Consider the following 72,089-nt stretch of genomic DNA (forward strand, 5'->3'; position numbering starts at 1 on the left):
ACAAAAGAGTGTGAACGGGGCAACACAACAGAAGACCGACGAAATGGAGTAAGAAAAAGAAGATTAAAACTGGCGTGAAATACAATAAAATGACACAAAAAAGAAGTGAAGAAATTAAGAGGAATGTGAGAGAAGATTTTAACAATTTTGGCGGAAGAGGTGAGTCTGTACCAAGAAAGTTTGTGGTGGGTGTGTGATGTCTGTGTAAAGAGGATGGGTGGGTCATACCGGACAGGCAGAGGTGGCATGGACGTAAGGCTGACTTTAAAGAAATAAAGGTGTAGTGTGAGAGGGGAAGCCTGAGGTGAGAGGGTCAAGCTGAGAGAAAGGTAAGGTTAAAGTGTGAAATGAAGAGGCTGATGAGAAGATTGATAGGTGAAATGAATGCCCTCGACTGGGCTTATATCATGGGTTAACTGCTAAGGACAAAGTACAAGCAGACTAATTTACTTATGTTACTAAAACTGTTTTTACTGATTACGATATAGCAACAACACATTTTTCACTATAAAAAAAAAAAAATAGTTTCGCAAAAGCCTCCTCCCAATTCATACATCCTTCAAACCGACGTCAGGAGGGAAATTCGAGAGACCAATAGAACAAGTGGTGCAGCATACGCGCTCTGGACAGGCGAGATTAATTTCGACAAGGCCGTAACGGCAGTCTGGGCTTCAGTTTAGGCAGAACGAACCTGTATGCCATTCCTGTTAACTTTTTATCGCCCACGTAACGTTTAGGTTAGGCTTGGGGTTGAGTGTCTGTCTGCTCTAACTTTTGAAAACCTTGGTTAGAATCCTCAGTTGTTGTAGGCTGACAGCTACTGATTCTTTTTTTCTTATTATATCGTTTTCATGGTTAACTATTCAGAGAAGGTGTTCTGGTTTACATTACTTTTCAATTTTCAAATAAAAACAATATCCTGAATTTCTTTTGCATAACCTACATAAACATGTTCAAAGATGATGAGTCAGTGGATATCATCACTAAATGAAAAGTTATGTAAAGGGAATTTAGCCGCAGCGATGGAATGGTTCACTGTTGCCCTTGTAACAGGTAGGTAATGTTCTTGTAGCTTCTGTCTGTATGTTTGTCTTTTCAGTTTGTAACTTTTAAACGTCGATATAGGAATTTCATTAATTTGTAGATTAGTAGCTTCTGACCATACCTAGGTCAGTGTCGAATATGGAGGTCATGGTTCAATGGTCAAAGTCAATGGGGTGAAAAGAAATCTACACTAGCATGCAGTTGGCCGTAGTCGAGGGGACATTGTAATTTGTCATGCTTCAAGGATCAGACCGTTCAGTTGTCTTGTATTTGTGTGAAGTAAAACGTGTGATTACAGATTTTTTTCCATCTCTTTATGCTTACCAGTACAGTGATATACATAATCCATTTCTAACCTCATCAGGAACGTAGGAGCCCGGGGCTAGACAACTCAGTCTCTACGTTTAAGGCTAGGTTGACCGGCCTCATTTACCCCTGACTGGCATTGTAAGAGCAACAGACTCCAATTAGCAAGGAAAAAAAAAATGAAAAGGGGGGAAATGAAGGGATTACCATCATTTTATATCCATTCAGGCTTACTTATGTCCACTGTAGCCATTTGGGCCTATTAATGTCCTTCATGTGCACGCACACTGAAGCAAGTCAGTTCCGGCCCAGTTTACTTCCGCTTAAATCCAGTCACATCCACGTCTGGTTTATTTAAGCACTTCACACACAACTGGGTCATATCACATCAGTTCAGGTCCAATCAAGTCACCATGTCCAGCCCAACTATATTGTAGGTCTAATTATCATTATTATTATTTTTGTTTTACCTAAAGGAACTGGACCATTACCAGTCCACAAATAACTGAGCAACGTAATTTTGAAATTCCGGATCTGACTAAATCATCCTGTATAATCACGAAATCATTAATCCAATCAGATTCATAATGATATCCTTTTTTTCTCTCTGATGATTCCTGATGATATATACAAAATCCCAGTTAAGGCTGTCAAGCAACTAGGGAAAAGAGTATACTTTATATAACACACACACACACACACACACACACACACACAAACTATGTTAGCCAATATAGGAGCCAAAATAGCCTATGGGATTTTAATCCCACGATCATTTTTTTTTTTTCCACTGGAATCCTGCGCTCCATGCCAAACTTTAGAGCTCTGCAGTTAGCTATTCTGGAGACCTATATATTTGGATTTTCGAAGAACATAATTTTCAAATATGGCGGCAATGTTACTGGACCTACGACATAACTAAACTAACAAGCAATGATTCTCATGAACTCTCACCATAAGAAAAACTTTACTACACTTTTTAAATAATACTTAACTCCAGAATATATAAAAAAATAAAAAAAAAAATAAAATAAAATCAATGCGATTTAATTTTTGTCAACATTACACAAGGATAATGAAGAAAGCCAACAAATTAGTTGAATTCACCGTACTCATCGTGAATGTTCAGTTTTGGTCACCATAAAAAGAAAAAAGAAAAAAGGAACAAGTATTTGTCGGCTACAGCGAAGAGTGAGAAAACATAACAAACCATTAGAGGAACGTTTAGAAGAACCAAATATATTTATAAAATGCACACTATGATGGGATCTGATTCAGTTATATGAAGAGTTTCAAATGATATAATACAGCAGTCGGTAAGTAAATCACAAAGGACCGGTTGAATTACATTACAGATAATGATAGAGATAGTTATTGGGAAAAGTTTCCAGTCAAATTAAGCCAAATAATTTTCGTCAGTGCAGCTATAAACATGAGGAACAAACTACCTAAGAATGTAGTTGATTTTGAGGCAGTAATGTCATTTAAAAGTCGCTAGATAAGTATCTCGTTTCTACTCCCCAAACAAACACGTTCATACACTGATGGATACAGAACACTTGACTGATTTCCTCTCACCCAGATTATGAAGCATACAGCAATAGCTCAACATCATGGAAAAAATGTCACATTACCTCAACAGATTAAGGCATCATAGTTTTCCATTCACCCATTCCAATAAAATTTCCACGGCAGTTCACGCCTGCATCTCAAGAAGCCAGGCTGATAACAATGCGTGCTTGGGTTCCTTTTGTTGTTGGGCAGTACTTTGCAACAGCACTCAAAATAATCTTGCAGCACCCATTTTCACAGAGTATGACCGCTCCCTTTCCCCACCACAATTTCAACTCATTCCACCTATTTCTTTTGTTTCCCACGCCCATTTCTTTATCCCTCCCACCTTCACTCTTGGAGGATACTTTGAAATAAATCTTCATTTCATTCAAACCACTAATCCTACACTACCCATTTTCACAAAGGTTTCTTTCCTTCCCAAGCCCCACCGCAAACTAACATTCAAGTCCGTTCCACCAATTCATTTGCTCACCACACCCACTTTATCCTTACGGTGGTTCAAGGCACGACGCAGGTCACACGGTTAACGAAATGTGATACTATGCTACATGGTGGTGCCGGTTTCGGCTGGAGAGATTAGTGAGAGATTAGTGAGGGGGGAGAGGGTTACTTTACTATCCTACCATTGTCTCATATAATTAGACACTATTGTCAATTCCTTCCTGTAACAGACAGTCTCGAACCGATCTGCTGCTGTTTGCTTTCCTCTGTACTCCCTTCGTATTCCTCTGAAACCAGAGTGAATGTGGAAGGGGTTGACTGTGTGAGGCAGGAGTGGACTGAGAATGACAGAGTGGAGATGTGGTTTACATTTACTGTGTTGAAAGGTGAAAGGTGGGGAGGGGTGAGACTGAGAAGAGGATTGCAATAGTTGGTGGGAGGGAGGCAGAGGATGACGTGAAAGGGAGAATGGGGTGAGTTGAGAGGGAAGACGAGGTAACACATGTGAGGTGAGGCACAAGAGAGGGTGCGGTGAAGTGCGAGAGGGGGAGGGGTGGGATGGGATGGGGCTAGGTGAGGGGAGGGAAAGGATAGGGTGAGGCTGGGTAGGAGAGGGTGAGGTTGATGAAAGAGGGGCTGGGCGGGGTGGGGTGGGGTGGGAGATGGTGGGTTAGATGAAAGGGTGGGGTGACGTGAAAGACAGGGTTTGTTTCATAAAGTGGAAGAGAGGGTATGGTGGAAGGCAAGGGGACATGACAGAATGAGGTGGAATGAAGGAAGGGAGGAGTGCAGCTGGGTGAGAGGGGGAGTAGAATGAAAAGGTATGCAGTGTGGGGAGGAGAGGTTAGGTGAGGTGGAAGGCCGGGAGGGCGGGGTGAGGGGTGAGGCATATGACGGTGATGACACGCCTGGTATTGATTCAAGGGAAGCTACCAGAATCACCCCGAGAGGAGCCTGTGACCTGTTGCTCTCTCCCCATCACCTCATTCCACACGTCACGGTTCACAGCACTTTACACAGAATTTTTTATCACTCTCTCGGTCGCGTCTTCTTTCATACTTTATTCCACCTAATGCCAGATGACTTCTATTCAGTTAAGTGGGTTATAGGAGCCTGAGTGTTAATAATGGCACTAATAACCCTCTCATGGTATGGACAACTTATTCTATTCCGGCTTAATGCCATACGATTTTATTTAGCTGGGTCCAAAGAGACTGCGTGTGTTAACCATTCCCGTCTTCAATTAACTTTTCGTCAATGAATGATTATTACAGCACTGTATGGTCGTGCCTCTTTTATTCCTTCATACCATTAACACTGACTTTCATTTCCAATCCCCATCATAATGACCACCGTGATCGCGAAGCGGGAGCGAGTGATAGGTGTGTGTGTGTGTGTGTGTGTGTGTGTGTGTGTGTGTGTGTGTGTGTGTGTGTGTGTGTGTGTGTGTGTGTGTGTGTGTGTGTGTGTGTGTGTGTGTGTGAACAAAATAACTTACCGTGCAGTTTTTATTCAATTTTGACAAAATTTCGTAAAAGGGTTGACGGTCAGCCTAAGAGTAAATCTACTGCTCTTTAGAATAGGCCAATGTCACTGGGCATATCAAACGTTGGCCTGGCAAAATCAACTTCCACGATTTTTATCCAATTTAGACCAAATCTGGATGGGAAGTGCTGAGGGTAATGCAGAGATAACGTTATTATACTTTGAGAACAATCAGTAAAAAGTCAGGTCACAGAGGAAAGTCAAAGCTCGACTCATGTTACTGTTAACAAAATAAGTTTTGATCCGATTTTAACCGGACTTGGTGGTAGGGTTGAGAGTCAGCAAAGGGATGAATCAATTGCTTCTGAGAACAGTCGATAAAAGCCCAAGGTCAAGGGGCAAGGTCAAGTTACTATTTTTTTTATCAGATTTAGACCAGACTGTGGGAGGGTTTAGGATATGGCAAGAATAAAAGATTTTATTTTGAAAAATTCAAAGACCAAGGTCACAAGCAATGGTCACAGGGCAATGTCAGTTCAGTTTTCATCTTATTTGAGCCAAGCTTCATGGAAGCGTTTTGGGTCAGGCAAGAACGAAGGGATTAAATTTTGAGAACAAAGATCAAGATCACAGAGCAATGATAAAACTCGACTTGAGTGTCTGTGAGCAATATAACCAAAACAGTTTTATCTGATGTGGATCAAACTTGGTGGATTCACCCAAGGGGTGGATACATATATATATATATATATATATATATATATATATATATATATATATATATATATATATATATATATATATATATATATATATATATATATATATATTTTTTGACAATAGGTCAAGATCACATGACAAAGTCAACTTAGAGTTTTCATCCGATTCAGCTAAAACTTTGTGGCACGGTTTAGGTAAAAAGGAAAATAATAAAGGGATTTCATTTTGAGAACAATCAGGCAAGGGTCAAGATCATTGGAAAAGGTCAAACCTCAAGGTCACTGGGCAAAAGTCAGCTTAAGTAGTATTGATCTGATCTGAACCAAAGGTTAGGTAAGCATGAAATAATTCTGAGTTGTCGGTCTAACGTCAAGGTCACAGGCGAAAGTCAATTATTCAGTCCTTAGGCCAGTTGATGAGCGCGGGTGCTGCACTCTTTGAGTGTTCTTGTTTTTATTTTCTACTCTACATTATCGTCACCTGCTTCGCCACACGCCAGCATCAACTTTTCCATCAGGTTACACCCTTTCTGTCTTTCCTGTCATTCACAAATCACTCCAATGGCGAGAGCAGTGTCGCCTCAATCATTACCTCATCTTCCTGCGTCTATTCACATCACATTCAACAATACCCCATTATTACCACAAACGAACCACGTATCATCTTCCCGACATTGCAGGAACTATCCTCCTCTCTCACCCATCAAGCTCTTTCACTTTGTGTGTGTGTGTGTGTGTGTGTGTGTGTGTGTGTGTGTGTGTGTGTGTGTGTGTGTGTGTGTGTGTGTGTGTGTGTGTGTGTGTGTGTGTGTGTGTGTGTGTGTGTGTGTGTGTGTGTGTGTGTGTGTTTAAGCGTGAACAGTAGGTGCCACTGAATGACTGAGTGATGTGGATGGAAACTAGAGCGAACTTAGACCGCCTACATGCGTCACGGCAGCTAACCTATCAAGACAACATTTAACATAACTGATTGTATTCGAATTTGACTTAATTACAAAAATAATAGTTCACCCTTGGATCTGTAAATGGCCTTTTCAGGGGGATTCGAAACCTATTAACTTGACCATTTCTCTATTTAACTACCTTCCAAACACAAACAGTCAAAAGGCAAGGTCACAAGAGAAAGTCAAAGTTCGATACAATTGGGAACAAACATTGCATCTGGCCGCCCTTGCGGGTGCAGCAGTAAGTGAAGAATTGATAGACAGGCGATTACGGGTCAGGCTTGAACGGTAATAACAAGAGGGCCACACCCTGCATTACTCATAACTATGTAGGGTAGTGCTGGTGGGAAGATCAAGTCAAATTCTTCCATAAATCTGACTAAGGAGGGGAAAGGAGAGAAGCCAAAATTGGTGGGGTTAGGAAGAGAAATGGGTGGAAAAGGAGAGAAGCCAAAATTGGTGGGGTTAGGAAGAGAAATGGGTGGAAGGCTGGAAGAGTATACATGTCATGATGATGAGCATACTACGTTGGACGGTAATAATACAATGGTTCAATATTCTCAACCAAGCTCTCAAATACCTAACATTTTGCGACACTGATAAGAAACAAAGATGGAAGAGCGCAGATGGAGATCTGGAAACAAAATTATTTGTGAAAAAAAAAAAAAAAAAATAGACTGATAGGGCGGAAAAGCAAGAAATAAAAGATCACTGTTCTGAGGAATGGACGGGAATAAATCAGAGCTGAGGGAAATGAATGCATGCCGGAAAATTATAAAAAGATGATATACGATTGAAAATATGACAGGAATAAAGACATGAAACTCAGGAATAAAATACAAAATTATGCTACTACAGGAAAGTGTGAGTCACGGGATGAGAGCATAAGAGCATATCTCTTTCTCAGAACATGGGTGACAGGATGTACCTCAGTAATGTAACACGTAAACTTACATTAAAATAAATGAATAAATAAATAATAACATAAAAGGTAGGCTGAGTCTTCGGGCTGCAACAACAGAAGCTAAAGCGAAAGTGAAAGACTAACATGCTAAAGGTCAGGGGGATAGGTCGGGAAAGAGAGTTCCAGGTGAAGAAGGCTGAGGTCAGGATGAGAAACTGTCCAGAGAGAGTTCGTGTGGGAAGCTGACGAGAGAGAGAGAGAGAGAGAGAGAGAGAGAAGCGGTGAGGGAGGTTACACTGCAGAGCAAAGGTGAAAGAGGCTGGGGTGAAAGGTTGAGGTCGAGGCGGCTGAAGCGAAAGGTTGATGTGGGTGGGTATTGGGTAAAGGTGTGTGAGGCTGAGGTGAGGGTGGATGACGTGTGTGTGGGGGATGTGAAGGTGGTTGAGGGGTGTGTGCGTGATGTGAGGACGGTTGAGGTGCGTGCTTGTGATGTGGAGGTGGTTGAGGGGTGTGTGTGTGGGTGGTGTGAGGGTGGTTGAGGTGTGTGTGGGTGATGTGAGGGTGGTTGAGGGGTGTGTGGGTGACGTGAGGGTGGTTGAGGGGTGTGTGGGTGATGTGAGGGTGGTTGAGGGGTGTGTGGGTGATGTGAGGGTGGTTGAGGTGTGTGTGGGTGACGTGAGGGTGGATGAGGTGCGTGTTTGTGAGGTGAAGGTGGTTGAGGGGTGTGTGTGTGTGGGGGTGACGTGAGGGTGGTTGAGGGGTGTGTGTGGGTGGTGTGAGGGTAGCTGAGGGGTGTGTGGGAGATGTGAGAGTGTTAGAGGTGTGTGTGGGTGATGTAAGGGTGGTTGAAGGGTGTGTGGGTGATGGAAGGGTGGTTGAGGGGTGTGCGTGGGTGATGTATGGGTGGTTAAGGGGTGCGTGGGAAATGTGAGAGTGTTAGAGGTGTGTGTGGGTGATGTAAGGGTGGCTTAGGTGTGTATGGGTGATGTGAGGGTGGCTGAGGGGTGCGTGGGAGATGTGAGTGTGTTGGAGGTGTGTGTGGCTGAGATATGTGAGATTAAAATAAGTGGTCAACGTAAGAGAACATCATTGCGATGGGAAGCAAAATGTTTTAGAAGAAATCACGGTAAGAATTTGAGGCAGGTGAGGGTTCAAATGAGGGGAGATGGAATGAGGGAAGGAAAAAAAAAAACGGCAAAGGAATATAAACAGCTGCAGAATCACTGATTTTTACGATGGAGTTTGCTATGAAGCACTGTGTGACTGTGTTCTATCTATCTATCTATCTATTGCCAGACGCCATAATCCCGTAAGGGGTGGCCATTTGACTTTGAGTTATTTGTTTTACGGGGAGGGGCACTAACCCTCCACCAACCCACTTGTTGACACGTAGGGAGCACGAATGGTTTGGTTATATGGTTACCACCCAGCGTTGTAAATGGTTTCTTGGCTTACAGGAAACCATTTGGCTTGTCACTCAATGTAAAGCACCTGTAAAGGAAAGAAAAGCAATAAGAAGTGACAGGAAAGATGGGAGAAATAGGAAGAGAGGAGGACAGGCACAGAAAAAGAATGATAAAGGCTAAGGAAGAAGTAGGCAGCACTACATCAAGTGAGTGGATGATGGCAAAAGACTTCCACCATCGACTAAACCCTCCAACTATGGCCAGCAGAAAAATGTAGTGGTCACTAAACACACACACACACACACACACACACACACACACACACACACACACACACACACCGAAAGAAACAATACACCCCACGCTGATGTAACGTAGGTGATAAATCCAACAAAATCAATTGCTTTCATAAACGTTCAGATCGTTGGTTATTGTAATATATACCCGATTTTTGTTTGATTGTCAAAAGTCGTATATTATCATACTATAATTACGTTTTTCATATCACTGCCAACGTGATGCACTCTGCCTCTTGTAATATTAAAGGTGAGGGGGAAGATGAAAGCCTGGTGTGAAAAAGGCAGTTCAGTGTGAGTGAAATGAGAGGTGCTAAGGCGAGTGAGGCTGGATGACGGAATGTGAGACAGGTGGCTTCAGAGGCTGGATGGAGGAAGGGGAGTGTGGATAAGAGTGAATGAGGTGAGGGAAATGAGGTGATGCAAGTGAAATGAAAGTTTTGTCATGTGGAGGTGGGGTGAAAGGTGGGACGAGGGAGTCTGGGAGACATGAGAGGTGCCGTGAGAGTCTAAGGATGAGAGATGGGGTGTGAGAGTCTTTGGGTGCGAGGTGAGGTGTGAGTTTGAAGAGGTGGGATGAGGGAGGTGAGGTGCGAGTCTCTGATGAAAGCTGGGGTTAGGGAGTCTGGGGTAAGAGGTAGGGTGATTGAGCATCGGGGTTAGAGACATGAGGTGCGAGTCTGGGGGTGAGAGGAGAGGTGAGGGAGTCTGGAGGTGAGAGGAGAGGTGAGGGAGTCTGGGGGTAAGGGAGGTGAGGTAAGAGTCTGGGGATAAGAGGTGGGGGTAAGGGAGGTGAGGTAAGAGTCTGGGGATAAGAGGTGGGGGTAAGGGAGGTGAGGTAAGAGTCTGGGGATAAGAGGTAGGGCTAAGGAGTCTGTGGGTGTAAGAGATGGGGTGAGAATCTGGGTGTCGTAAGTGGGGTGAGGGAGTCTGGGGGATACGTGGGTTGAGTGCGTCTGGGAGACGTGAAGTGAGGGACTCCGGAGGACAGGTGGGGTGAGGGAATCTAAGAGTGACAAGTGAGGTGAGCGATTTTCGGGGTGAAAGGTGGGGTGGGAGGTCTGGGGGTGAGGATGAGAGAGTGAGAGGTCTGGGGGTGAGGATAACAGTCTAGGGTTGAAGAAGGTGGGCCGAGGAGAGCAGGATAAGAGTCTCGGGGCAAAAGATGATGTGAGGGAGATAAGATGAGAGTGGGGGTAAGGGAGGTGGGGTAAGGAAGGCTGGATGAAAGAGGTGTGGTCAGGGAGCCTGAGGAGGTAGAGGAAGGGTGGTGGGCTGATGCAAGCAGGGTGAGGTAGGCAGGGTGAAAGAGGCTCAGAGGAAGAAGTGGATGGCAAAGGAGTCCACGGTAAGTAATGCAGGGATTACAGAGGATGAGACGAAGATCAGTCTGGTTGTATGAGACCAAGAGATGCATGCCACAGTGTGCAAGGAAGGTGAGAATGTGGGATGGCTGACTGAATGAAGGGAAGTTGAGGAAGGATATATGAGGTCTGTTCAGAATGTATCTGGCCGTAAGATCTAAATAAATAAATAGCTAACCTGTTCAGCTAGGACATCAATTCCCCTCAAAGTAGGTCTCTTCTGACTTGACACACGTAGCCCAGCGTTCTTTCCACTGCCTTAAACATTTTTCAAAGTCGGTTTTTGCTATCTTCTGCAGGTGCTTCGTCTGTTGCAGATGAAGATCGACTGCAACATAAATCAATTATACCTACCAATCTGGAGGCAACTGGATGCTACTCAACTGACCATAACAACAACAAACTATTCCTCTCAATCACAACGAACAGTTACACCTACCAATTTAGACTCAACTGGATGAGACTTAATCGACAATGTCAACAAGAAACCATTCCTACAAAATTCAACTCCACTGGAAATGGCATATTTGTCCTATCTAATCATGTGTGTGTGTGTGTGTGTGTGTGTGTGTGTGTGTGTGTGTGTGTGTGTGTGTGTGTGTGTTCTGAAATCCATTTTTTGAGTCTGGCTCCACTCAAGTAGTCTGTCCTGGCCATCTTGCAACTCCTTCCAACTATACGCAACATTGAATCCTAAGACACTCGGCTAGTCACACTCCTTCATTGGGAAAATTTGTCCCAAACTATTCTCATCCGTCTTCCCACCTAACAGTCTTCCACTCATTTTAACAACTTCCTTTTCACTAGCATTCAATTTCCACAGTAATCTTCTGTGTAGCAGGTTATCAAATGCATTCCTCAGGTCCAAGCAAACACTATACCCTGCCCTCCCTTTTATAAGATCCAGTACCTAAAGTGGTATATGGTTGGTGGTGATCATCATCCACTCACTTGTTATGGTGCTGCCTACTTCTTCCATAGGTGACTACAATGAGTGACAAGCCTGATGGTTTCATGTAAGTGAAGAAACCTTTTACAATGCTGGGTGGTAACCATTTATCCAAATAATGGTGTGATGTGGAGTCTACTATGGTGCCCCCATTAACTAGGTGGGGAGATGCAAATGCAGCATCCATCCAGGAACCAAAAATCTTTCACATTCTTTGCAGCACCTCTCTGTAGTGAAGCACTGTCCACTGCAAAGGAACATCAGTTCACTGGACAGGATAACTCAGCAGGAGCAGTTGCTTGCTTGTTGTTGATGGATGTGCCTGGCCAGAGATACTGGAGTCACTCTGTAACTACTGTATTACTGCTGTATAATATCCAACACTCTGCTACTGATGCACAGATTTGTGAAAAAAAGATTATTCCTCCCTGAATTCAAACTTTTGTGATGTTATTACTCTTCTAGAAAATGGACCATTTTTGCTAGTTATTTTCTCACAGAGTTTACAAGCAACGCTGGTAAGTGATAATGGTCTATAACTGAGCAGCTCCTGATCTCTTTCTGTGTTGCTCAGTGCTATAGTGTATTTACTCCTTTCCAGTCTATTGGTAATTTTCCAATGTCCAAATAACTTCAATACAGTAATATCACAGACTGTACCAACTTGTTCATGCATTCTTTCAGAACCCATCCAGCTTCCCCATCCCATTGCAGCACTGTCCTTACATCCAAGTCTTTCATCAACTATGATATGCTATTCCTCTTAACTATGTACTATCTCAGTCATCTGCAGGGTTCTCATTTCTTCATCACGGTCCAAAAACTCCTCATCTATTACAAATAATGACTGCAGCTAACTGTACACTATCTATCTATAGCCCGACGCCCTAATCCCGCAAAGGGTGGCCGCAGACAAAACGCCTCCAAGTCACTCTGTCACCCACCATTTGACTACCCTCCCCCCACCTCACCCCCCCTCCCTCATATACCTCTCAACTCCATCCCTCCACCTCATCCTCGGTCTACCCCTCCCTCTCCCTCCCTCCACCGCACCTACATACACCCTCTTAGTCAGTCTTTCATTCTCCATTCTCTCCACATGTCCAAACCACCTCAGTGTATTTCTCCTAATCTTCTCAACCACATCCACATCTACCCCACAACGTTCCTTCACTTCTTCATTCGTCAACCTGTCTCTCCACGTCACTCCACATGCTCCTCTCAAGTAACTCATTTCCACTGCTCTCACTCTTGACTTGTTCCCCTCTTGCAAGGTCCACGCCTCACTTCCATACGTCAGGGTAGGGATCACAATGCCATCATGCAGTGACTTCTTAACTTCCATACTCACCTCCCTATTTCTCATCACTGCTTTCACTGCTTTCAGCATACCAACAACCTTCCTTCCCTGCTGTACCCTTTCACATACTTCATCCCCCAAAGTTCCATCCTTACTCATCACACTACCCAAGTACTTGAATGCACTCACATTCTCCATATCCTCACCATCCAACCTCACTGCACACTCTGTGACTTCATTCCTCTCAAACACCATAACTTTACTTTTGTTTACATTAACTTTCAGCTTCCTCCTCCTACACACTGTCCCAAATTCATTCACCAAACCTTGCAACTCCCATTCATCTTCACTCAACAATACTATATCATCAGCAAACAGCAACACCGGAAGCTTCCAAATCTCACCCTCATTCATTAGGGCCAGCCCCACATCCACTGCCCTACCTTGCACCTCCTTTACAACCCCATCCATATATATATTAAACAGCCATGGAGACATCACACACCCCTGTTTCAGTCCCACATTGAGATCAAAGAACTCACTCAGCTCACCATCCACTCGCACCGTAGCCCTAGCTCCCTCGTACCGGTACATACTCTTTACAGCACTCAACAATTTCCCCTCCACTCCATATATTCTTAATACCTTCTACATACCTTGCCTATCTATTCTGTCATAAGCTTTCTCCAAGTCCATGAAGGCAGCATACACTTTCCTTCCCTTCTCTAGATACTTCACCACTAAACATCTTAGAACAAATATCTGATCTACACACCCTTTTCCCTTCCTAAATCCCCCTTGTTCTTCTCCAACTAGCTCCTCTGTCAAATGCCTAACCCTATCAATGAGTATTCTACCATATATTTTACCAGTCACACTAAGAAGGCAAATACCCCTATGGTTACCACATACTTCTCTCTCCTCTTTTCCTTTGTACAGAGGAACAATTATACCTGATTTCCGGTCCTCTGGAACCCTTCCCTCTTCCCAAGCCAATCTACACAACTTCCATATCCACTCCACAACAATCTCACCCTCATACCTCAGCATTTCACTACACACTCCATCAATTCCTGGGGCCTTTCCCAGCTTAATCTTCTTCATCGCTTCCACTACTTCCGCCCTACTGATCTCTTCCTCCCTCCTCTCATCTCTTCTTCTCCCAGCCATTCCCCAACCACTTATATTCACACTTCTCTCACTCTCTACATTCAACAAATCCTCAAAGTGCTCCTTCCATCTCCTCAATTTCTCTCTCTTCTCCACCAACAATCTATTATTCCTATCTTTCACTCCCCTATTATTTCCCCTTTCACACTGCCTTACTTTCTTTACCTCCTTCCAAAACAATTTCTTACTCTCCCTCCATTTCACACTCAGATTCCTCCCAAACTCTTCATCCACTTTCTTCTCACTCTCCTTCACCAGTCTCTTAACCTCCCTTCTCCTGCTCACATATACCTCTCTCTTCTCTCTCTCATCTTCTCCCCTACCTCTACTCGCCAACCATTCACCATATGCTTTCTTATTTTGTTCCACAGCTCGTTTCACCTCATCATTCCACCATGCTGTCCCTTGCACACCCTTGCATCTCCTCCTCACTCCACAAACCGCCTCACACGCTACACTACTTTACACAATCCTTCTACTTGTATTACTTCCTTATCTCTGTCTCATTTTGTGTGTGTGTGTGTACACATCCATTTGTATTTTAACAAGATTGAGTCAAGCTCCTAATGTGTGTGTGTGTGGGGGGGGGACATGTCCACTCATGCATTTACACATGCCTGCACCCTGAAACTACAGTACAGTACTTGAAATCATTACTGGCCAGTTTGTACATGTACATACAGTAAAAGTACGGTACTCAGAAACATAAAAACATGGTGCCATACAACTGGTAGTTTCTAACGAGTACCTTGTATATCTACTGACCAGTGTGCAGTTGTAGTCAGGCCAGTCAGTAATTACAGTATGTGTTGTGGCTTTTATAATTAGAAAAATTCAGTATTCTTAAGTCTTGTACAGTATTTCCTTGGTGAAACCAGTTCAAATGAAAACTGTTTCCAACAATCCTTGGTGTGAATACAGTCCTTTGTACTCACCAGACCTGCAGTGCAGATTCAGCTGCTGCAATGTCCAAGTCAGCATGAAAATGAAGATAAACATGTAAAATCAGTGTTTTTGCGATGCTGAGCACACCCAAAAAAGGAATGAAACTCATATAAAAATAAATTAATGAATAAATGCTTTGTATGATTCTATGGGGAAAAGGTGGTCAATTATTTAGATACTCTGGTCTACTGTCTGAGGTAAAAAAAAAAAAAAAAAAAAATATATATATATATATATATATATATATATATATTGCCAGACACCATAATCCCGTAAAGAGTGGCCATTTGACACTGAGTTAGCTGTTTTACAGGGCTGTATATATATATATATATATATATATATATATATATATATATATATAGTGTATATAGATAGATAGATAGATAGATAGACATATATAGATATATACACTGTATAAACATACATGAGGTCTATTCAGAAAGTATCCAACCTTAGGCTCTAAAAAAATAAATAGCTAACATGTTGAGCTAGGGTACTAATCCTCCTCAAAGTAGGCCCCTTCTGACTTGACACACACAGCCCAGAATTCCTTCCACTGCCTGGTACATTTTTCTAAGTCTGTAAAACAAATAACTCAGAGTTAAATGGCCACCCCGTAAGGGATTATGGCGTCTGGCAATAGATAGATAGATAGAATAGATTTTTGGTAACTCCCGCAGGTGCGTTGTGGCATTTGTCATCATTTCCTCTCTCAGATACACGTTGCTCAAGACACATTTGAGTGTGCACATCGTGATTCAGATTTTCTGAAGACTGTTATCACTGGAGATGAGACTTGGGTGTATGAGTAAGACCCAGAAACCAAAGCAGTTGTACCAGTGGAAGCATGCAGGGTTGCCTCGGCCAAAAAAAAAGCGAGACAGGTCTGCAGCAAGGCTAAATGCACTTGCATGTTCAACTGCTGTGGTGTTGTGCATCATGAATATGCACCAGAAGGTCAGACTGTCAACAAACACTACTACCTCAACGTTATACGTCGTCTTCGTGATGCAGTTCAGTGGAAGGGACCAGACCTTTGGAATGCGGCAAGATGGATGCTGCACCATGACAACGCCCCTGTCCATTCTTCTCAATTGATTTAGGAATTTTTGGCAAAGCATAACATCCCGCAGATCCAGCAGGATCCCTACTCACCAGACATGGCTATGTGCAACTTTTAGTATTCCCCAAGCTCAAAACTCAGCAGCAGGGTTCCTGATCTGAGATGAGAAAAGAGATCATGATGAATGCGACGAAGCACCAGCAGGAGATACCAAAAGCAAACTCTGGAAAATGTTGCTGGCAGTGGAAGGAACACTGGGCTACATGTGTCAAGTCAGAAGGGACCTACTTTGATGGTGATTAGTGTCCTAGCTCGACAACAGCCTAAGGTCGGATATTTTCTGAACAGACTTCATTTATACAGTAATCCCTCGATTATCCAATGTAACAGAGCCATCAGTGTATCCAGATACGAACAAAATCTGGATATGGAGCAATATCCTACCTACCAAAACCCTATCCATACCCAACCTATATGTACAGTTCCCCAACTGATTGTGGCTGTGTTCTTCCGTCTTTCAGCTACTGTACAGTACTGTACTTTATTTAGACATGAAAACACACATGAGAATACCATATACAATGCTAGATACTAAGAAAACAATACATAAACAATACAAATCCAAAAAAATCCACAGCAGAGTACAGTACTTACCACCCAGTGACTGGCGGACTGGTGTCATAACTTGGTAGCCCCGCAGCTGGTCTCTAAAAAATGTCAAACACCTCCTCCTCCATCCGCTAGAGCAGAGCGATAAGTAGGGATGTGCGGCAAGGTGTTGGGGGCCTACCCACCTCAAGAGACTCCGAAGACAGCCGTAACCTCACGTCTAACGGCAACTCAACGACTGTCGATGTGCTTCGTTGTGGGTCTGAGAGTGAAGACTGGGCACGAGGTGGTGGTGGTGGGAAGAACAGGCTCGCAAACATGGGGGGTGGAAGGTTTGAAGGAGTTGATCTTGGCCTGATGATACGTGCGACGATTCTGACAGAGGCTACCCACAGATCCATTGCCAGCTTGAGTGGCACCAATTCCCTGTTACAAAGAGGGTGCTTGGCACAACTGAGCACCTGCTCAATGCCAGCATGTAACACACCAAGATGGGGGGAGTGATGGAGTGGCAAGGTGCTCCGAGTCAGGTTCCTCGTCCTCGTTGCTGTCCTCTGTCTTCCCCGCAGAGACAGCAGTGGCAATCTCCTCATCAGATGTCTGATAACCTGGATCATTCCCATCGTCGTCCAACCACTCCCTTACACTGTTGATCTCAACATTCTCACCTGCTGTATGCAAACGAAGGTGGAAATCATCCTCGTCAAATCCCTCAAAGTCATGCACATCTCGTATCCTTGAGGGAGAAAAGAGCAACCACGCTCAAGGGTTTTGACAGAGACTTCCTTCCAAGCATTGGCCCAGTTGAAAACTGCAGACTTGATAATGTAAAAGCGAAGATTTTCCGAGGTCCGTTCCCCAAGTGTGTCGACCTCTTGCTCATCCTCTAGCACCACCATTGCCTCGTCCAGGAATCTTAGACAGTACAGTCTCTTGGATGCCACAGTAACACTATGGTCCACTGGTTGAATGGGAACAGTTGTATAGGTGGCAGAAACACACACCTGATACGACCGTTATCAGCAACCAATTCCTTCTCAGACTGATGCACAGGGGCACTGTTGAGGATCAGGAGTGCCTTCATGGGGTCACAAGAGATACCAAGTACCTCCATTTGATAACAGATAAACTCCTCGACAGTGTGTCTGTGAAACCAATCTGTGAAGATCATACAGGTAAACCAGGCCTTCACAGAATGGTACCACACAACATGCAGGCTATCCATCAACCCAAGGAGACAACATGGCTATTTTGCGTGTTCAGCAATAACAGGCTTGAGGTAGTACATCCCATTAGTATTGGTATAGCACAAGACCGAGACACAACTTCTGACCAGGCACAAGCTTCTCCCTCTCTTCTGCCAGGGTCTTGGTGGGCAAGGTGCAGTAAAAGAGGCCATTTTCATCAGCACTGTGCACTTGACCAAAAGCAAGACCCTAGTCCTCAACCAGGCACTGCACTTTCTGGTGAAATGGTTCAACATCCTCTGCTGTTGCATCCAAAGCCTCGCCATGTGTCTTATGGCCAGTAAGTCCGAGTCGAAGTCTGAACTGGAAGAGCCAACCTGCAGACACCTTGAATCATGCACACTGTGTAGGTGTGCAAACTTCTCAGCTGCCGCCTTCAGCTTGTACCCACATACAAGCATGCTGGCACCCCATTGTTGGCGGAACCAAACCAAAGTTGAATGGTCGATGGCAGCGTGACAGGGCTGAGACATGACTTTCCTGTCACCTTTCTGAGTGGCATCGCCGTAGTTAAGTCCGTACTGAGTCAGCCTGGGCTGTGATTTTTTAATATGAAACAAGATTGAACGGGCCAGATCATGCTTCCACAGAATGCGTGAAGTGGTCCTGCCCACGTCAACTGTGCTCAATATCTCATGCTTCTTCTCCAGAATCAAACCCTTCTTCTTTCACTTCTCGGGTCATTGTGGGGCCATCATCACACACACGAGAATGCCACAGAGGAAAATCTAGGCCTGAAGAAGGTAGGGAACCACCACAAATGCAACAATGGAAGCAGCCATGATTATAAGCACATCCACACTCACGAGAGAAAGGCGGGAACTGAAGTGTGGTACTATCACGTGAATGCTGTGCTGTCATGTCTCTACCTATGCTTGGTTATGAGTACACAAGTAACAAGCGCAAAACTGACCTATGACCACAAGGGTAAATTTTGCTTGGCCAGGCATATAAGCAACACTGGAGCCCTGTACATCATGGCCTCAGAGACTGTCTGAGTAATCCGGCCGTCCAGGCAACTCTGACCATTCAGTAAGGTGGCAGATGGCCGCGCGTGCCCAGGAGCGTCCGAGTGATCCAGGCAGCAAGGGGACTTTGACCGTTTGGTTAGGAGGCAGACAGCCACATTTGCTGAACTTGTGGGTTAGGGTCTGTATTACTTACGTGTGGCCGGTAACGTGCAAGTTCCGGTGGGCTGGGGGACTCTGACCATTCAGTGAGGGGCCGGACAGCCATATTTGCTGAGGTTGTGGGTTAGGGTTTGTATTACTCACGTGCAGCCAGTAGCGTCAGAGTGATCCATGCGGCCAGGGGACTCAGATTGTTCGGTGAGGAGCCGGGTGGCCATATCTGCTCAGCTTGTGGGTTAGGGTCTATTATCAGTGCTTGGCTAGAGAGGCTGGCTGGCTGGCCGCCAAATCAGTTTTTTGAATTTACAGGTCACCCAACCAGTGATGTCAGAAATTTTATGTTCAGACACAGACATATAAATCCAGATATGAATATAGGCTAATAGAGCCAAGGCCTCATGTTCAGATGCAGAGCATGTTGGATATGAAGCATCCGGATAATCAAGTGATTACTGTACAGTGCAGCCTCGTTATACAACACTTCATCATGTGATAAATCGCTATGGCGGTAATTAAAAAGTTATCCCGTCTCAGTACAATGCTAAAAAATTAACTGCGATTTAGCTACAACAATATTTTCAATGGCCGGCTCTATGAATCTCATGTGGACACAGTGATGCATGCAAGCCAAAATGGCCACTCAGTGTTTACACTGGCTGTGATCATTGCCTTTCATTCTATTTTGTGCATAAAAGGCCATTGAAACATCATTGTTAACACCAAAAAACAGAGCATGTGCTTAACAAATAGTGCACTGTGCAATATTAAGTGATGTGATACACTGTTGTGTGTGAACTGCTGAAACCTGTGATGTGAAATCATGTCAACTTTGTTACCATAATCCCCTTCTGGGACCTCTACTCATCTGACTGAGCCAAGATGCCTGCCCGGTGTTTACAATGGCTGTGATTGTTGCCTTTTGTTTTATTCTGCACATGAAAGGCCACTGAAAAACCACTGTTATTGCCAAAAAATAGTGCAAGTGCTTAACAAGTACAGTACAGTGGAATCTCTTAAACAGCGGATTCATAATACACGGAAACATCATGCAAACGTTTGCACTACCAGTAACGCGTGGAAAGTTCACGAAATTCAAGAATGCAGCCTCAAAAGTGATGCTTTTCTGATGTCTCGTGTAATAAACACCAATATTATCTCAAACTCGCACGTCTAGGGACGTAAATCAATCGTTGTCAAGCATGGCAATTACGAAATCAATCATATTCAAGCATTGCACTTACTGTAAGCCAATCACAGCGCATCCTTCCCATGCCAAGCATGCTAGATGCATGCGCTTGATGCCCTGCCGCCCGGCTCAATGCATTGTCTCCTCCCCATTGTTAGCGTATGGTTCCGGTGTGGTGAGAGGATTTTTTCCCCCCCCCCCCCCGTGCTTTCTCCACCTGCCCATTGTTATCATGGCCAATCATAGCCATCCTAAGCCTACAACTTCTTTGAGGAAGGGGAAGAAGAAGTCAACATTAATTTATGCCCAAAAGTTTGTTGTGATATGGAAGATTCATGGCAGTGAAATGAAGGCCAAAGTTGCCCACCATTACGCATCTCCTACGCTCCTGATGGGGCAATATAAGATTGGATGATGGATGGAAGGAGATATATATATAATAAAACTTTGACATAACAGATTTCAACAGACCGCAATATTCGCTTTATCAGAATTGAGGAACTACCAGACTAAATTCCTGTATATCGCAAAAAGTCCGATAAAGTCAGAAGCAGTTCAGACTGCCTGACCACTCCAGCTATATTCACCACAATAAAGTAAATAAAAGACACATTTATCAGTGTATAGTACAGTATTATTTTATTGTATATATTATACTGTTTGATTACTGTAGTGAATGTATAATACTGCAATGGTAGTAAAAGGTTTAAAAACCACTGGTGTGATTCAGACTACAGGAATTGTCTGATATATCGAACAAAGTCCGGGTTAGCAGGGGAAAGTCCGGATGTCGCTTTTATCGGAATTTCGCTTTTCTTGGAATGGCTTGGGCCCCAACTGGTCCGTAACAGAGCGGTTTTACTGTATTGAATATTATATATATATATATACATATATATACATATATATATATATATATATATACTGTATATAATATGCCATTTCCGGTGGAGTTGAATTTTGTAGGAATGGTTTCTTGTTGACATTGTCGATTAAGTCTCATCCAGTTGAGTCTAAATTGGTAGGTGTAACTGTTCGTTGTGATTGAGAGGAATAGTTTGTTGTTGTTATGGTCAGTTGAGTAGCATCCAGTTGCCTCCAGATTGGTAGGTATAATTGATTTATGTTGCAGTCGATCTTCATCTGCAACAGACGAAGCACCTGCAGAAGATAGCAAAAACCGACTTTGAAAAATGTTTAAGGCAGTGGAAAGAACGCTGGGCTACGTGTGTCAAGCCAGAAGAGACCTACTTTGAGGGGAATTGATGTCCTAGCTGAACAGGTTAGCTATTTATTTATTTAGATCTTACGGCCAGATACATTCTGAACAGACCTCATATATCCTTCCTCAACTTCCCTTCATTCAGTCAGCCATCCCACATTCTCACCTTCCTTGCATACTGTGGCATGCATCTCTTGGTCTCATACAACCAGACTGATCTTCATCTCATCCTCTGTAATCCCTGCATTACTTACCGTGGACTCCTTTGCCATCCACTTCTTCCTCTGAGCCTCTTTCACCCTGCCTACCTCACCCTGCTTGCATCAGCCCACCACCCTTCCTCTACCTCCTCAGGCTCCCTGACCACACCTCTTTCATCCAGCCTTCCTTACCCCACCTCCCTTACCCCCACTCTCATCTTATCTCCCTCACATCATCTTTTGCCCTGAGACTCTTATCCTGCTCTCCTCGGCCCACCTTCTTCAACCCTAGACTGTTATCCTCACCCCCAGACCTCTCACTCTCTCATCCTCACCCCCAGACCTCCCACCCCACCTTTCACCCCGAAAATCGCTCACCTCACTTATCACTTTTAGATTCCCTCACCCCACCTGTCCTCGGGAGTCCCTCACTTCACGTCTCCCAGACGCACTCAACCCACGTATCCCCCAGACTCCCTCACCCCACTTACGACACCCAGATTCTCACCCCATCTCTTACACCCACAGACTCCTTAGCCCTACCTCTTATCCCCAGACTCTTACCTCACCTCCCTTACCCCCAGACTCCCTCACCTCTCCTCTCACCTCCAGACTCCCTCACCTCTCCTCTCACCCCCAGACTCGCACCTCATGTCTCTAACCCCGATGCTCAATCACCCTACCTCTTACCCCAGACTCCCTAACCCCAGCTTTCATCAGAGACTCGCACCTCACCTCCCTCATCCCACCTCTTCAAACTCACACCTCACCTCGCACCCAAAGACTCTCACACCCCATCTCTCATCCTTAGACTCTCACGGCACCTCTCATGTCTCCCAGACTCCCTCGTCCCACCTTTCACCCCACCTCCACATGACAAAACTTTCATTTCACTTGCATCACCTCATTTCCCTCACCTCATTCACTCTTATCCACACTCCCCTTCCTCCATCCAGCCTCTGAAGCCACCTGTCTCACATTCCGTCATCCAGCCTCACTCGCCTTAGCACCTCTCATTTCACTCACACTGAACTGCCTTTTTCACACCAGGCTTTCATCTTCCCCCTCACCTTTAATATTACAAGAGGCAGAGTGCATCACGTTGGCAGTGATATGAAAAACGTAATTATAGTATGATAATATACGACTTTTGACAATCAAACAAAAATCGGGTATATATTACAATAACCAATGATCTGAACGTTTATGAAAGCAATTGATTTTGTTGGATTTATCACCTACGTTACATCAGCGTGGGGTGTATTGTTTCTTTCGGTGTGTGTGTGTGTGTGTGTGTGTGTGTGTGTGTGTGTGTGTGTGTGTGTGTGTGTGTGTGTGTTTAGTGACCACTAAATTTTTCTGCTGGCCATAGTTGGAGGGTTTAGTTGATGGTGGAAGTCTTTTGCCATCATCCACTCACTTGATGTAGTGCTGCCTACTTCTTCCTTAGCCTTTATCATTCTTTTTCTGTGCCTGTCCTCCTCTCTTCCTATTTCTCCCATCTTTCCTGTCACTTCTTATTGCTTTTCTTTCCTTTACAGGTGCTTTACATTGAGTGACAAGCCAAATGGTTTCCTGTAAGCCAAGAAACCATTTACAACGCTGGGTGGTAACCATATAACCAAACCATTCGTGCTCCCTACGTGTCAACAAGTGGGTTGGTGGAGGGTTAGTGCCCCTCCCCGTAAAACAAATAACTCAAAGTCAAATGGCCACCCCTTACGGGATTATGGCGTCTGGCAATAGATAGATAGATATACAGTATATATATATATATATATATATATAAATCTATCTATCTATCTATCTATCTTTCTATCTATATGTAATGTATATGCGTGCATGTGGAACAAAACTTAACATACAGTGCCAGTGCTGAATATGTGAATAAAACTGTAGGTCCAGGTGTACGAGTGGAAGAATACACAAAAGTGGTGGACAATGTTGGGAATGCAGAGATAAGGATGTGAGGACTGCATGTTAAAACAAGGATAACTGGAGACTCTTCTGCCATGTGGTCACCCCTTGGAGGGAGAGTCCAGATGGAATGATGCATCAGAACTAGCAAGTAATTAGGCTACACCTATATTTCCCTTGTATTTTCATGGACGGGTCCAGAGGTGTTGCCCATACTGCCCAGGCAACACCCCTGCTTTGTCATACTGAAGTTCAGCATGTATAGACGGCATCATTCACTGGTTATTATGTCTATTTTCCCCTATACATATGACATGGATGCTATCCTTAGTGGACAAACATTACTTAGTTGGCTAAGAGAAAGGATACCAAGCCCTTATTACTCTGGAAAGCAATATTGGCAACACCTCAGAAACATTCCTGGATCCACCCCTTATTCTACTTTGATTCTTGATAATATAAATTATTCCAAAGCTATAAATAAGCAGGTACTTGATTGATTAGTATATGAAAACGACTTTTCCAAAGCATATACAGTAACAGCATTTCACATGCATTCAAATTTATTTCTTGCTGGTGCTACACTGCATAACTGTGATGAGTTTGCGACAAGATATTTGTGGGGGAAACCCCTCCCCCTTACTTTCAGTGTCCTTGCCACGATGGTCTTTGAACTCGTTCACTATTGGGTATGTTAGCTAGTGTAAGGGATGGAACAACAGTGTGGATGTTGAGTTCACATAGCAAGTGAAGGGAAGTGAAATACTGTAACTACCAGCTATATTCAGTTGGAAACAAATTTTAAGACTTATTTTCAGAGGTAAGCAGAACGTGAAGTGCAGTAGAATTAAATAACTACAGTCATGACCCGGTATACGATTGTCTGGTATGCTATCAATCACTATAATGACTGATGAAAACTTATACCCACTTTTGGGTTAATATTGTAACAGTGAAAATCACTGATATGATTACTGCGATGGCTGTGTATGACAGTTTTGTGCAGATGTTGGTGTGTCAGCTATGCAAGCCAACAGCAATAAGTTTCAACCAAGACGGCTGCCCCGTGTTTACACGAGGATCAAAACATTTTTCCTCTCACAAAAATTAACAGTGCAAGTGCATGATGAATAGAGCAGTATGCATTATTAAGTGGTGAGATAACTCTTTGTGCGTGAAATGCTGGAGCTTGTGACTTAGAAAACACTGCATCATTCTCCAGCAACCTCACCGCATTGTTCTCCTGCTGTTTCATTGCATTGGTCCCAACCGGAATCAGGTTATGCTCTCCCTCAGCCACGCAGCTTCGTTCTCCCCATTACTCATCACCTCCTCCTGATAACCTGTAATGATCACTGAGGCCCTCCTCAGCTGTACCTCAACCTAGGGAGGGGACTCTTGGTGATAACTCAGACTGACCTATGACATACATCAGGTGGGTGACAAAAATGTTTTTTAATCAAGATTTTAGGTTACATGGCCCTTGACCTCCAACGTATCCCTCTTGAGCCCATGTTAAATCGACATCGATTTACAAATTATAGGTATGCAATCAGTTTTTACTTGACATAACCCAATCGTAAATCAAGTCATGATAGTATCAGTTTAGGTGTGCTGGAAACTTGTTGTTAGACTTTGTTGGGTGAGTGACCCTTGGTCAAAAATAAATCACTACTGAACACTACTGTACCCATGTTATAACTGACTCGATATACCATATAGGCTATGCAGTACCAGTACAATAATACAATATACAATATACCCAACATTTTTCAAATGCATCCTTATTTTAAAATGAGGGCATGCTCCAAACATCCATGTGAAAGCCTAACAACACACTGATAAAAACATGCTTAAACATACTTATGATACTTATGTGGACAGTAATAGTATGGTAGATAGACTTGGTGTGAGGGAAATGGAAAGTGTTAGGGAGGAGGGAGAAGGCAGTGCACAGTGGTCCTGTACACAAACATATGCAACACATTATGGGAAGGCATTACCCCCCCAAAAAGCCATAGCTGGCCATTTTGGAAGCAATCATTTCACCTGCATGTTCTACACATGAATCATGTTATGCAAAATTTGTGGATTTAACCAAGTTCTGCATGTGATCTACAAACTAGAGTCGCCTCTGCTCATGTGGACCCAGCCTGCACGGATTCCACTTTTGCAGTGCCTACAAGCATTGCCAAAAATTCAGCAAGGTACTTCAAACTACAGTAATGTCAAGCCTTGTCATATGTCAGTTCAGAATATGATAAATCAATTCTCCCCACGTGTCAAATGGGGTTGGTGGAGGATTAGTGCCCCTCCCTGTAAAACAATTAACTCTAAGCCCTTGGCCACCCCGTTTGGGATACATGGCGTCTGGCAATGAATGAATGAATGAAATAGAACAATGAGCTAAAAGTTATACCCTGTTTCGTGATTGTATCAAAATTCGCTTATACAATAACTGTGATGGCCACATACAACAATCCTGTGCATACACAGTGCCTCCTGCACAAACCAACAGTCAGATGTTTGTCAAGATGGCTGCCCAGTGTTAACATTCATTGTGATCGACTCCTTATCGTTCTGTTTTCTGCGCGCATAGCAAATGCCACCACCAACCAACTGCAAGTGCACAAGAAATAATGCAAAGTGCTATATTACATGGAGTGATAACTTTTTGTGTGAAACAGTTTAACTTGTGGCTTGGAAATCATGTCTGGCACAGATGCTATCCCTAGTGGAAAGAGTGGTGTTACTGTGCCAAGGAAAAGCCTATTTTTTTTTTTTTTCTTAAGTTATGTGGTCCTTGGCCCCCTCCCTATCCATCCAAAATGAACCCATGTTACATCGCTCTTAGTATATGATAAATCATTATGAGATGAGTTTTCACTTGAAGTAACCCCACTACATACCAGTACCAAGGCATGACTGTACTTTCAAACAACCAGCACGGTGACATCTAGGTCAGCATCTTGGCCACCATCCTGACTTTGTCAAGAATCTGAGAGGTTTTGTCATGAACTTGAAGAGTTTGAGGCTAGCACCTAGGACCCCCATAAAGGAGTTGGGGTCACTGAGTTGGTGGTGAAGAAGAGAACCTATGCACCCAGGAGGAAATTATGGAAGTTGAAAAACCAAACAGTGAGGGATGCTTCTACAGAAAGATAAGTAGAGTGGTGGGTAAACAGGGAGCTGTTGACAGAAGTGTTAATGAACAGTACAGACTTCTCAAGAACAATCTCCTGAGAGTTACTGGTTCAGTGTGTGGATAGGCAAGGGACTCCCCCATGACATAAAGTAACGTGGTGGTGGGATGAGGATGTAGAAGCTTTAGTGAAGGAGAAAAGAAGGCTTCTCCGGGAAGGGAAAAGATGTGGTAACAAAGAGAAATATTTGGCTGCCAAGCATAGGGGGCAGAAAAGAGGTACCAGGTACAGTAATCAGGGCAATTCTAAGTCTCAGAGACTTTTACTGGATAACCTAAATAGTGTGGAAAGGAAGAATATGATATTTAAGGTGGCAAATCAGATCAAGAGGAAATACAAGGATAACATAGGTTAACAGCCTGTGAAGAATGATGAAGGAAATGTTGTGGTCAAGTGTGTGGATATTAAAAATACCACATGAAGACAGCTTTATAACCAGTTGCTGAATGAGGAGTTTGACTGGAACATGGAAGGTCTGGAGTCAATGGATCCAGTGTTTGGCCAATGGCCTTTGACTGATGTTGCTACCGAGAGCAAGGCAACAGGCAGGATGCAGGTGGGGAAGGCGGCAGGTGTGTATGAGTTGACAGCTGAAATGGTGAAGGCCTTAGGAGTGGAGTTAGTTACTGACTTGATACATATAATTATATGAGTGTGAAGTCGCAGATGGCTGGCTGAAAAGTGTGATGGTAAATCTGTACATGGGGAAGGGTGACGCCCTGGTATTAGGAAATTATGGAGGCATTTAACTTTTGCACGTAATGAAGGTAATGGAGAGAGTTCTAAAACATATCATAATTAGAGAAATACCAGTACCAGTAGTGAATAATGATGAGATGCAATTTGGGTTTAAGCCAAGCAAAGGGACCATTGATGCCATATTCATTGTTTGACAGCTTTGGGAAAAATATATAGGAAAGAAAGGTATCTGTACCTTGATTTTATTGATCTGGAGAAGATGGGATGTTTTGAAGTGGGCAATGAGAAATCTTGGGACTGAGGAGTAGCTGGTTAGGGTGGTTATGGCTATGAATGTGAGTGCTTGCACCCAGGTGAATGTGAATGGAGATTTGAACAATGTGTTTTCAGTGAATGTTGGTGTGCATCTGAGGTCAGCTTTGAGCCCCTTTTTGTTTATCATGGCACTTCAAGCCCTCTTACGTGACTTCAGAAATGGTCTCCCACGGAAGATGTATGTCGATGATTTGGTATTGACTGCAGAGAATGAAAGGGAGGAGGAAAGATTTATGAAGTGGAGAGATGGTATGGGACATAAGGGCTTGAAAGAAAATGCATATAAAACAGGGGTGAAGGTGTCTAGGGTGGGTGGCAGTACTGTCAAAGAAGAGGGAGAAGGGCCATGTGCAATTTGCCACCAGGGCATAGGAAGTAATTCCATCTTGTCCAGTGTTTGTGACAAATGGGTGCATAAGAGATGTAAAGGTATTGGAGGTAGACTGAGATTATGCTGATTTCATGCATGCTGTGTATCAGGGAGAGCATGAGGAGATTGCCAGGTTTGAAAGGATTGATCTTGCTGGTGAGTCTCTACAGTGTAGCCTATAGAAAAGTTTTGTTACTAGGGAGAGATGTTATGTGCTGGAGGTGGGGTTGTAACTACTCTGTGGCTAGATAGAGGAGTGGTTGGAGGAAGTTTAGGGAACTGTTGCCTCTCCTGACACTGAGAGGGCTTGCCCTCCAAGTTAAAGGATCTCCGTATGAAGCATGTGTTAGGAGTGTAATGCTGTATGTTAGTGAGACCTGGGCTGTAAAAGAAGAGGATATCTGCAGGCTCAAACATACAGAAATAACAATGATTAGGTGGATGTGCAGTGTGTCCTTGAATGCGAGGCCTGGGGGGGGCTAGGTTTATGATGGAAGAGTTAAGAGGAAGAATGGGACTGGAGAATACCAGTATTGGTGTTGTGATGAGAGGTTGACTGAGGTGGATGGGCATGTGGAGAGAATGGGGAATGACAATTAGGTGCAGAAAGTGAAAAATATTAACACTGGGGGTAAAGCTGAGAGAAGCAGACCGAAAAAGGTCTGGGACGAGGTCACAGAGCGTGACCTCAGGGATAAGGGACTGAACAGGGAGGCAGCCAGAGATTGAGCGGCATGGAGAGCCACCATTAGGTGACCAAGGCCGATGAATGCAAACACGTAGGAGCCTTCATAAATGAAACAAAGTAAACCTTACTGGGCACTCTTTGGTTCTAACTTCAGTGCAGGTACTCTTGGGTCCTAACTTTACTAACCTTCAATCCTAATCCTGACATCTCAAATAAGGAGTGTTAATTGGAATCATAGAAACCATACCTAAATGAACCTATCTTAAAAAGGTGATCGTCAGGGACTGACATTCTCTGTAACTTAATACTGTCTGCATTCTCCAAATGCTCTGGTGACACCCATCCTTAAAAATGCAAGATTACTGCTGCACACACTGTAACCTACCAGTAAGACCTAAAGTAATATCATTATTTAATATAATAAATGAGGTAACAAATGGAAAACCATGCCAACCTCCAAAACAAGTACGTTGCTCTGCATAATGTTGCCAATAGAAAAATTCTGGACCAATACTACTGTACATACATGTGTTACTCATCAGTGTGAAGTTGTGAGTATAATCTAAACAGTTATGTGAAAAGCTTGTTACTGATCATCTTAGGCTGGTCTATGGTGGCTGATAGTCGTGTCCTTACCTGCTGTTAGCCTTTTTTACCAGCGACTGCATATAGCCAACTGGTTACCTGTACACGGCAGTAAAGTTCACAAGCGATTATTACCATCCATTTACAGATTCTGTGGATAAATCATGAAATCTTTATTTTCCTGGCACTTTACGAACTTACGACACTAAGCTTTCAGTACTACTATCCTCTACTAAATTGACAGATACAAACGTAAATAAACCCTATGGAAGCTGCTGCTGCCATATTGCCAACCGGCGATTACAGTAATTTATCAACATGCCCTCATTGTAAGGTTCTGTGTGACAATATTGTCTTGTATACGTACAATGAAAAACTTGCAACATGGACTCTATTGCACTTTAAAAAGATAAAAGCAAAAACAATGCTTTTTGTGAATGTAGCATAAATTGCTACCTTCAAATATCTCGCTTACTAAACAAACGTTAACTACTGAGGGAAGAAAGTATATTGGACATAAAGAAACCCATCTATTTAGAAAAACTATTAACTTGAGAGTGTTTTTCCCCTGTATTATTAGTTGCTAACTTTATTGAACGAGTGAGTTGCTCATACGACAACACTGACTACCTACGTATTCAAAGAAAACGAATACTTTTCATTGATAACTATAGTAAAAAGTACAAGCTTCATCTTTATCGGTTGCCATATTTCACTCAGCTACCAAACAAGTAAATAATTCAGACCTTCTGAAAAAAAAAAAAAATCCCCAGACCACAGCAATATTGCCCATGTTTGTGGTCGGTTGGGGCGTTCATTACCCACTCACTCAGTGTAGTGCTACTCCAGAGTGACTAGCCTAGGCTACACTGAGCGACAAGCTAAGTGATTTCTTGTAAGCCAAGAAATAATTTAATACTCTGGGTGGTAACCTTAGAACCAACGAATACGTTTCCTATGTGTCAATAAATGGGTTGGAGGAGGGTTAGTGCCCCTCCCTGGAAAACATCTAAGAACAATCTAGACCAACATACCCATATCCCACACCAAACCCTCTTCCTCCCATCATCCCCAGACACCACCTTCTGCTCCCCAAACCTCGCCCCCACTACATCCTGGACTCCTGGAGAGTGGTCAAAAGACTCAAAACCCTAGGTTCTGATCACCTCCTAATCATCATCACTACCAAAACCAGAATCACCCCAGCTGGCCACAAACAGACATACACTAATTATAAGACAGCCAACTGGAAGGCCTTTGTAACTGAAACAGAACAACATTTCGATACACTAAACAGTACACCCATCACACATCAACACCGCTGTGCACACTTTCAATACAATTATGCAAAACGCAGACAAAAGACATCCCTAGAGGCAGTTCCAGTGACGTTACTAGGCAAGACCCCCCACCTTTTGTTGTTTATGTAGTCTAACAATGAATTTCCATAACGATTTTGTAAGTGCATTTATCCTAATAACAAGAATTGGCCTAAGGTATTATGATTCATTTATCTAAAATAAAAAATACAGCCAAACTCTTCCTCGCACTCTCTAGTTATGTTTAAGCTCGTAGCCTGCCACCATCATCTATTTGTTTGTTTACAGTCGCGGGAAGACGGAGTTTGGTTTGACATATCGGGGTACGAGTCTTGATATTTTGGTTACCCACAACCCCACTTGATCTCAATTTCTATCTATCTATCTATTACCAGACGCCATGATCCCTCAAGGGGAAAGGTAAACATAAGCTTCACTTTAAACAGTAAAAGCACCTTACCAGATCAAATCTTCATAGTTCTTTTTTTTTTTTTGCGGATTATTTCAGGGCTGGTAAATAAAAGTTTCATTAATTCTTTACTAAACGGGCGCGGCATCCCCATACTTTCTGTTGAAATGAGTCTTTCACAGGTTACTTGTTATTATTCCTGGAGTACCACAGATACTGTGCATTTTAATAGACTTTCCTGTCAAAGCTATAAATGAGGATTTAGAATGCATAAACAGTGCGCTGACGTCTTCCATTAGCAGGCCGTATTTAATGTTCCTGACGTGCTTTTTTAAGTTTGAATGCTGGCTGTCAAATGCAAGTGAGGTTAGGTTGGATTAGGTTTCAGGTAGTTAGGTGTGGTTAAATCCTTTAAGTTTCCCATAGCTTTGACACGGGATACACTGACATGTCCAATCGGAACAATGGTTGGTAAACAGTGCGGCCAGTCAGAGTGATTGTCGGTGAACACTGCCACGGTTGACCCGGCTGCTTCCTTAATCACTCCAAAATAGGTATATTGCCTTTTTCCTATCACTTCTTGCTGTCATAATTCAGCAGTTAACTATGTGTGTTACATATGTTCCGTATCAGAATTATTTACTGTGAGATCATGAGTTTGTTATAATATACCAGTAGGTGGGATCGCTGCACCCATTTGTTTCTTGTTAAAACTGTTTCCCCATTGTTTTCAGCTGTTCCGCTATGACAATTCATGTTTGATTCATCAGCATAATGGTGGAAGGGACTGTTCAAACCAAAGTGTTTAAACCTAACCTAGCTTAAATGTGCATACAGTAATAATTTAACCTAACATCCAGCTGGGAAACTGGGAAACGAAATCCACCTTTGAGTACGGTACGTTAAGTTTCGTCCATTATGCAGGAAACAAACAATCGTAAGCACAGCTTAAGGAACGTGATGATAATGGGAAATTTTTCAGCAGGAAAAGCTAATTTACCACCTTGAAAATAGTCAGAAAAATACAGAAAACAAACAGGAGAAATATGAATTGAATTGGTAAGGACTTTCTGCTGCATAAGGTGTACATTTACCCTTTGAAATGCCTTCCCTGTGGATGTGGTTCTTTTGATTTATTATCATTATCATCCTGACCCTCTTTCCTGCACTAAGACAAGATGAGGTAGAATTCAGAAACAAGGAGAGGGAAAGTAGCTTCAAAAAATAGAGAACAGTTAACAGCATGCATAATGAAATGGGTCTCATGGTCATCCATGTATCATTCAGGAGTGTTGAAAGTCTGACTCCGTCTCAGACCCAACCATCTTCACTTTTTTTTTTCTTTTTACATATAAACTGTATGGTACTCTCTTAAGGTCTTTCTGTTGACTATCAAGATAAACTATCTATCTATCTATTGCCAGACACCTCAATCCTGTTTGGGGTGGCCACAAACAAATCGCCTCCAAGTCGCCCTGTCCCTCGCCATTTCACTGCCCTGCTCCCAACTCACACCCCCCTCTCTCATATACCTCTCCACCCCATCTCTCCATCTCATCCTCGGCCTCCCCCTCCCTCTTTCCCCCTCCACCTCACTCACATACACTCTCTTCGTCAGTCTTTCACCCTCCATCCTCTCCACATGGCCAAACCACCTCAGTGTGTTCCTCATAACGCTTCCTATCACATCCACATCAACACCACAACGCTCCTTTATATCCTCATTCGTCAGCCTGTCTCTCCATGTGACTCCACAGGCTCCTCTTAAATAACTCATTTCCACGGCTCTCACTCTTGACTTGTGTCCTTCCAACAACGTCCAAGCTTCACTTCCGTACGTTAGAGTTGGTACCGGTATCACAATACTGTCATGTAGTAACTTTTCCACTTCCATGCTCACTTCCCTGTTTCTTATCACTGCTTTCAAAGAACCAGCAACCTTTCTTCCCTGCTGTACCCTTTCAAGCACTTCACCCTCCAAACCTCCATCCTTACTCATCACACTACCCAAGTACTTAAACATACTCACATTTTCCAATTCCTCACCATCCAACCTCGCTGTACATTCACTGACTTCACCTCTCTCAAAGACCATCACTTTACTCTTCCCTACATTCACCTTTAGATTCAGTTTCTTACACACTCTCTCAAACTCATCCACCAAGCCTTGCAGCTCCCCTTCGTCTTCACTCAACAACACCGTATCATCTGCAAACAACAGTACAGGGAGTCTCCAAACACTATCCTCTCTCACCAGGGCCACTCCAACATCCACTACCCTACCTTGTACCTCTTTTATTACCCCATCCATGTACAGATTGAACAACCATGGAGACATGACACATCCCTGTTTCAACCCAACTTTCAAAGAGAAAAATTCACTTAGTTCACCATCCACACGCACTGCAGCCTTCGCACCATCGTACATACTCTTCACAGCATTCAACAACTTCCCATCTACTCCATATATTCTTAACACTTTCCACAATCCTAGTCTATCCACCCTGTCATATGCTTTCTCCAAATCCATGAAAGCCGCATACAACTTCTTTCCCTTCTCTAGAAACTTTTCCACTAAAGATCTGAGAATGAAAATCTGATCTACACAACCTCTTCCCTTCCTAAAGCCTCCCTGTTCTTCTCCAACTAATTTCTCTGTTCTTTCTCTAACTCTGTCAATAAGTATCCTACCATACACTTTTCCTATTATACTAAGAAGACAAATGCCCCTATGATTACCACACACTTCTTTTTCCCCTTTTCCTTTGTACAAGGGAATAATTATACCTGACTTCCAATCCTCCGGGACTCTACCTTCCTCCCAGTCCAATCTGAACATCTTCCACATCCATTCTACTACTATCTCTCCTCCATGCTTCAGCATTTCACCACACACTCCATCAATTCCTGGGGCTTTCCCTGATTTAACTTTCTTCCTTGCTTCCACAACTTCTATCCTACTGATTTCTTCCTGTCTTCTCACCTCCCTCCTTCTCCCAGCCATTCCCCAGCCACTTATACTCGCATTACTTCCATCCTCCACGTTCAACAATTCCTTAAAGTGTTCTCTCCATCTGCTCACTTTTTCTCCCTTCTCCACTAGTAATCTACCATTTTTATCTTTCACTCCCCGGCTAACTTCACTTCCACCCTGTCTTACTCTTTTCACCTCTTTCCAGAACATTTTCTTACAGTCCCTCCACTTTACACTCAAATTCCTTCCAAATTCCTCATCCACTCTCTTCTTACTCTCTCTTACTAATCTTTTCACCTCTCTCTTTCTTTCTACATATAACTCTCTCTTTCGCCTCTCAACTTCTTCCACGCCCTTATTTCTCATCCATTCATTGTATGCTTTCTTCTTTTGTGCCACAGCCCGTTTCACCTCTTCAGTCCACCACGCTGTTCCTTGCACCCCCCTCCGTCTTCTCTTCCTTCCACACACCACATCACATGCTGCACATATTTCTTCTGTAAATATTCTACACACACCTTCCACGTCCCCCATCTACTCCAACTCATATTTGCCCAATCGTTCCTCCACTTCTCTCTTATACTCTGCCTTTTTCTCATCCTCTTGTAACCTTTCCACTCTCCTTGCAACTACTCCTTCCTCTCGTCTTTCCCTTCTTCTAATCCTCCATCTTACTTGAACTTTAATTCTGGCCACCAGCAAGTAGTGGTCAGAAAGTCCACTCCCCCAACCTCTATAAACTCTTGCATCCAAAATACATCTTCGCATCCTTTCATCCACACACACATAATCAATCATTGCCTTCCTTTCACTCAGTTCACCACCCACCCTTCTCATCACTCGCCATGTATACCTGTGGATCATTTTATGCCTGAAGAGGGTATTGGCTATCACCAACCCCCTCCCAGCACAAATGTCCACTAACACTCCCATTCTCATCTTTCTCAGCAGGCACACCCCACTCACCAACTATTCCATCCACCTTCACATTCCCAACTCTTACCATTCATATCACCAATCAAAAGATAAACGAGGTTGCCAAATCCTTGTCGTAAGTTTCTTGGTTGATTCTCTGTTAAACTGTTCCTTGCCCCAGCCAGTATTCAATCCTGGGTCCATTAGGACCGCAGGGTGCCTCACTAGTGATTCAGCCACCGCCTCCCCCAGGAAGCAGTGGCTAAAAAAATGAATGATGAAATTATCAGCATATAAGTGGATATGGGTAGAAGTACAACACAGGTGCAGTTCAGATCATTAACAGTATGAATGGGGTTCATGAGAGGGCTGTCCCATATGATATGTACTGATAGGCCTAGTTATATTTTCAGAAAGCGCTATGATGGAAGTGAATGTAGACCCAGCCATCAACATTAAAGTGGGATCTCAAGTGCAGTGTGTTGAATTCTCTCCATTTGAATGGTCCAGAGGACTCCTTGCTGTTGGCTTACCTACTTCTGTTGTTGTCTACTCAGTGAAACTTAAGGTATGTGCTCATCTGTGTAGCAAATTACTATGCCTGTATTAAGAGTGCCATATTGGAAACATTAGTTTCTGATGACTAATATCATTTGACCCATGGTATAATGTAATTACCCAGATGAGGGGTTCAAAAGGGTAGCTATATTGTATAGCATCTATTGTTCATATATCAGCTGTACAGTACAGTATCTGTCATGCCCATCCATATCCACAGGAGATGGTCATCATAAAAGTGTCAGGCTGCTTTTCCCTGGTACATCTCTGCTGCTTAAGCTTCACCTCTTCTTTTTTGTCAAGGCTTTTATTTGTTGTTCGTATCTTTTTCCTGAAGATGAAGGGCAGGGCCCTGATGTGGCATTGTTGGGTGAGTGGTCCTTGCTCAAAAACATATCCCAATTGAACTCATGTTGCAAGTGACGATGTACGAGAAATTGTTATGCACTGGATTTTTTTCAGATGCATCCTTATTGTGAAGCAAGGGGATACTGTACAAAGAATCTCCTTTCATAAGATTAAGGTATCATAATATGGCTGATGTTTATTGTGATATGTGACGGCACAGTATCACATGATTTAAGACTGTCCTTGTACTAGGCTGGATTGGATCACATAGACAGACAAGAGTTTCTGAGTGTGATCTGTTAAGAGATAGGTTAGGGTGTGCCCACAATAGGATAGGATGTGACAGTATTTCATGACAGAACTGCATCAGCTAATGCAGTCCAGTCAAGGGGTTAATAAGTCCAAGTTCAAGGATGGGACATTGATCCTCAGAGCTGGGAAAATTGTCCTGGGTAGGACTCAGCTGGTGCAGAAACCAGCATGTATCATCCTGCTGAGATGTAGTCGGGATGGGATGGGGAAATTTTTAAAACCAAAACAGCACCAGGAAATCTGTCCACAGTAGGGAAAAAAGAGTCCTGGAAGGATGGACTAGTGCCTGTTGGTCATGGCAGACAGCACTGGGTTTTTGCTAGTCACAGAGCAGAACTGACATGCCTGCATCCAAACCTGCTCTGGGACATCCCAGAGCTTCTGAGAGCCTGAGGGATGGAGGTGGAGTTTAGAAGACCATCCTGGGGTAGTATGGCTAAGCATGGCGAAGACAGAATGGTGCTGTGCTATCCACCTTGCAGCTAAACGTGGAAATAATTTTGTCCCACTAAGAGAAGAAGGAGGGGAAGGGCCTCTTGCCAGATCAGGACAGGCTGAGGGGCAGAACATTGCCATGAGGACAGGACAGCCACATGATTGTGTTTTGATGACAGGGGGAGGGGTCTGGCATACAGCCACCATGTTGCTGGACACATGCCTCGTGGGGGCATGACAGCTCAGTAAGCCTGGCTACCTTTGAAAGCTGGGATGCAGTGGAAGAACTGATATGAGGAACTAGCACAGTAGGTCACAGGTGTACAGCACATAAATCCTGAAAGGCTTGAACAGCAAGGTGAGGATGCCCTGTTGCTGCGAGGAGCCCACACTGACATCTGCATGTATAGATGAGGCCAGGGAAGGAGCCTCTGAACAAAGGCACCTGGAAAGCAGGGCCAAAGAGAGCAGAAGCCCAAGAGAATCAGGGAACAGGAAAGGAAGAAGCAGAAGAGAAAAAAAGAGGCAGAGTAAAGAGGCTAAACTGCAGTAGAGAGTGTCAAGGGAAGGACGCTTAGTAGGGCAAAAGGCAGCAAGGAGAGCAACTCACAGTGGCTCCTGGAAGACTCTGGATGTCCAGCTTGGAAGAGGAAATCAACCAAGCACACACATGACCCAGTGAGGAAAGTCTGAAGGCTTCCTGTCCAGGATGGCCTGATCATAATTTCACTGATGTGAAAGATGACACAAGATACATGATGGTCAGTGGACATGGTTGCACTACGTAACACCCAGGGCTGATAACCCTGAGATAGTACCAGGAATTTCCTGCTAACACTTCCTTATGGCTGATGAGAGTTCATCGATATCTTTTTCTCTGTTGTGTGGATCATGTTGCCTGGAGCCATGGGGTGGCTTGGTACAAGAAGTTCCCATCAGGGTACTACATTCTGACTGGATCTCTTAATACTTCTCCAGTATAAGTTTGCCATGAGATGGTTGTGCATATCCTTAGAGTATTAATGTATTGTTATTTAAATACTAGTATAAATACTGTACAGTCTGCATCAAAAGTCCCGTTGCCTGTTATGCATTTCTCTCCGTTAAGAAAATCAGGCTGGTAAAACCAGTCATCCATACTAATAACTTTGCTCCACAGCGAAGTAAAGCGTTCAGTGTCGGGTGCTGTGAACTTACTTCACTGATTTTTGAAGTCCACGGAGAAAGAGGTGTGAGAGGCACCAGGACTTTTGATGCCGACTGTACATGGTTATTATTTTTTCCTGCTGCTACAAAAAAAGTGCAAATTTGCAACCTATATTTACATTCTTTCTAAAGACATACTTGACTTTGGCAGGAGGAGAGTGATGGAGGCAGTGAGGAGTGTGAGCAGGTGTGGGACTGGCATGTGTCCAGCCAACCAGTGTCCTTAGCATGGAGTCCTAGTGCTACTTTGCGGACCATACCCAGCTGCCTGCAGGTGGCAGTTGCATCAGTCGACAACAGCATCATGCAACTGTCATCTGATTTAGCGGATAATAATACATTTGAAGTAAGTAAAACCATCTTTCTGAAGTACCTGACCCCCCCTCCATTTTTTTTTTTTTTTTTTTTTTTTTTTTATTCAATGCTCCCATTTGGAGGAACTCAGAGCAAAAAGCATTGAACCATTTATTGTCATAGATGGGACTGGAGTGTATTGGTGTTGTGATGAGGAGAGGTAGATTGAGATGGTTTGGGCATGTGGAGAGGATGGGGGATGATAATTGAGTGCAGAAAGTGAAAAGTTTTAGTGTTAGAGGTAGGGTTGCAAGAGGTAGACTGAAAAAAACCTGGGATGAGATCTCTGAGTGTGACCTCAGGGATAAGGGATTGAATAGGGAAGCTGCCAGAGATCGAGCAGCATGGAAAGCTGCCATTAGGTGACCAAGGCTGACGCATGCAAGCATGTTGGAGCCATCAAAAATGAAATGAAACAAATGAATGAATTCCCTGATCACTGTCTCCCCCGGCATGACCCCCTCCTGATTTATTTATAGCTACATACACTTACCCTGCTTCATTGGTTCCACAGTCATATTGAAAGTAGCTCATCTTCATTTTTTTTATATATTGGATATGTCCATATACAGTTATTTGTGATTTGCAACATTCAGTGACATTTATTAATAGGGCACTTGCTTAATCTCTATACTGTACTGTGGTTATATCTCAGTCTCAGTCACTACCTTTAATTACCGTACCTCGCCTGGACAGAGTCCAGTGAGGTATTGTTTTTGGTTGAGTTTGTTTGTTTGTTAGTTTGTTTTGTTTTTTTGTTTTTTTATGAAATAATGAATGGAGGAAGGAAACACAGAGGAAAAAAAAATAAGTCCATGTGCCTAAAGGCATCCTCCATTCATAAAATACTTATAACAATTGGATTTAAATTCGAATGGATTAAATGTATGTGGGAAGCAACTCCCAGGAAGTGTATTCCAGAGAGTAGTAGTTCTGGGGTAAATGAATTTTGATAAGCAGAGTTTCTGCATTGCGGGAGAGAGAGTGTGAGTTTATGGGTGCTCACAGCTACCCGAGTATCTCGGGAGAAAATGTGAAGGGGAGGCACAATTTAAGCCAGTTCGTCAGAGCACTGACGGTAAAAATATCAATAAAATAATGCTAAAGAAGCAACATCTCTGCATTCTGATAATGGAGGAAAGTCCTGCGTTATGGCAGGATTATTGATTAATCTAATGGTTTTATTTTGAATTTTGTCCAAATGCCTCAATGCAACCGCTCCACATCCACTCCACAGTGGTGAACAGCATTTGATCTGAGAACGCACATGACTTTTGTATATTGTGGCCATCTGCTCGTCAGTGAAGGACTCACGAACTTTGTACATAAGTCCCAGTTTCTTAGAAGCATTTTTAGCAAGGGATTTAACATAAGCTGTCCAGCTTAGGTTGGGGTTTAGAGTAACACCTAGGATATCAATTGTAGTGGATATGGGAATATTGACATCATTTAAAATTGTGTGAGAGTCTGAGGGAATCTTTCTGTTGGAGAAATTAATATACTATTTGGTTTTCTGAGCATTAAATGAGACCAGATTTTTTTGTCCCCATTGATTAATTTTAGAAATGTCCCGGTTCAGAGAAATTGCTGTGTTTATTTGGAATTTATAATATCAAATTGTGTAAAGGAGGTACTAAATGTGAAAGAACTATGAAGGGTCGAGTCATCAGCATAAGAGTGTATTGGGTTGTGCGTGACAGATAGGAGGTCATTAATATGAATGAGAAAGAGGGTTGGGGCCAAAACTGATCCCTGAGGTACGCCAGCATTTATGGAATGAACTGAGAATAAATTCCATCTACCATCACCCATATTTTTCTGTTATGAAGGTAAGAAGAAATTAGAGGAACCAGTGATGCAAGGCCATAGTGTGACATCTTAGACAATAAGGCCTGGTGCCATACTCTGTCAAATGCTTTTGAAGTATCAAGTGCTACTGTGTGTGTTTCACTATGTTGGTCTATTGTTTTGTTAAGCTGATGGGTAAGAAGGCAAAGAATATCTACAGTTGAACGTTCTTGTCTTGTTTGTTTGTTTGCAACAGTGTGGAAAAGTGGCTGAATGAAATTACATGAAACTCAGGATATGTGGGCACTGGTCCCAAAAGAAAGTGATTAAATTTTGGAGGTAATTGAGTGACCTTGAAAGGTCAAATTTAAGGTCATGGATTTTCAAAGGACTGTAATTTTAAACTGGTTGAATATAGAGATATTTACTATTTAGAACATACAAGAACTCATAATATGAGCTTTCATTTGGCACCAAGACCTTTGACCTTGAGTCACTGAAAGGTCAAACTCAAGGTCATGGAAATTCAGGGGGCCATAACACGAAACTCGTTGAATATAGAGAGATAATTACTGTTATGCTGTCCTCGGGTGCCTGCCCTTTCCTCTCCTCCATCCTTCTTTCCTTCCATGCTCTGCTATCTTTCTTCCCTTCATTCTTTCCTCGTCCTTCTGCCTTTGGGTGACTTTACACTTCCTCTTCAGTCTTTCTTTCCTTCATTCTTTCCTCTTTCTTCTGCATGTGGGTGACTACACTTAGTGACAAGTCAAATGGTGTCCTGTACACTAGGAAACCATTTACTATGCTAGGTGGTAACCATATAGCCTAACCAAATTTTGGCGCCTGGTGGTTTAGTGGGTAATTACGGCACTCCAGTCGGGTTGAGCCGGTGAAGGTTTATATCCAAGGGATGGTTGGGGTTTATTGCTCATGGAATGCCACTCCAGGATGAGTGAGGCTGGTCAGTCTCATCTTAAATGTCAGGACCAACTTGCCTAGCCCCGGGCTCCTACGCTCCTCATGGGGCAACGTAGGATTGGATGATGGATGGATGGATGGATCAACATACAGGATGTCCCAGTAGAGATTATCATGCCATTCTGTCCAGTCCACTGCCATCATGCAGTCCTTTCTGCAACCCACACATCCCTCACTCATATGCCTCTCTGTTCCATCTTTTCATTTCACCCTTCATTTCACAGAAAATCCTAAGCCACAATGACTTTGTGAACAGTGTGACATACAATGGTGACAGTGGCAGCCTGGTGGCCTCAGCAGGAGATGATCTCACTGCTCGGGTCTGGGATGCTGCTTCACGCACTCAAATAGCAAAATTCCTTCTAACATCACCAGGTAAATATAGTTACTTCTTTTTAAGTGTGTAATTTAAGATTAGTGTTGGAGGTGTGGCTTGGTACTAAAGGAATGGGTAGTAAAGAAATGGACCTATGCATCCAAGAGGAAAATATGGAAGTTGAAAACCAAGCAGTAAGGGATGCCTTTTATAATGAGGTGAGTAGAATGGTGGCCGAACATGTAGCTGTAGACATTAGTGGTAATGAGCAGTACAGAAAAAGAAAAGAATCACTTGATAGTTACTGATTCAGTGTGTGGATGGACAAAGGGCCTTCCAAGATGTAAAGTTACATGGGGGTGGGATGAAGGTGTGGAAGCTACAATTAAGGAGAAAAGAATGAGAAGTTTGACCGGAACAGGGAAGGTTTGGAGTTAGCGGATCCACTGTTTTGCCCTTGGCGTTTGATTGATGCTGCTACTGTGAGCAGGGCAGTCAACAGGATGCACCCCACTTGTAAACCCAAAATTTTGATTTTTACTACAGTTTTGACCCACTATATACATACTGTACTGTTATGGTAAGTATCAGGAACTCATAGGCATGGGTAGGTTAAGAGAAAATGATGAAAAGGGTTCTGTAAGGAAGAAACACATACCATATAGAGATCAGAGATGGGCATGAGGTAGAGGGTGGAGTTTTAGTGGTCTCCACTACCTGAGATTAACTTCTCATGTATGGCCACATCCTTGAATCCCTCAAAGCCATCAGAAACCACAGCTTTTGCACCATCATTGTTGGCAGAAACCAGCTCAGGTGCACAGTTTTCATCTAGCACTGATACTGAAAACCACTATAACCAAGGGATCACTGTACTTGTGAGAAACTTCAAATTTTGAAGGCTTAAGTGAAAAGTGAATGAATGTTTAGTTCATTTTACAGTTATTGTTCTTGGTTCTTTTTCATTTTCCTTTCAAGATGCAGAGAAATTCATGCAAGCCTTGATAAACAAATTTCTCTGTATTTTGGTTCTGTCCACCTTGTCTGTGGTGGTAGCACTGATATGATACTGTGGCTCCACAGCCCTGTTATACAAGTGTCCCTCTGCTTGTTCCCTATTTCCTAAAATAGGATGGTGAACTGCAGGAGCAGGATAGTATCAGCCCGCATTCCAGTTCAGATCAGTCTGGGGCCACAACAGCAATTCCTGTATTGTAATGGTGAGAACTGGATTATGATGATGAAAATGATGATTAAATTGAGTCCAGTTAATATTTTAATAATCTTTCCATCCCATTTTACAGGAATGGTGGTGTGTTTCCATCCAGAGGACTTAGACCTGTTGATGGTTGCTGAGAAGAAGGGTGTAGTGCGTGTGTATTCTGTTAGCACAGGAACCTCCACCTTGTACCTTCGCTGCCCTGGCCCATTGCTGGGAGCCGACTGGTCCCTCCCTGAACCTGCACTAATTGTGGCAGCTGGCATGAAGGGTCTCACTGTCTGGAATGTTGCTTCACTGCAGTAGGTTGCCATCTGTAAAGGGTTACGATCATGAATTACATTTATTTTCAGTATGCTTTGACCTGTCAGGTAGAGCAAGGATTCTGGGTAGTACTGTAAACCGGCAAGCAAAAGCTGATTAATATCGGCATGGAGAGGGAAAAATCATTCGATAATCAAAATCGAATCAGAATCGGCTGAGAATGATGAAAAATATATAAATGTTTGTTTTACAGGAAACCATTTGGCTTGTCATTCAGTGTAGAGTCACCCACAGGCAGAAGAAGGGGAAAGAATGAAGGAAAGAAAGACAGAAGAGGGAGTGTAAAGTCACCCATAGGCAAAAGGATGAGGAAAGACTGAAGGAACACCAGGAAACCATTTACAATGCTGGGTGGTAACCATATAACCAAATTTTGGCACCTGGTGGTTTAGTGGGTAATTATTGCTCTCCATTCGGATTGAGCCAGTGAAGGTTTATATCCAAGGGGTGGTTGGGATTTAATTGCTCACGTAATGCCATTCAGGGATGAGTGAGGTTGGTCACTTTCATCTTAAATGTCAGGACCAACTGCCTAGCCCCGGGCTCCTACGTTCCTCATGGGGCAACGTAGGATTGAATGATGGATGGCTGGATGGATGTTTGTTTTACCCAATGACCCTAGACTTTAGCACATATTTCTATACCATTTTAGGTGTAGTGTAATCCTGTAATGATGATTATTTTTCAGAGATATGGTCATATCATGATATCCCACATTTTGTTGAGTCTTGAATGGTAAAATGCTTGAAGAAAAATGTACAAAATATTTAGACAATAATGTAATATTATATCACTGTGGTTAGAATGAAGTTTAGGTGCTTTTCTTAGCATAATGGGATTACTCACTAAATCACATTCTACATTTCTCTTGCTTGCTCAGAAAATTAAAATTATAAAACACACATGTCAGTGTAAATTGTGTAGCTGTTTCTTACTGCATAGTTGGTACTATTTATGTTGATGAAATATCTATATCTATCTATCTATCTATATCTCTCTCTCTTTCTCTCTCTCTCTATCTATCTATCTATATATGTGTACTTTGGCAGACACAAGGGGTGCTGTGGTTGAACCAGTGTTGCATACTAGTATGCTTGCACCCAGTCGGCTTAAGGTGAGCCGATTACACTTGGTTCACAGACTACACACACATTCAAAGCCACCACAACACTACAATCACACTCACAAGCACATCTCACCCTACATACAGTCTCTACCAGACAGCCAAAGCCATTGGGTAGAGATACATTGGCTGTATCGTCCCTGCTTTGGTAGGGATAGGCCGGTTCTGCAGTGGACCTCGACGGCTGGTGATGATGATTATATATATATATATATAAAATTATTCCTTAATTGTTTGGTTCATTAACTAAATACTAGTATATTATGGATAGTTATGTAAATGATGAAGTGTTAACTTTATGTCAATAGACGCAGCTGAGGGATTTAATTAGATAGAGGTTATTTGGTTGTATTGTCGATGGGAGTGGCACCAGGAGAGAGAGTAAAGGTGAGGCATTGTAAGGAGATGACAGTGTAGGTCTTCTCCGTTCCATTATCCACTTCATATTTTAAGTGGGGTGATGAAATAGGGAGATTGGGGTTCTATCTATCTATTGCCAGACGCCTCAATCCCGTTTGGGGTGGCCACAAACAAATCGCCTCCAAGTCGCCCTGTCCCCTGCCATTTCACTGCCCTGCTTCCAACTCACACTCCCCTCTCTCATATACCTCTCCACCCCATCCCTCCATCTCATCCTCAGCCTCCCCCTCCCTCTCATTGGGGTTGATGGAGTTTATTGTGAGACAGTTACTTGAATAAATGTTAGAGCTTGGCATGACCTGTGTTTGGTTAGTAGCAATTTTAGCTAGCTGTGGTCCTCCTACTTTACTCTCACACTCCTACTCCCTGTTGTTTTCTGGGAATCTCTCTCTCCTTCTCTCCTGGCCATCTCTGGTTATCTCTCTGGTTCTCTAACCATCTCACCTGTTCTGCTAACTTTCCTACATGTGATATTGGACTATATCCCCCTCTAGCTCCCAGCTAAAGAGAGAGAGAGAGAGAGAGAGAGAGAGAGAGAGAGAGTGTGTGTGGGTGTGTGTGTGTGTGTGTGTGTGTGTGTATTTTTTGGTCATGTTTCTGGCACATGATTAGAGGTGTTTTGCATTCTTGATTAGTCTAGGCTAGGGGATGTGTAATTGTATGTTCCTGGAGAACTTCAGACCTGTTTTACATATTGTTACCTATAGCCATATAGTGACATACCATAGTTACATATAGTATGGTGTCATAACATATTATGCCTACAATAGTACAGAAGGGGTTAATGGTTAGAGGAATGGGAAAAGGCACCATTTATTAGCTGGGTTCCTTGAAGGCAGTGGTAAGAAACAGGGAAGTGAGCATGGAAGTGAGAAAGTAACTACATGACAGTATTGTGATACCAATTCTAATGTATGGAAGTGAAGCTTGGACCTTGTTGGAGGGACAGAAGTCAAGAGTGAGAGCAGTGGAAATGATTTATTCGAGAGGAGCCTGTGGAGTCACATGGAGAGACAGACTGACAAATGATGATGTGAAGGAGCATTGTGGTGTGGATGTGGATGTGATGGGAAGCATTATGAGTAACACTTTGAGGTGGTTTGGCCATGTGGAGAGGATGGAGAGTGAGACTGATGAGAGCGTGTATGTGGGTGAGGTGGAGGGGGGGAGAGGGAGGGGGAGGCCAAGGATGAGATGGAGGGATGGAGTGGAGAGGTATATGAGAGAGGGGGTGTGAGCTGGGAGCAGGACAGTGAAATGGCAGGGGACAGGGCAACATGGAGGTGATTTGTCTGTGGCCACCACTTATGGGATTAGGGCATCTAGCAATAGATAGAGAATGGGTATTTTTTTCTGTCTTCTTTTCTTGCCAATATTACGGATGTTCCATTGTTCTCATGGCTACCAGCCCAGTTAGTAATGGAAAAGAGGTACTGTACATAAGTTAACCCAGTTTTTCTTATTTTAACTGATTATTTTTATATATATACAGGCCACACAGTGAAGTGGTAGAGGTAGGAGGAGGAGAACGTATTGTGGGTGTACGAGTATGTCGGTCTGCCCCAGGCTTAGTGGCCACACATGCATCACCACACACCATTCGTGTTACACACCTGCACTCCAATAAAGTTCCCATAGCAGCACATCTTAAGGTAAGATGGTATGGAAGGCAAAACAGTATCTTCTATGTGTGTGATTTGTATTGTGTACAGATAGTCCTCAACTTACGATGGGGTTACATTCTGACGGATCCATTGTAAGTTGATGTGGCTGTAAGTTGAAAATGCAGTACTGTCAGAAGTCGGATACATTATACAGTACACATTACATAGTCACACATATGTCCTAACACTTTTAAAGTTAATGATATGCATAAATACTGCAAATAACTGTCACCAATGTATAGAACAGTATTTAAATAACCATAGAACGGCAGTAATTACAAGTGATTAAAAAAAAAAAATCCTCCACTAATGCCTCAGTTGCCTTCACATCGGCATTAGCAGCCTAACCACCCACATTTATGTAACGGGAGGAAAAATGGTTTTTAACCCCCAAAACTGCTTGAAGGTGTGTTAATGCCAGTGCTTATATATCAGTATGAGGTATGGAAATGGCAGGAGCATGAAAGAGTCTAGTAATGGGACTTGTTATTCGTTTTTGTTTTTGTTTTTAAAGGCTCCAACATGCTTGCATGTGTCGGTCTTGGTCACCTAATGGCGGCTCTCCACGCTGCACGATCCATTGCAGCCTCCCTGTTCAGTCCCTTAACCCTAAGGTCACACTTAATGACCTCGTCCCATGTCTTTCTCGGTCTACCCCTCATAACCCCACCCCCAATATTAACACTTCTCACCTTCCTCACCCAATTATCATCCCCCATCCTCTCCACATGTCCAAACCACCTCAATCTACCTCTCCTCATCACAACACCAATACACTCCAGTCCCATCCTACCTCTCAACTCTTCCATTGTAAACCCAGCCCCTCCAGGCCTTGGACGCAGGGACGCACTGCACATCCACCTAATCATTGTCATTTCTGTACATCTGAGCCGGCGAATATCTTCCTCCTTCACTGCCCAGGTCTCACTGCCATACAGCATTACACTCCTAACACATGCTGCATACAAAGACCCCTTAGCACGTAGGGAGAGCCCTCTCAATGTCAGGAGAGGCAAGAGCTCCCTGAACTTCGTCCAACCACTTCTCACCCTAGCCACAGAGCTAGCTCCAGCCCCACCTCCAGCACACAACATGTCTCCCAAATAACAAAACTCTTCCACACACTCAAGAGATTCACCAGCAAGTTCAATCCTTTCACGTCTGACAATCTCCACCTGCTCACCCCGGCACGCCGTACACATAAAATCAGCATTATCTTGCAGTCTACCTCTGATACCACTACATCTCTTATGCACCCATTTATCACGCACACCGCACAAGATGGAATTACTTCCCATGCCCTTGTGGCAAACTGCACATGGCCACTCTCCCTCGTCTTTGACAGTACAGTACCGCCATCAACCTTAGATATAATCACTTTTGTTTTATCTGCATTTACCCTTAAACCCTTTTGCCCCATACCATCTCTCCACTTCCTAAACCTTTCCTCCGCCTCCCTTTCATTCTCTGCAATCAACACCAAATCATCAGCATACAACAACTCCCATGGGAGTCCGTTTCTAAAGTCACGTGAAAGGGCTTCAAGTACCATGATAAACAACATGGGACTCAAGACTGACCCCTGATGCACACCAACATTCACGGAAAACTCATCACTCAAATCTCCATTCACTCTCACCTGGGTGTGAGCACCCACATACATAGCCATAACCACCCTAACCAGCACTGCTCCAAGCCAGGCTTTCTCATTGCCCACTTCACCACCTCTCTAGGGACTCTGTCAAAGGCCTTTTCCAAATCAACAAAAACAAAATACCAATATATTTTTCCTGAAGCTGTCGAACAATGAATATGGCATCAGTGGTCCCCCTACCTGGCATAAATCCAAACTGCATCTCATCAGCATTCACTCTTTCTCTAATCATACCTTCTAAAACTCTCTCCATTACCTTCATTATCTGATCTAAAAGCTTTATACCTCTATAATTTCCTCTTTCCAGGGCATCACCCTTCCCTTTATACACATTTACAATTACACTCTTCAGCCAATCAGCTGGGACAACACACTCATAAATAATCCTATTTATCAGGTCAGTGACTAAACTCACCCCTATATCGCCTGAGGCCTTCAACATTTTGGCAGTCAACCCAGACGCACCTGCTGCCTTCCCCACCCTCATCCTGCCTATTGCCTCACTCACAGTAGCAGTATCAATCAAAGGCCAAGGGCCAGACACTGGATCTGCTGGCTCCAAACCTTCCCTGTCCCAGTCAAACTCCTCATTCAACAACCGATTATAATGCTCTCTCCATGCATCTTTAATATCCTCGCTGTTCACCACTACCCTTCCTTCATCATTCTTCACACACTGCTCACCTATGATATCCCGATTATCCCTCTTCACCTGACCTGCCACCCTAAATATATTTTTCCTTTCCCCATGATTTAGGTTATCAAGTAATTGTCTCTGTGACTCAGACTTTGCCCTGTATACCTCTCTTCTAGTCCTACGCTTGGCAGCCAAATATTCCTCTTTGCTACCACCCTTCTTCCATTCCCGGAAAAGCCTTCTTTTCTCCTTAATTGCAGCTTCTACACCCTCATCCCACCACCAAGTTACTTTATGTCTTGGTGGTCCTCTTGTCCAGCCGCATGTTACATCAGTAACTCTCAAGAAATTGTTCTTGAGGGCTCTGTACTGTTCATTAACGCCTCTGTCTACAGCTCCCTGTTCAGCCACCACTCTCCTCAACTCGCTATAGAAGGCATCCCTTACTACTTGGTTTTTCAGCTTCCATATTTTCCTCCTAGGTACATAAGTCCTCTTTTTCATCACTTGTTCTTTAAGCACCATATCACAAATCAGTAGTTTGTGCTGCTGCACACACTTCTCACTTCCTATAACTTTAACATCCCTCACTAACCTCCTATCGGCCTTCCTAACCAGAAAATAATCTATCTGACTCCTATTTCCCCCAGACTCATACGTAATTAACGTACTGTCTCTTTTCCTAAAATATGTGTTGCACACAATCATGTCCGTTGCCTCCCCAAACTCGAGTATCCTTTCCCCTTCTGCATTCCTTAGACCATACGCACATCCCCCATGCACTCCTTCATAACCTTGTGCTGCTTCACCTACATGACCATTTAAGTCCCCTCCCAAAATCACTCTCTCATCATCCCGCATACCACCCATTACACGTATTAAATCATCCCAAAATGTATCTTTCTCTGATTCATCCAATCCTGCCTGTGGAGCATATGCCAATATAATCGCAGCTATCTTTCTTCCCAACAGAATTTTCACTACCAATATCCTATCGCTTACTCTCAAAACATTCATATATATATGTAATATATATTCATATATACAGTATATGTAATATATATTCATCAAGTAGGTTGGATAGAATGAAAAATATAAAAATCATGAAGAATGTGGAGTGAGAAGTCTGCTAATTAGAAGGGAGATTAGAGAGTGCTTAAATGGTACTCCTTACAGGTGTATGCAATAATTCCATAATTCTTGAGAAATACAGAAAAAACTGCCATAGTAGTTTTATCAGAATTTCAATGGGCAGTGCCTAGTGGGTGATGCCAGATCACATTGGACAGACATCTCCCTCTGTACATTGATCAGACATTCATTTAACAGTGGCTTCTTGTGCAAATACTACACTATACATAACCCTTTCTTTCAACATACTAATGTACAGTTGCCCAAAGGAAAAGATTTAGACATCAATGTGGCTTGTTGCAGAGGCAGATCCAGGAATTTTTGAGGCATTGCCATATCATTTTCCAAAGTAGTGAGGGTTCAGCATCAAAAGATGCATTCCATACATCCATAGTTCTGGATACTACATGTCCAGGCAAAATGGGCAGCACCCTTTGATCAGCTCATGTTAAACATCTGGCATCTTCATAGTACGAAGTAGGAACCCTGTAAAATAGAGAACAGTCTGTGGATTTTCAGGTTCTGACCTTTGATTGGCTAGTGTATGATAAATTATTGTATTATTAGTTTTGTAAAATATTTAGCAGATCAGTTATAGTTCTCAATATCTTTCAGTATACTGAGTACAGTACCGTATTGGTTTCCATAATGCAGTCACCTTTGACTGTGATAATTGGTGTGGTTTTGGTACACAGTGCTGCCATTCTGTTACCTAATTTCAGTCATTATATATATTAAGCTTACCAAGCAAGAGTTTCAGAAGGAAATATTATTTGTGGTAGATGTTAAGTGATGACTGAAGTGAATGAAGGTGATGCCTTTACCCTGCATATTACAGTGATGTTGACAAAGTTCATCTGAGGAATCTATGTTTCACCATCCGTTTCTGAATACAGAATGAACAGTCTGAGTTTTGGCGTGAATATATAAGCTTTGGAAACAGGATTGTTTGTAAGTACAAAAGCAGCTGGAGGGAGCTGTTTTAGTAAAAACATCAGTACCTTATCATATCCACCACCGACTAGCTGAATTTGTGTGACTTCTCTTGCAGGTGGTGGGTGGAATGAGCTGGCACCAAAGTCACCCTTACTTGGCAGTGGGATCAGACCGAAAGATCCTCCTGTGGAAGATTGATAATATATAGACATGCATGATATAATGACATTCAGTTATACCTAAGATTCTTTCCAACAGAATTTTGTTTGCAAGTATGTTTTGTATTGTCTGCATCTATGTTGTCATTTTTAAATAAATCATATACCATAATACATTAATACATTGTTGCTTGTATTTTTATTGACTATGTTGATCATATGATTATTGTTACTCTGATTATTAAAGAGGATATTGTATGACTAGTGTTGTGTCAGTGACTTTTCTCAAAATTTGCTATCATATTACTGAAAATGACCAAATTGTGCCAGATTGAGCACCAAAACTATGTTATCACAAAATCTGTAACAGCTGCAGTGGACATTCACAAATCACTGGAAATCTCTATCTATCTATTGCCAGACGCCTCAATCCCGTTTGAGGTGGCCACAAACAAATCGCCTCCAAGTCGCACTGTCCCCCTCCATTTTACTGCCCTGCTCCCAACTCACTCCCCTCGCTCATATACCTCTCCACCCCATCCCTCCATCTCATCCTCAGCCTCCCCCTCCCTCTTCCCCCCTCCACCTCACTCACATACACTCTCTTCGTCAGTCTTTCACCCTCCATCCTCTCCACATGGCCAAACCACCTCGGTGTGTTCCTCATAACGCTTCCTATCACATCCACATCAACACCACAACGCTCCTTTATATCCTCATTCGTCAGCCTGTCTCTCCATGTGACTCCACAGGCTCCTCTTAAATAACTCATTTCCACTGCCGTCACTCTTGACTTGTGTCCTTCCAACAACATCCAAGCTTCACTTCCGTACGTTAGAGTTGGTATCACAATACTGTCATGTAGTAACTTTTTCACTTCCATGCTCACTTCCCTGTTTCTTATCACTGCTTTCAAAGAACCAGCAACCTTTCTTCCCTGCTGTACCCTTTCAAGCACTTCACCCTCCAAACCTCCATCCTTACTCATCACACTCCACAGGTACTTAATCGTACTCACATTTTCCAATTCCTCACCATTCAACCTCGCTGTCCATTCACTGACATCACCTCTCTCAAAGACCATCACTTTACTCTGCCCTACATTCACCTTTAGATTCCGTTTCTTACACACTCTCCCAAACTCATCCACCAAGCCTTGCAGCTTCCCTTCGTCTTCACTCAACAACACAGTATCATCTGCAAACAACAGTACAGGGAGTTTCCAAACACTATCCTCTCTCACCATGGCCACTCCAACATCCACTACCCTACCTTGTACCTCTTTTATTACCCCATCCATGTACAGATTGAACAACCATGGAGACATGACACATCCCTGTTTCAACCCAACTTTCAAAGAGAAAAATTCACTTAGTTCACCATCCACACGCACTGCAGCCTTTGCACCATCATACATACTCTTCACAGCATTCAACAACATCCCATCTACTCCATATAATCTTAACACTTTCCACAGTCCTTGTCTTTCTCCACTGGAAAGCTTATGGAAAAGTAGTAGGTTTTACTTTGTGGCTTTTCTCAAAATTTGCCACCATATAGCTGAGAAAAGCCAAAAGGCATCAAGTGAAGCATCAAAACTGTGTTGTCACAGAGAATATTAAAACTACAGTGAATCAGTGCACATCACTATAAGGTGTATGGAAAAATACAGGTGTTACTCAAGTGACTTTTATCAAATTTCACTACCATATTGCAGAAAAAAGCCAAAGGGCAATAAATTGGGCAGTGAAACTGGATGATCTCTGAAATTCAGAACTGGGCGATCTCTGAAATTGTTAAAGTTAGTTTGGACTTACATTGTTGAAAAGCTTATAAAAGAGTAATTGGCATTACTGATGGGATATTTTCTCAATAATTATCAACAGACTGATGAAAAGACCCCTCCTTCCCCCCCCCCAAAAAAAAAAAATAGAAGACAAAAATTTATTCTAGTGTGTGACCTGCCATGCTTTGGCTTAAGGGTCCAAAACCCTTAAACTGATAGTATATGCATTTGGAAATATGATGGATTATTTCATATTGTGCATTAGTATCAAACAATAGGGATGACACTTCATATAGCTAAGATAATATTAGTAAGTTTGCTTGCTTGAACAGGTTTCACACTTTTAAGAGTGGACAGCTGTAACTTTTGTGTGTTCCACTAGATAAATTTTCTGTAAAATGGTAGCAGTTATAAATTTCACTGTTTGAGTTAAAACTGTAGAAAATTCCTGATCACAGGTAGTTAATGTGGACTTATCTGTGGTGATGATCACAGGGAGTTAATGTAGACTTATCTGTGGTGATGATCACAGGTAATTAATGTGGACTTATCTGTGGTGATGATCACAGGTAGTTAATGTGGACTTATCTGTGATGATGATCACAGGTAGTTAATGTGGACTTATCTGTGGTGATGATCACAGGTAGTTAATGTGGTCTTATCTGTGGTGATGATCACAGGTGGTTAATGTGGACTTATCTGTGGTGTTGATCACAGGTAGTTAATGTGGACTTATCGGTGGTGATTATTACAGGTTGTTAATGTGGGCATATATGTGATGAGTACTGTATTTAGTTTTAAAATTGTGACTCCCCTGTTAATTAATGGTAGCTAAAGATTTTGGAGGAAAGCTAAATGAATGTATGGATCAGTTTGTGGGTGGTTAGAAATGTCAGTAGGATAAATGGTCATTTTGTTTTTCTGTATATAGCTATATGCCTTAATCACAGAATGGGTGACCACAAACCAATCACCTACATGTCATTATATCCTCTGCCATCAGGCCAGCTTTCATCCAAGTCACATTGCCCTCCTTCATATGCCTCTCCACTGTCCTCTTCTCCCGTCTGCTGAACTAATATACAGTACTGTACACTCTTCTTATCAGTCTCTCATTCTCCATTCTCTCCATATGGCCAGACAGTTGCAAACATTTACAGAACATCCACATCTGCAAGTGTGTATGGTGCTGCTAAATTATCGGCTCATTAACTGGTAAGTTAGGAACAGCTTGATGAGATATGGAAGCAAAAATACAGGGAATGGAGATCAAAAGCAATGTGTTTAAACAATGTATCCCCTTGTACTCATGAAAAGGCAGATACATGAATGTTTGTGCATGCAAAAGATTCAGTCCTAAATGGCAACAAGGTATTGATTATTAAAGCAAATGACACAGATGTGATTGTAGTAGCAGTATCGTGTTATCCATCCCTGAAAGATTTGGGTCTTGCAAAACTGTGGATTGCCTTTGGCCAAGGACGAAGCCTGAAATAGATCCCCATTCATGAGGTCGGCTCTGTACCTGGGCTGGACAAAACAGGAGGAAATCTGTTCTTCCATATGCTTTTAGTGGTTGTGATGTAGTGTCAGCATTTCAAGGCTAAGGAAAGAAGTCTGCTCGGGACACCTGGAATGTGTGTGATCAGGCCACAGTCGTCTTCTCGAAACTTAGCCAACATGCACCAGTCATTGATGACATTGGTGTCTAGGCTTTAGAGAAGTATGGGTCACTCGTTGCCTAGCAATGGCTGAAAACCCACTTTTTCGTGCTTTTTACATTTTGAGGTGTAGAAGCATTGCTAATGGGCATAGAAAGCTCTGACTTCTTTAGGCATAATCTGGAGGTAATTCCCTATCGGAAGTGTGCCATCCAACTTGCCCCTTTCTCCTTTAGTTTTCGGGTGGTAACCCTGTGAAGATTGGTCTCAGCATATCCAGCAACCAGTACCGGTTTTCAAAACTGCTCCCCTAGTTCATCAGAGGCTTGATGGAATTGAATGTAAGATTTCCATGCTTGTAGATTTTGATTAGGACTGCAACTTTCTATTGCACACCTATTTGCAACATTGGCCAGGTCAGGCCAAAGGTCATCAAATGCAAAAATGATGAAAATAGCTAAAATCATGACTATGCTCAAACGAAATACCAAGGCTCCGAAGAGTATTAAACCACAGCCATGATTCTTGGTTGGAACGTTGCGCTGGAGTACCTCCATACAAAAATGACATTTAGTGTCGAAACTTACTTCCAGTTGCTGGCAGTGTCACCCAGAAGTTGTACTTCTTGTGGTCCATTCCACGAACTTCAAGTTACCTAGCTCCACAGTAGGCAGATGGAGTCGAGTGAAACTTTGCATGCTTATAGACTTTAATGAGTACTACAAGTGTGCTTCGTACATGCATGACATATATCTGCCAGGTCAAAGGTCATCAAGTGCAGAGAATGTGAAATGCTATAATTACGACCTTGCTCACGGGAAATACTAAGGCTCCGAAGATTATTAAGCCGGGGCCGTGATTTTTGGGTGAAATGTTGCACTGGAGTACCTCCATATAGAAATGACTTTTAGTGTTGAAACTTACTTCCAATAATTGACAAAGCTTGGTCCATTTAGAGCTGACCATCGTTGCCTACCGACTTGTTTAATTACCTTTTATGGTCTTGTTCCCTCCCCCCCCCCAAAAAAAAGAATTTTTTGTTCACCGCATTGTTTACATTATTTGATCACCCTCTCTCTCTCTCTCTCTCTCTCTCTCTCTCTCTCTCTCTTTCTCTCGTATCACCCCCTTTTTGTCTTTTGGCTCGTTTTCACCCATTATCTCGGCTTTATCACTCCATCACTTCTCACATCGTCCACTCCTCACTTCGCCTCCAGTCACCCTTTATCACCTCGTTGCTTTGTCTTCCAAGTCTCTCCAATTCTTCTGTCTTCGCTGACTTTTGCTTTCATTGTAATTTCTTGCTCCATTTATTTTCACTGATTCCACTCCTCTCTGTCTCTCTTATTTTTTATTTTCATAGTCCTCTATCACCTCTTGCATTACCCCCTTCTCTCTCTCTCTCTCTCTCTCTCTCTCTCTCTCTCTCTCTCTCTCTCTCTCTCTAGTTATTGTACCATTAGTCCCTCTCCCCTCCCTCCCTGTCCCTCCACACCCCTCTCCTTTCCCTCTCTTTCCCTCCCGACCCCTCTCCTTTCCCTCCCTGTCCCTCCCCACCCTTCTCCTATCTCTCCCTGTCCCTCCCCATCCCTCTCCTTTCCCTCCCTGTCCCTCCCCACCCTTCTCCTATCTCTCCCTGTCCCTCCCCACCCCTCTTCTTTCCCTTCCTGTCACTCCCCACCCCTCTCCTTTCCCTCCCTGTCCCTCTCCACCCCTCTCCTTTCCCTCCCAGTCCCTCCCCACCCCCCTCTTCGCCTTCCCTGTCCCTCCCACCCCTCTCCTTTCCCTCCCTGGCCCCCCTCACCCCTCTTCTTTTCCTCCCTGTCCCTCCCCACCCCTCTCCTTGCCCTCCCTGGCCCTCCCCATCCCTCTCCTTTCCCCCTTTTCCCACTCCACCCCTCTCCGTTCGCTCCTTGTACTCCCCCCTCTTCTTTTCCTTTCTGCGCCTTCTCATCCCTCTCCTTTCCCTGCTCAACCGTTTTCTTTCCCTCCACACTCCTCTTCTTCCTTCCCTGCTCCTTTATTCGCATTTACTTATCTTCCTGGTATTTCACTCTCTCACTTCTGTCACTATTTCTCTTCTCTTCCCTCCTTCACCCTCTTCAATTAGTGTTCCTTTCATTGGTCTCCCTTCACTTTCTACGTTCTCTTATCCGTGTCTTTTGAACCTTTCCCTCCCTGGATCTCCATCTTCTCTCCCATTACTTACTTTTCATCCACCTCTTTCTTTCTTTTTTTTTTCCATCATAACCCCTCCACTTCTCTTTCTCTCCTCTTCCTACCCTTCCACCTTCCTCTCTGCTTTCTAACATTATTTCTGTCCTCTCCTCTCCTTCCTTGAACCCTGTCATTTCCCATCCCTCTTCCATCCCTTTTTATCTCCCTACCACCCTTCCTCTTCCCTCCTTGCCCGTCCACTCCCCTATCTACCTTCATCCATTTTTTCCCCTGTCATTTTCTCCTCCGCCCTCAGCGTCCTTTCCTTCCATCGTTGCATGTTACCCACTCTTCCTTCTCACTTTGTCTCCATATCACCTCTGTCTCTCCCCGGTGCCCCTCCAACATTCTCCATTCTCTCTCTCTCTCCCTCTCTCTCTCTCTCTCTCTCTCTCTCTCTCTCTCTCTCTCTCTCTCTCTCTCTCTCTCTCTCTCTCTCTCTCCATCCATTTGATTTCACAACTTAAGAGAGATAATAGTTTACTCTGAAATGTTACCTTGTATACCAAAAGATCTCCATCCTTTTTCAATCATCGTTCGATATTACTATCATCAACTAAACATCTAAACTTCATTAAATTGTCAGTAATGATGCATCCAGGGCATTTTCCAACATTCCAGCACGTCACCGCCAGACCGTACTAACGGTAGAAGGGGCTGAGTAAACGTTTATCTTCCCCAGCAACAAAAATGGATTGCATGTCAATCAAGTGGATGTGGGAGTTGATGAGAAAATGTAAATATTTCGGTCTCAAATGGTCTAGAACGTGATTAACAAGTTCATATTATATCTAAAATTCCTACCTTTTCAGGGTGGTGTCTCACCCACCCTGGGCGGTAATGCAATGAAAGTGAAATTGTGGCTAAAAGCTTGGTAACTAGACACACAGTCATCATACTCAAGCAGGAAGCTTTCAGTCACATGTACATAAATTCAAAGTCCAAGCTAAACCCTTCACATGGTTACAAATCGTTTGACATATACTCTTTCCCAACAGTTTCCAGCAGTTGCTTAGAGTTAATTGGCACTTGGTTAACCCTCTGCTCTATATAACAACATCAACTGTATCGTGCCCAACCTCAGTAAGGGGATTCCTTTAAGAGGAAGCATGGCGTCATTTCACTGACTGATATTACCTTTCCCTCTCTCCATCCCCTCAACTCGTCTCCCTACATCTTTTTCTCTCCATTCTCTACATGCCCTTCCCTGTCCTCCTTCCTCCACAATCCCTTCCCCTTCTCTTCCTCATACTACATTCCCTTCCCGTTCTCCTCTCCCTACATTCCCTTCCCCTCTCCACATCCCCCTTTTCTCTTCCCCTCTTAACATCCCCTTTCGTCTCTACATCCCCTTCCCCTTCCCCTTTTTACATTCCCTTCCCCTCTTTCACTACATCCCCTTCCTCTCCTCTCTCCACATCCCCTGCTTCCTTCCCTCTCTACATCCCATTCCTCCTCCCCTCTCCTCTCCCTACAGGCCCTTCCCTCATCTCCACCCCCCCCCCCTCCCGTAGAGCTCCTTCATTTCCCCGTCCCTTTATCGTTCTTCCTTTATAAAGAGAATTTTTTCTTCTTTGCCTCTTACCAGGACTTAATTTCCATACTCTTCCTCTTCTCACTAAGCCCTCTTTTCCACATTTCTTCTCATCTCCCCCACCGTGCCCTCCCCCTCTCCCACTCACCCTATCAAACTTTCCTTTCCGTCTCCTCCCTCTCACATGACCCTCCCCCCTTCCCCCCCGGCCACTCCCCTGTAGATACTTAGTGACGTCACGTCCTCGTCCCTCTTGATCGCTAAACGCACGGAAAACAATCCTGTGACGCAGCCAAACACCGGGCCAATAGAGGGTTGACGCACAAAGAAAACCACTTCACCTCGGCCAATGGGGATCTGGGACTTCAGGTTGTGACGTCAGAGTCGGTGCAGCCAATGGGAGGGCGAGGGCGGGCGGCTTCAGAGGCTGAGGCTCCTCCCCCTTTTGTGATTTGGGCGGGGCGTGAAGAGGAGCCAAAGACGTAATCACTGCCATTGTCAACACCGCATAATCTGGAATAATCCTGGTGGTGGTGGGGGAGCAAGTGAGGTGGAGGGCCCAACTGCCTATCTGTCTCGCTGTGTCTTGTTGTCTGCCTGTCTGATTTTTTCCATTACCCGTTTATGTTGTCTTGTCTGGCTCTATATATGACTATTTTCTCTTCTGTCTTCTGTATACATGTTTTCGGTAGTCTGAATGCCTTCACGATACCTAATAAATTATGCCACGGGTTTTCGCTTGCTAAGATAATGTCTGTTCAGAGTATTGGATTTAACACCATCTTGGTCTGTGTCATAGCAGTTGGATATGATGTTGATGATGATAATTGTTCGTGTGTCTTTTTATCAGTAGCTTTATCTATCATTTTGTTGCTTTTCTAATCAAGATTTTTGACAATCAGAATGTCTGCCACATTTCTTTGTCTTGCAGTTGTTTTTCACTGACTATCTTTATTGCTGAAATTTTCTGTTTTGTATAGACGACATTTGTTTCACTTCAGTTCATTTTATTCCGATTCGACTTTCCTCTTCTCATTGCACAGTCAAACTGAGCCCTGTAGTATGCAGACTGGCAACGAATCACAGTTTCTCGCATCACTGTGTTGCGTCAAGGATGTGTAATAGCATAATGACTGAAATCTATTCATGGCTGAAGTAGCCGTAGGGTGACACCACCCCCTCCCCTCCCGAAAAAAGAAGCATGCCCTTTGTTTGTTTTTCCGTAGATATCTGATGTTTCAGGAGGTTAAGGAAAAAAAATGTAAGAGAGATGACCGAATTTCATAAAACAAGATAATTTTTGCTAATGTCATGAGCAACTAGGCGAAAGGACTTAATCTGTTGAGGTTTATCTCTAAAGAAACACTTTAAAACCTTGAATAAGGGTCAGTAACATATTCCAGACTCGTACTGCTCCCTGCAAGTAGCGGACATTTGCCTGCCAGAAAAATTGTAAGCAGAGACATTGTCCCAAATTTAACAGTAAATGTAATGAAATCCTAGTACAGTAGGCATATCCCCTAATGGAAAGCCTTCACCAAACACTGACCTTGTTCGCGATTCAGTCAGAGCAGCCCCAAAGGAGTATCCGATACACAGTTAGACATGGTATTGTTTGATAGGGGACTGAGAAGAATTCTTATCAACCTGTAGTTGTACTCGTACAAAATGTATGTGTAATACAAACTTCCTGTTCGTGATATGGATATGGAAGTCTTCTTATGCTGGTAATTTGTGGATGAAATAGACAGTACACGATTTTCAGGTAATGATGAGGATGAGGATTATGATCCTCATCCTTATCATCTAATTCTGTATGGTCCTTGAAATCAGGACTGTAGGGGTGCGGGTCTAGGCTATTGAATCCGGACATTAATGGCTGGATGGACAGTAACAGGCTCCTGAGTCGCATTATGAGATCAGTGGTCCCCAGCCATTCCTTGGCGTCTGACGCTTATGGGAGACATCTGGTTGGAGCGACTTAACTCTCTAGATTACTAAACGTCCATTTATTAATTTTATTGTTGAGATACAAGATATAATTTTGCCAATCAAAGTAACACTACATCGAGTAAGTGGATAGTGGATGCCCCCCACCTACCAAGCGTCCCACCGTCCATACGTCCCAGCATATGTGAAACCCTGTGTCCTCCGAGATGAGGATTTAATAGAGACGAAATATAGGGGACTGAAACTAAAGGCAGACTCAATAGTACAGATGATGCAGTTGATGTCTGAGTCTAGGGGAGTGTATGACTGAAGAAATTAGCCATATAAGAAAGGAGAACTCGTCTAAATGGGGAAGATTTGGATAAAAGTAGGATGCTTCAGTTATCAAAATTTGAATAAACCAAAGAATGGGATAAGAGTGTGGAAGAGCATTATCTGTCGGGTAATGATGATTTATTTTACATCTCTGACAAAGGTGGTGTCCCTGTGGCAGTAAAATCGTCTTTAGTTAGCCTGGGTAAAATCCAGTTCGTAAGCCATAATCTAGGGATTAATCGTGATAGTTTCCAACCCTCTGTGAATGAGAGTTTTTCTTGTGGCGAATATGGAGGTTAAAAGTAGTATTAGTAGTAGTAGTAGTAGCAGTAGTAGTAGTGGTAGTAGCAACTGTAACCCAAAGTTCATCTGAAATGTGAACTCCGTACACTGCAGGCTGAAGTTGCCTCCCTCCTGTAGTCCAATATCCACTCAACTAAGTCAGTGTGTGTGTGTGTGTGTGTGTGTGTGTGTGTGTGTGTGTGTGTGTGTGTGTGTGTGTGTGTGAGACCATAACATATCTTAGCATGTATCTATGCACATACGAAATTTCATTCCTTTGCCTTGGAACTGTGGATAATATCTTGGGGCATCGAGGACAGAGGTTGCACCCCTTCTCCATTTGCCCTATTGAAATTCTTGTGATGTCTACATCGTACAGTAGCTGAGACCTGTAAGGTTACCATTACAAAATTCCATCCCTGTGTTTTGGAAACTGGTGATATTTTCTTCTTGGGTCCGAATTAAAGGCCGGGGACTGTGCCCTCATCCACTGATCCCCAAGAGTAGTTTCTGTGGCACCGATTAATTACCATTGCTTATTTCTATGGCAGTGCAGAATTTAGCTTTTCGATATTGAAAACTGTGTGTAATATTCCAAAGGGAGGGGGGGTGGGAAGGTGTTGGCGTTAAGAGTTGCAGCCCCTCATTCGCTTTCATACTTGTGAATTATTTCTGAACCACCTGAAACCGATGATCTCTTTATACAGTATTTAGTTCTTGTCACCTCCATGCTATTTTATGTAGCAGAGAGATTTTTAAAACTGAAGGGGCTGGAGAGTCCTAACCCGTTTGAATCAGTGACTTGTTTCCAGTTTTATTCTTTATTTCCAGATGATTTTATTCATCTTAGGGAGAGATTTATGGATATGAAGGGGTTGGTATTAGAAGACTGCTTCCAATAATCGTCTCTAGAAACATCTCCCTCTGAAGCTGTATATAATCGTCAGGAGGTACCAGATACGTAGTAACCATGACATACGAGGGTTAATAGTAATAGTAGTGGTAGTAGAAGCAGTGACAGTATGATAGCTACAAACCTCGGCTCATGTGAACGTGAAACTTGTGGATCCCAAGCCGAAGCTGTCCCTCCGCGATCCACCATGTTCCTTCTGGGGAACAGAAAGGAAATTAGGGGACGTTTTATAACCGAGCGGTTCGACTGGCTGATAGTTTTGGTGTCACCACATGAAGACACCTCTCTTCAGCTCCCGTTCAGGGTTAATTAACTCTTCCTTAATACTAGAGCTGAATAAAACTGTTGAATAAAATCGTCTGTTGGTGGTGTGATGAAAAAAAGGCATCAAACTGAAGGGATGACAACAGATACAGAGAATCCTGGTCGCACTTTCTGCCTGGGACGTGTTTTTTATGAATGTATGTCTTCATTTCAGTTGGTATTCAGGTTATGATCTGATAATATGGGGTAATGAAAATAAGACGTGGATTTTGGGGGGATGAATGTAAGAGATGTAACTTCGAGTGTGTTAGCTTATAAAGACATAAATAGTTACCAGAAAGATATTAGCCAGTCTTACTAATATACGAGTATACAGTACATAAAGATAAAAAAAAAAAAAAAAACTAGCTAAAAAGGAGCACAATTGACGTACCAGGCCCATATGTCTCTATATAATTTCTGAATCTCTCTTTGCCAGTATCGTACAGAAAATCCAAGACAATGATAGAATACGGACACTTAAGGTCGGCTAATATAAATCATGGGTTATAAAAAATGGTAAATTATGTTTTTTTTTTCCCACAATGAGCTCTAGTCTCGTTGGCAAGGGAGGCATTCGTAGCTCCTTTTCCTGAGCGACTGAGTTGGAGTATCACACGTCCATATTCTCTCGTATTATTTTGATATTATTTTATCGATAGGATAAGCATTCGGTATATGCAAGAGGGTAATATGGTGTAATCGATCAACTATAAAACGAAGAATATTACAAAACCATCTAAACCAAGGGGAATACAGCCCTATGCCACCACCTCGGCCACCTCACCCCCGTCTCCACCGTGTTTCTCAAGCTTTGACAATACCGGGCATAATTTCCATGAATAAGCGTGGGAAGAAGAATGTGTTCCTGTCGCGATAATGGCAGAGGTGTGAGGCATGGGGGAGGAGGGGGGCAGGAGGAGTGAAGAAGAGGGATGAGTCCTGAAGAAGGGAGGGGAAAGGAGGAGGGAGAGGAGCAGAGAGGTGAGAGTTATAGGAAGGAAAGGGGAGGTTAAACGAAAGGAGGTTTGAGAGGGGAAAGCAAGAGGGAGAGGAACTGAAAGGCGAGAGTTAGGAAGGGAAGGAAAGGGAAAAGAAGAGGGGGTTTGAGGTCTGAAGAATTAAAGGAAAGGGAGGAGAGACAGGAACAGAATGTGAGAAATAGGGAGGGAAGGGAGGAAGAGTGAGAGCTGGGGAGAGGAAAGGAAGGAAGAGGAATGTAGAGAAACAGCTGTAAGAGTCAGAAAAAGATGAGGTGGGAGGGATGGGAAAGTGAGGAGAGGAGAGGAGAGGGGGAGATGTGAAGGGGGAGGAGTGATGGGGTGAGAGCTAGGAATGGAGGGGGAGACGAGAGGAACGGAGAGTTGAGGGAGGGATAAAGAAAAAGGGGAGAAACAGAGGAGTGGGAGCCGGGGAGAAGAGGGGTGGTGTTAGGGTGAGGGAGGAGAGGAATGAGGGTGGGGGAAAGGGGGAAAGAGAGGGAAGCAGGGGGAAGGAAGCTGGTGGGAAGAGGGAAGGGGAGGGAAAGGGAGAGAAGAAAAAAAGGATGGTGGGGGGGGAATGAGTGGGGGAGTGGAGTGGGAAGGAGGGTTACTGATGGAATGGGCGAGGAGGAGAGGAGAGACATGGACCGGACAATCGAAAGGCTCGAGTGGAACAATTAGGAGACAAATATAACCACTTCGCTCCCATGACGTATTATTTGTTTCATTCCCGATACCTCCAGCGACCTGATGGAGCTTAGGAGAAACTGTTGGACCTGGATGGGTTAGATACTGCCTTTATTAACCCCTTTATTGTAAGAAAATCTACCTAATCTGAACGAAACAATGTGGAGGTAATGAGAATAAACTAATAAAAGTTACTTGATTCAAGGAGTTAACCCATTCAGACACGGGGGCCATTGTTGCTGTATACTTGTCATCTCCAGACAAATGAATACAATGTTGAAGAGAGATATTTCGAACTAAAAGAGTTGGAGATTACCTTCATAATGAGGTTTTATTCCCTACATTGAACACTGTCGTCTAGAAATAGCAAGCATAATCAAGCCGGGACTGTAGTGGAGTGACTGATTTTCTGATGACGAGACGCCACTCCTGAAATGAAATAAATAGTCCGACGGCTGCAAGATCTAACTAGAAATCACAGTGCACATACCTCTGCCAGTGCCATTGCCATTAGAAAGGATCCGGATCCGGATCCGTAGAGATATTGTGTGGAATGCCAAGGATCCGGATCCGTCCCCAAATTTAATTAATTATTCCTTGACCCATGGCCCACTCTTCCACAATATTTCACTGAAATTCATTTAGAACTCTTGGAAATATAGTATGGACAGAAAAACAAACAGACAAACACATAACCTCCTCCAGCTTCGTTGGTGGAGGTAGCTATGCAAGATTTGTGCCGTAGTCAGAGGTTGGATGGAGACTAGTTTTAACCACTCACAGGGCTGAAATAAGGTGGTGTTAAAGTGATGCTCGCAGTTTTAGTAATGATGCTGGTAGTGATAGTGCTACTTATGATAGTGGTAGTGATGGTGTTAGCAGTGGTGATAGTGGTTATGATTATATTTTTAGTTATGCCTCTGCCCATCTATGGTGAATAAGACATTGTCTGTCCGTGCGTCCGTAACACTTGTGGGAGCGATATCTCCTGAACCCATGACGGATTTCCACCAGACTTTTGTCAGTGATAGAGTATAAGAATATGATGAACTGATTAGGTCAGCTAGGCCAACGGGTCAAAGGTTATCGTATAGGGTCGACTTACTTTATCAATGTGAACGTGATATTTCCAGAACCCCTCGACGGATTTCGACCAAACTTTTGTCAGCGGTACAGTATGAGGGGATGATGAACTGATTAGGTCAGCAAAATCATGGAGGTTGTATGGCGAGTCCGTGCGCAAGGCATGGAGGAGGCATACTGAGCAACGCTTTGAGTAGACAGCTTGGGGTCCGAGTTCTCTGCGTTTCATTATCAGAGTGATGGTTGTGACAGTGGTTTGGCGGTGGTCACTGAGGTGGCGGTGGTCACTGAGGTGGCTGTGGTAATGATGGTGGTAGCCGTAACAGTGGTTGTGATGACAGTCGTAGTGTTAGTGTTGGTTGTGGTAGAGGTACTGATGATAATGGTAGTGACTGTAGAAGTAGTACTACCTGAAGTTTGGTAAAAGCACCTAAGAAGTTTCTCCTCTTATTTGAGCAAGACCATGTACACTGGGTCACAAAAGTATCGGTGCACAACATACGTGAAACATTTGGGACCACAGAACGAAGGTCACTGAAATATTAGTATCCGACCTACCACACGTTGGTAGCCCTGATGTCGGGAGGTGTTATATATTGCCAACTAGCAATATCCTCTTGCTAACATTTAGCAAATGTAATGTTTATATAGACAGATACTGATGATACACAATGAGACGTTGGTAATGTCAGCAGTTGTTCGAACCTTTACGGTAGGCATCGCACCTCCTGTGCACCGATACTTTTTTGATCGAGTGTACACCATAGTGCTAATATTCCCCCTCTTCCTTCTCCTTCTCCTTCTCCTCCTCATCATCATCATCATTATCATCATCATGCTATCCCTACTCGATGCTCATTTGTGAAGGTAAGATCTAGAGCAAGGCTTCTTGATCTCTTTGGTAACTTTAACAAGAGGAGGGAAAGAAGCTTTAGGCTCTATGTGTCGTGTGTCTCCCACCCACCACACTACTGCTGTGTCATACGAAATACGATGGTGCTTGGAACACAAGGGCTGGCCGATGGGGTTGTCACATATCTGCATTAAAAAAAAAAAAAAAGTTTCCATTCTCTTCCTTTCCGATTCAGCTGCTTTATTTTAGTCACCTGTGCGGTACGCAGTGAATTCCTGTGTACTTTATGGCCAAGGACAGACGTGGTGTAGAGAGAGGCACACCCTGGATTATAGGTGAGCAGGAACGACATTACACCATAGATCGTACACTTTGACTTGGCGAAGGTTGTCCTTTTGAGGTCTATTTCTCGTTGCTGTAGAATAAAATAATAATATAACCCTGTATCCTTTCCGTAGCACTTCTTCATGATTAGCACCCTCTTCTAGTTTTAGTCTCTTGTTATATCGAAGTCTTTCAAGGTGATGAGTTGGTAATATTAAGCCAGGTTACAGTGGACCATTTATAACACTGCTGCCGCTGATGGAAGATGTATAAATAAAGGTAGTGCTGGAAGTGTGGTTGGTGGTAAACTCTCTTGGGTAAGGTGGAAATGACGTGTCACGAGGGTACTGAGAGGTGTGGTGAAGAGAACGCTGAAGAGGAACATAAGAACATAAGAAGAGAGGATAACTGCAGTAGGCCGGTTGGCCCATGCTAGGCAGCTCCTAGAAGAGTAACTGAACTACTAGAACGAGATAAGGATAGCAAAGAAGAAGGCTCTCCCCCGCCCTCCAAACCCTCCAGCCGAAGCCGGCAGGAAAAAGTCAGAAAGAACACCACGCAGTATAGAAAAACTGGCGTGGACATTTTACAGGAAAGTGTGAAACGAGAATAGAGACTATTATAGTGTAACCTGAAAAGGAAAAATTATGAATTAGTATTGGTTATAAGATTTTCTTTTTTCTATATCCACCCCTTATTAGTCATATGCTTATCTAGCCTATGCTTGAAACTCTCAATGGAAGAGGCAGCAACTACTTTACTAGGTAGCTTATTCCATTCGTCTACTACTCTATTACCAAACCAATTTCTACCGATTTCCTTACTGAAACGGAATTTTTCTAGTTTGAAACCATTATTTCTAGTTCTATCCTGTATGCTCACTTTAAGTACCTTGCTATTATCTCCCTTATTTATACCCTTCATCCACTTAAACACCTCAATTAAGTCTCCCCTTACTCTACGCCTCTCTAGCGAATGCAGACTTAGTCTTTTCAGTCTGTCTTCATATGACAGGTTCCGGACGTCATGTATCAATTTTGTCATTCTTCTCTGTACATTTTCTAACGAATTAATATCCATTCTATAGTAAGGACACCAAAATTGTACTGCGTAGTCTAAATGTGGCCTTACTAATGCTCGATAAAGTTTCAGTATTACTTTAGATGATCTATTGCTCACGCTTCTCGAAATAAATCCTAGGACCCTATTTGCTTTATTTCTTGCATTAATACACTGTTGCCTTGGTTTAAGGTCGTTACTAATCATAACTCCTAGATCTCTCTCGCATTCCGATTTGCTAATTTCTTTGTTATCTAAGCTGTATTTAGTATTTCCAATGGTCTTGCGTACGTTAAGTACTTTACATTTTTCAACGTTAAATTCCATTTGCCAAGTTTTAGACCATTTGGACAATGTATCGAGGTCTTTTTGTAAGTTATGGCAATCGTCAGTCGAGTTAATGATACGCCCTATTTTTGTATCGTCGGCAAATTTCCTGATGCTGCTATTGACTCCTAAGTCTAGATCATTTATATATATAATAAATAATAAGGGACCGAGTACTGAACCCTGTGGTACACCGCTAGTTACTAATCCCCAGTCCGACTTAATTCCATTTATTAATACTCTCTGCTTTCGTCCTTTCAGCCAGGATTCTATCCATTTTAAGATATCGCCGTCTATACCGTGTGCTCGAACCTTTCTAACTAACCTTTCGTGTGGGACCCTATCAAAAGCTTTACTAAAGTCCAGATAAATAACATCGTAAGCTTTATCGCTATCTACTGCCTCATAGACCTCCGAGTAGAATGACAAGTTTGTGAGGCAGGATCGTCCTTGCCTGAATCCGTGCTGACTTTCGTTTATAAGATTAAATCTTTCTAAGTGTTCTCTAATCTTATTTGCCAAAATTGACTCTAACATTTTTCCTACTATTGACGTTAGACTTATCGGACGATAATTCCACGCAGCTGATTTATCACCCTTTTTAAAGATGAACACTACGTTTGCGGTCTTCCACGCCTCTGGAACTTCTCCTGAACTTAAAGAGTCATTAAATAATGTTAAAAGTGGCTGACATAATTCTTCTTTGGTTTCTTTTATAATTTTTGCATATATATCGTCCGGACTTGGCGATTTTTGAGGTTTTGACTTATTAATTTCTTTCAATACGTCCTCCTTACTAATGGTTATTTTACTAAGAATATTTTCCGTATTCTCATTGTAAATATTTGCTGCTTGAAGGACCAGGTCTAGATTTTCCTTGGTGAATACTGATATGAAATAATTATTTAGGATGGAGCACATTTCTTTATGTTCACTGGTAATGTCACCTGATTCTGTTCTCAGTGGTCCTATCCTATCTTTATTTTTCGTTCGGTACATTTGATAAAAACCCTTGGGGTTTTCTTTTGATTCACTAGCAACCTTAATTTCATAACTTCTCTTTGCTTTTCTTATCTTCTTCTTTACTTCTCTATTTAAAATCGTGTACCGGTTACGTAAGTGTTCCTCTCCACGTTTTATTTTTCTATATATTCCTTTCCTTTGGCCTATGAGAGATTTTAATCTGTTGTTTAACCATCTTGGTTCCGAATTATTTGTTCTTAACGGTTTTGAAGGGATATATCTATCTTGGCCTCTGTGTATTATATTTATTAACTCGTTATACTTCTCACTGGTCGAACGTCTGTTTGGTACTGGAGCTGAGTTAATTCCCGTCACCTCGACTACATTTCTATCTACCACCTCCCCCCTCACAGACACCTGACGGACATTCCCACGTGTTTCCTGCCCCACACCTATGACCTGGGGTTCCCCACTGACCTGGCATTCCCTCAAATAGCTAATCTCCCTGTGGAATACCGTTCGAAAATAAGCTCTTAAGCCATCGAAAACTCCTAGACGAAAATTAGGAACGGTGGAGGTATTTTCGGTGGAACAGTCATCCCAAATAAATTTGAACTTAATTTCTTCATGATCGCTATTACCAAGTCGTCCACCAACCTCTATATCACTAATGATATTTTCTTTATTAGCTAAAACCAAATCTAGTATATTATTACCTCTGGTGGGCTCCCTGATATACTGATAAAGAAAATTATCTTGTACTACCTCTAGAAATTCCTCTGACTCTGCATCCCCTGTCTGATTTCTCCAATCTATCCTTGGTAGATTAAGGTCCCCTACAATTATTACTAAGCTGGACTGTGATGCTTTCCTAATTTCCTCCCAAAGGTATTTACTATCAGCTCTACTTAATTTAGGAGATCTGTAAATTGCTCCTAAGACTAATTTCTCCCTATTGTTACTAATTTCGACCCTGACACTTTCTGTGTCCCTATTTACTTTAATGTCTGCTTTATTGTAACAGTTTAATGAATCCTTTACATAAATAGCTATCCCTACCCCCTTTCTTCCCTGACGGTTTGACAAAAATATTATAGCCTTTTATCTGATATTCTGCTAAAAGTTCTCGAGTGCCTGTATTCATCCAAGTTTCACTAATACCGGCAATGTCTATTTTCTCTGTACAAATTAAAGCCCTCAGTTCATCCATTTTATTACGTAGACTCCGGCTGTTTGTGTAGTACACTTTCAGATTATTACTAGTAGTTATGCCTCTACCTTGGCATTTACTGTTATTTATTTTATTACTAACTGGGAAACTCTTTACTTTACTAATTTAACATTTTTTTGTACTATCGTTTATCGCCCTTCTATCATCGCTTGTTCTATTATCTATCATCGCCTGCTCAATTTGAGGTGCCTGAGTGGATGTATCTACACTAATGGTTGAACTTTTGTTCTTAATTTTGCAAGTACTGATGCATCTATCCAAACATGGTAATAATGATTTCTGAGTGTAGTTGCTGCAACTTCCTGTACACCTACTTCTCAACCTCGAAAAAATCCCTCCAACTCCCTATCTATCATTCCAGCTAAAACAGTAACTCCCTGCCTGCTAAAATGAGTCCCATCCCAACTATACAAGGCACTACATCCATAAAACAGGTCCCAGCTGTCTATGAAAGGTATTGCATTATCTTTGCAATACCTTTCAAGGCGGCAATTAAACCCTATTGCCCTGCTCAACCACTCCCTTCCCACCCGCCATCTGGGTAAAACACCGAGCACTACAGGGGTTCCTCCCCTCTCCCTAACCTTTTCTAACATCACCTTGTACCTTTGCCACAGTACCTCACTCTTACGGCTACTGATATCATTGCCTCCTATACTGAGGCACACAGTGGGTTTCTCACCACTATCCTTTACAATATTTGAAATTTTTTCTATCACATTAGCCACCCTGGCCCCTGGAAGACACACATGTTTAGCGAGTGGAGTATACATGGCCCTGTTCAGATATCTCACCTGGGAGTCTCCAACAACAGCAACATTTTTCTTACCTTTCTTGTTCTGATTATACTTACCTGTACTGGAAGTTCTCTCACCGTCCTTCTCCTCTACTTCCCTCTCTGCCTTCCCTTCACATTCGTCCCGTAGTGTGTCGAAGGCATTAGTGGTCTTAACTTCCGTTTGCTTCTTAAGAGTGAACTTCGTTGCACCCTTGTTAACTAGTGTCCAACCTTCAGCCTTTTTATCTTTCTCCTCCAACGTCTCCTCCAACAATTCCAGCATTTGTGCCTTCTCCTGCCTGAGAATTTGTACCTCCCGCTTCAGTTCGAGAAGTTCCTCCTTTAATTCAAGGTAGTCCTTTTCAATACCTGCAGTGGGGACACTGCTCTCTGCCGAGGAAGCCATTACGCACAAATTCACACGAGGTAGCACAGCACTATCACGGGTCACTACGGGTCAAGACAACACACTAGCACAACACTTTCACGGATTACTAGCACAGCACTATCGCTGATCACTACAACACACTAACACAGATCACTAAAACACACTAGCACAACACTACCACAGGTCTCTAGCACGTCTGAGCAGACTGACCTCACGAGAGCGATTGAGATGTAGAGATGGGAAGTATCAAGTAAGGAAAGTAACATGTGTGGAAGGCTGTAGGGAAAGTGGAGGGGAGACGTACAGATTGAAGTAGGGAAGGTTGTAGGGAAAGTGAAGCTCGTGAGAAAGGTTGTGGAATTGGTGGGGAGGAGATTTTGATGGGAAGTAAGGAGAGTATCATGTAAAGAAGGCTGCAGCAGGGAAAGTGAAGGAAAGATACGGAGGGAGGAAGTTGGGAAAGTGAAGAAAAGATACAGAGGAAGGAAGCAAGGTAATGTGTGAGGAAGGATGTAGGGAGAGTCGAGGTGTGCGTCGTGTAAAGCCTCGCTCCCCCTCCTTCCCTGGGGACCTATCACAGTGACCACGTGTAGATTTAGGGCAGCACTACGTCATCGCCACAGCAGTAATTTTGATTCCACCATTACCAGGCTACAGTAGACCAAACTACCACCAACGGTCGGACGAGAGATTATACAGCAAGATACAAAGCTAGAGATTATGGTTGTGTTAGAACAAATGAATGTTTGTGAACCTGTTACATAGCTTCACTCTCTCGTCAGGAAGTAAAATACAGGGTCTTCCTTGTGATCATGGTCATGATCATGATCAACTTCTTGAATCAAACTTGGTGAACGGGTTTAAGGTCAGATGAGAATGAAGTGATTTGATTTTGAGAGCAATCAGTTTAAGGTTATGGACAAGGCAAGAGATCAAGGTTTGGCCTAAAGTCCCTTCCATACGATCCAGTGGACACCTGCCGTGTCTGAGCACGCTGCTTATTAGTTTCGAAGCATGGCGACGCATCAAGCTGTAAACAACAGGGTAGATGCAAAGAAGTGCTTCAGTTCGTCACGTCTATAGAGTTATTTTGCAGCATTTTTTTTTCCAATATTATACTCCGGAATCACAGATGCTCACTGATCGTGTGGTGTCGACTGCCATTCACTTACTTGATATAGTGCTGCCCATTTCTTCCCTAGGTAATCCTGCCCTGATGGTTTCCTGTATCCCAGGAAAGCATTTACAGTGCTGTGTGGTAACCATATAACCAAATAACGGGGTGATGTGGAACCTACTATAGTGCCCCTATTGGATGGATGGGGATACAAATGCGGCGTCCATCCAGGAACCAAACCTCCACACTCTTCTCCGCGCCTCGCTGTGGAGAGATACTGTCCACCGCAAGAGAACATTGGTCCTCTGCACGGAATGGTCCTGTGGGGATGAGTGCTTGGCTGCAGTTGATTGGTCTGCCCGGCCAAACAGACAAGGGCTACTTTACTGCTGCTACTACTACTACTACTACCACTACTACGTTACTACTACTGCTGCTGCTGCTGCTGCTACTACTACTGATCGTGTGGACGGGCATTTAGACCGACTGAATGGCACAGGTGTTGCACTTCCTGAGTGATTCTTGTTATTACCCAAGATCTTCCTCCTAACCCCACCCACTGAAAAGGAAATAACCATTTCTCCTTGTCTCTTGTTTGGTAACGGTATATAATTGAGGCTTTTATGAACGTTAGTGCTTAGTATTGTAATAATGGGAATGGTGAATGTTAAATTGTCATACATCAAGTGTGGAAAACTTTTCCATCCCATGATTCTCCTAACTCATTACCATCTTCCCTTCTCTCCTCCGCACACACATGTAGACTACTATCACGGCCACAAAGGCAGGCTGACTTCATTATGATAAACAACGACACGATGATCAGTGGCTTTTGAAACAGAGTACTGCCATCTTTAGAGCCCACCACACTT

At 43.1% G+C, this 72,089-nt stretch overlaps 1 protein-coding gene across 1 annotated transcript; it reads left to right on the forward strand.

Moving 5' to 3' along the window:
* The first annotated feature begins 31,323 nt into the window (after window positions 1–31,323).
* Window positions 31,324–50,592, forward strand: Nup37 (nuclear pore complex protein Nup37). Its single transcript, XM_080264894.1, has 7 exons — window positions 31,324–31,374; window positions 35,316–35,470; window positions 37,913–38,107; window positions 41,106–41,256; window positions 42,502–42,718; window positions 45,776–45,935; window positions 50,421–50,592. The coding sequence occupies exons 1-7, from the start codon at window positions 31,326–31,328 to the stop codon at window positions 50,511–50,513; spliced, it is 1,020 nt and encodes a 339-aa protein (XP_080121020.1). The 5' UTR covers window positions 31,324–31,325; the 3' UTR covers window positions 50,514–50,592.
* The last annotated feature ends 21,497 nt before the right edge of the window (window positions 50,593–72,089 follow it).

Source organism: Coenobita brevimanus, chromosome 14 (assembly GCF_032717465.1).
Source record: "Coenobita brevimanus isolate Jiangsu-jjx chromosome 14, ASM3271746v2, whole genome shotgun sequence".
Taxonomy (NCBI): domain Eukaryota; kingdom Metazoa; phylum Arthropoda; class Malacostraca; order Decapoda; family Coenobitidae; genus Coenobita; species Coenobita brevimanus.

Coding starts and splice junctions, on each gene's coding strand:
- Nup37 (XM_080264894.1), top strand. CDS start 31,326: ATGTTCCTGACGTGCTTTTTTAAGTTTGAATGCTGGCTGTCAAATGCA. Junction 42,719..45,775: donor TGGAATGTTGCTTCACTGCA/GTAGGTTGCCAT, acceptor ATATATATACAG/GCCACACAGTGAAGTGGTAG. Junction 45,936..50,420: donor CCATAGCAGCACATCTTAAG/GTAAGATGGTAT, acceptor CTTCTCTTGCAG/GTGGTGGGTGGAATGAGCTG.